The 70,787-nt window shown below is 51.3% G+C and overlaps 2 protein-coding genes and 1 pseudogene across 3 annotated transcripts in view; 2 read left to right on the top strand and 1 right to left on the bottom strand.

Moving 5' to 3' along the window:
* Window positions 1–1,676, top strand: part of ITM2C (integral membrane protein 2C) — a 13,678-nt gene extending 12,002 nt beyond the window's left edge. The window contains exon 6 of the mRNA XM_082658858.1: window positions 464–1,676. Within this exon, the coding sequence (XP_082514984.1) occupies window positions 464–555 (92 nt within the window). The 3' untranslated portion in view covers window positions 556–1,676. The remainder of the gene's footprint in view (window positions 1–463) is intronic.
* Window positions 1,677–24,704: 23,028 nt separating this feature from the next.
* On the top strand, window positions 24,705–33,412 carry LOC309824964 (protein FAM136A-like; annotated as a pseudogene). The gene is made up of 5 exons: window positions 24,705–25,167; window positions 32,317–32,339; window positions 32,651–32,713; window positions 32,989–33,137; window positions 33,403–33,412. The product of its transcript is annotated as a protein FAM136A-like (transcript).
* A 282-nt stretch (window positions 33,413–33,694) lies between these two features.
* On the bottom strand, window positions 33,695–47,181 carry GPR55 (G protein-coupled receptor 55; the record flags this gene model as incomplete). The annotated part of the gene is made up of 2 exons (XM_082658671.1): window positions 47,078–47,181; window positions 33,695–34,728 (listed from the first exon to the last, which is right to left on the bottom strand). Exons 1-2 carry the CDS (start codon window positions 47,118–47,120, stop codon window positions 33,695–33,697), a joined length of 1,077 nt encoding a protein of 358 aa, XP_082514797.1. The 5' UTR covers window positions 47,121–47,181.
* Between the last annotated feature and the right edge of the window lie 23,606 nt (window positions 47,182–70,787).

Here is a 70,787-nt window from a genome sequence, read left to right as displayed (position 1 = left end):
ACCCAGCCGCTCCACGGCATGTGGAATCTTCCCGGACCGGGGCACGAACGTCCCCTGCATCGGCAGGCGGACTCCCAACCACTGCACCACCAGGGAAGCCCCCTGCTTTACACTCTTTATGTCCTCCTAAGAGAGTGTAAGTTACCATCATCCTCATCCTTGTCATCATTATTATTGCCGCCCCTTTTAAAGATGAGGAAATGGAGGCACAGAGAGGTTAAGAAGGACCTCCGAGGTCTCACAGCAAGAAGGTGGCAGAGCTGGGAGGTCTGACTCCAGCTTTTGAGCTCATGCCGCTGTACCGCGCTGTCTCTGGGTGAATCTGGGTTTCATTTCCTGGGCCTCCTCCTCCCCGGCCCGGGTCCTGAGGCCCTGCTCAGGCTCTGAGGCTGGTGGCCTTTGTGGCCCAGACAGTTCTAGGCCAGGACACAGGCCTCACTGGGATTTCTCTGTTCTCTCCCAGGGATCAACAAGCGAGGGGCCAAGAACTGCAACGCCATCCGCCACTTCGAGAACACCTTCGTGGTCGAGACGCTCATCTGCGGGGTGGCGTGAAGCCCCGCCCCTCCCTCCAGGCCCCGCCCCTTCCCTCTTCCATTTTCTCTTCTGGCCACTCTGGCCCTTCCCCTTGCTTAGCTTGTACTTTGGACGCCTTTCCATAGATGTGACGTGTCTTCCCGTTTCTCTCCAGCCCTGCCCGCCTCCCTGTACCAGAGCTGTGACCTCTCAAGGCCTCACCCTCTGCTGACCTGAGTCTGGGGATGGAGGGGGCGCCCCAAGATGGTTTCTGTGACCACCATCTTGAGGTCAGGTCCCCGGGGGCCTGGCCCACAGCTGCACTGGCAGCCCAAGGGGGAGGACTGGAGGGAACGGCCAGGCATGCTGGGGCTCTGGCGAGGGGCGGGCTGGGGGCGGGGGGTGGAGTGGGGTTCAGGAACGTCTGCACAGCTGAGAAAGGTCTGAGAGGCTTCTTCCCGTGCACAGCACACTTCCACCCCTGTCCCGGGCCTGAGCTGAGGTTGGAGGGAATGTACCCAGGGGTGGACCCGCCCAGAGCACAGGGGAAGGTGGCTGTCCTGGGGGTCTCCCCAGGACTCCTGTCAGTGCCTTCAGCCCACCAGTGGGAGCCTGGAGTTTGGGGGGTGGGATGAATCCGTCAAGCACAATCTCCGGGTGGAACCAAAGAAGGAAGGAGCCAGGGCTGGGGGCCCTGGCCCCCCAGGAGCACAAGCGGGGTCCCCCGCAGCCACAGCCAGAGAAGGAACAGGACAGAAGTGGGGAGATGTCTTCCTGTCCACGGGCAGCCCCGCGGGCTGAGCACGGAGCAGGGATGCACTGTGGGTCCTGCCGAGTGGGCGGGGCTCCCTGCTTTCTCCTGCTCGGGGGCGTTTGAGAGGAAAACCGGGGGAAGGGAGGGAGAGCCACCTGATACTTGTACACCCTGCCTCCTTGCTCTGAAATTCCATCCCCTTCTGCTTTGGGGGAACACAGCGTTATTTTCCGTTTCCTTCTCACTTTTGCATGTTTTTACTGATGATTCGATGTGCTAACCTTCTCAGCCCTGAGCCCTGAAGAGGAGGGCTCCGACGCCTCCAGTCAGACTTTGGTGCTCGCTGGAGATGAGACTCTTAAATGCCTTGTATATTTTCTCAATTAGATCTCTTTTCAAAAGTGTCTGTCGAACAATACACATCTTTGACTTGTGATTCCGGCTTGGGAAAGGCGGGTGGGGGGCGCGGGGAGGGGTGTCAGCTTGGCTTGGGAAAGGCGGGTGGGGAGCGCGGGGCGGGGTGTCGGCTTGGTGACGGGTGCCCTCCAACCCGTAGGCTGGGCAGGTGTCCCTGGGGGCGGGGGGGGGGGGCAGGTGGGCGTGGTGGGAGCGGCAGGAAGGAGGCGCTCACTCACAGGGCTTGGCATCTGGCCCCTGAAGAGGTGGGCCTGCTCCGAGGTTCAGCCATGGAACGTAGGTGTCCCCTTCGTTCTGTCACTCCCCGCCAGGTAGATTCAGTTTACAGGCAAGGGAGGAGGAAAGGGACCGCAGATCATGCAACTTGCCCAAGGCCTGGCTGCTTTTAAGTGCCTCTAAACCACCGGGTCAGTTCTACGCGGAAGATGACATCATTATTGCTTGTCCTTAAGCACAGGGACGGTGTCGCCACACTTTCTGGGCGATTAGTAACCATCTCGGTGGATCTGAGGTAGGATTTGACATGAGTCATAGGGTCACATGCTGCAGAGAAGGGTGTGGGAGCTGCCTGGAGCCTTTGCTGAGTGGACCCCAGAGGTGCGACCTGGGTCCTGCCCTGGGGGCGAGGATGGGTGTCTACACCCTTGGCTCACAGACTAGGTAATCCTGCGAAGGACGTAAAAGATTCAAATGAGTGCAGACACGCCTTGTTCTCAGATGCAAATGCAATCTTGCAGAGATGTTGGGTTCTGTTACATTTCCCAATCTAAATGCAACGCAGTCACAATTAAAATGCCAACAGGGCTTATTCTTTAACTGACACATTCAGTTATTTGAGGAAAGTAAACATGGGGGATAGCCAGGTAAATCCTGAAAAGCGGGGGGGGGGGGGGGGGGGGGGGGGGGGGAGAACAGTCTCCAAATATAAAACCTAGTAGAATTAAAGACTTTGGTGTAGCAAAGATCAATGAGACACAATGGAGTGCCCAGAAGTTAAGTACAAGGAAATTCAGGTTAGTGGGGTACGTGTGGGTTCTTTTTATTGGAACAACTGGCTAGTCATTTTGACAAAAAAATTAACCTGGGTCCTGCTTCCCTGTAACAAAATTAATTCAAAGGTTTTAAGTATGAAATGAAATCTTAAAAGTACTTGAGATGATTTAAAAGATCATCTTGAAGGAGGGTAGTCTTTTTAAGCATGACACCTACCAGTAATAATAACTGGGACTAATAAAAAATTAAAATTTTTGTGCAACAGCACATACCACAAAGTCAAAAGTTTTATAAGTGGCAAACTGGGGGAGATATTTTAGAAACACAGGACATAAAAGGGCTATTTTCCTTAATATGCTAAGTTCTTATAAATCGATATGAAAAAATGAATAACCCAATAGATAAAGGGGCAACGAATAGAAGCAGGCAGTTCACAGGGAAATACAAATGGATCGTTGCTTAAACGCAAACAGATGTTTAATCACAGTTGCATAGAAAATACAAATCAAAACTAGGGAGATACAATCTGATAAGTTGGGGTTTTTTCATATTTTATATTGTGAAGCACTTAATACGTACAGAATATCTAAATCACCAGCATGTAAGTTATGAAGTACGGTGACCCCACAGCCAACCCACGAAACAAGACTGCCAATATCACTGAATTCTTTGCGTGTCCCTCTCCCCTTGCTTATGCAGAACAAACCACCCCAGAACTTAATTCTGCAGGATGGCTGAGTTCCACACTGACTGACGTTAGCCCTCGTGGGCTAGGGGCTGCCTCGTGCTTTGCACTCCGCTGGAGGCTTCGCTGGGCTGGGCCATCCAAAATGGCCCCTGCCGTCCAGGGTATGGCTACAAATGAGTGCCAATCAATACCCTGGCCTTCCTTACAGCTTGGCAACTGAGCTCCAAGTGAGGGGAAGGGTAAGCTGCCAGTCCCTTCAAAGCCTGGAATCTGAAGATCCAGAATATTACTTTAGTGCATTATTGGTCAAAGCAAGTCACCAAAGTAGCCCTGATTTAAGGAGGAGGAGACCACCTCCCAGTATGGGGAGAAGCATTCATGCTCAGGGGTGGCACGAACTGTTGGCTCCCATGTTCAGAGGCTCCCACATCATCCCAGCCTCTACTTCCCCCCCCCCCCGCCCCACTTCTATATCCTATGAGGGACATTAAAGATACATCTATTTTTAGATCCAAAGACGATCATGAAAATATACCAATTTTCCATCTATTAAGCCAATCTTTGTATATTAATGAACGAATCCAGGTAACTCCTATCCTGAGTTTCTCTGCTTTGCTTTAAAAGTTTTTATAGGGCTTCCCTGGTGGCGCAGTGGTTGAGGGTCCGCCTGTCGATGCAGGGGACGCGGGTTCGTGCCCCGGTCCGGGAAGATCCCATATGCCGTGGAGCAGCTGGGCCCGTGAGCCATGGCCGCTGAGCCTGCGTGTCCGGAGCCTGTGCTCCGCAATGGGAGAGGCCACAACAGTGAGAGGCCCGCGTACCGCAAAAAAAAAAAAAAAAAAAAAGTCTTTATAACCACATATCTATGAAGCTCTTAATGTAGTTTTGCTTGGATTTGAATAATATAAAAATAGTAATAAAACACATGGGTTATTCTCTGATTTGTTTTCCTCCCCTCAACCTTGTGTTTCTAAGGCTCAGCCATGGTGACACCTGTACTAGTGTTTAATTCATTTGTACTGCTATGTATCAACCCACTATGTGAATATATAATTTAATTGCCTATTCTAACAATGAATATTTGGGTTCTTTCTGACTTTTTACTATTATTACAGCAATGCGTTAATGAACATTGCTTCTACAAGGCTTCTGGTCACCTCTGCAAGGGTTTCTCTATTAATATGCACCTGTATTCCCTAGAAAAGGAGTCTTTGGGCCACATAGTATGAAATGGCCAACTCACAAAAATTCTACCAGATTGGGGACATCCCTGGTGGCACAGTGGTTAAGACTGTGCTCCCAGTGGTTAAGACTCCGTGCTCCCAGTGCAGGGGGCCCAGGTTCCGTCCCTGGCCAGGGAATTGGATCCCACATGCATGCCACAACTTAGGAGCCCACGTGCTGCACCTAAGGAGCCCTTGAGTCGCAACTAAAGGAGCCTGCCTGCCGCAGTTAAGACCCAGCGCAACCAAATAAATGAATATTAAAAAAAAAAACCTCTACCAGATTGTTTCTTTTGAGTTGAACCAATTCACATTCCCACCTGTACTGCATAGGCATCCTCCTTGTTCCAAGTTCTTGCCAACACTTAATATTAACAACACTTGGGATTTTTTGTCCATGGATTGAGAGTAAAATGGTGTTTCATTATGGTTTTAATTATCACCTCCCTGATTACTAGGAAAGTGAGTCAAGTTTCATATGTGTATTGGACCTTTTATATAAAATGCCTGTTTGTGTTCTCTGGCCTATTTTTCTACTGGATGCTTCATTTTCTTCTTATTAACTTGTAGAAGTTCTTTATATATTTTATCATTGACGTGTGGCAAATACCTTACCCAACTTTGTGACTTGTCTTATCACTTTTCGTTGTGACCTCTTTGATGAGCAGAAATTATTGATTTTTTTGTTGTTGTCTTTTGCTTGGCCATGCCACATGGCTTGCAGGATCTTAGTTCCCCAACCAGGGATTAAATCTGGGCCCTCGGCAGTGAAAGCTCGGAGTCCTAACCACTGGACCACTGGGGAATTCCCAAGCAGAAATGATTGATTTTAATGTAGTCAAATGTATCCATCTTCTTATTTTTGGTTAGGGTTTTGTGCACCTTGTTTCAGAAATCCATCCTATCCCAAGAATGAAAAGAGATTATCCTATATTTTCTTCTATTCCTTTTAAAGTTTTATATATTACATTTTAAAATCCCCTGGAATTTATTCCCTGGTATGGTGTGAGGTAGGAATAATCATTTGTTCTCTTCGACGTGGATTATTTTCCTTTCCTCACTGAGCTGCAGTGTGTGCCTGCAGTGATCTAGTTTCCATATGCATAAGGTCTATTTCTGGGCTCTCTAGTCTGTCCTATTGGGTTTATTATTTGAGCCATAACCACAGTTAAAATAAGACGTGCACATCTGACTGTGCACGTCTCCCACCTTAATTTGCTCCAGCAGTGCCATGACTGTTCTTACGCTTTTGCTTTCATATGCATTTCAGAAACAATTTATCGAGTTCTACAAAACGTTCTGTTGAGGTTTTTATTGAACTCATATTAAATCTATAGATCCACTTGGGGAGAATTGAAATTGTTATAATACTGAGTGTCCTGATGCATGAACATGGTATTTTAAAAATTTATTTGGATTTTTAATATCTTCCAATACAGTTTCATACTTTTTTCGTAGAGGTCTTGCACAGTTTTCATTACATTGATTCCTAAATCTCTTATACTGTTGATATTATAATTAATAATTATAACTCTTTGTTGCTAGTGTGTAGAAATGTAATTTTTTTTTGACTATTGATCCAGCAAATTTGCCAAGCCGTCTTTTTTATTCTGAGAGGTTACCCAACGATCCTTTTGTGTTTTTGATATAAGCAATTGTACTGACTATAAATAGATCTTGTTTCTTCCATTCAAATAATTAAAACTTTTATTTCTTTTTCTTATCCTACCTCCCTGACTAGGAGCTCTGGTACCATGGAAATAGTTACAAATCTTGTTTTATTCTTGACTTTAAAGGGAATTCACCTTGTAATTTTCCTTTTTCATACTGTCCTTTTCAGGCTTTTGTGTTAAAGTTTTGCTGGTCTCATAGTATGATTAGGAGAGATTGGCTTTGTGGTTTTGTTTTGTTTAAGTTTAATAATGCCCAGTCTTCCCAAGTGTGTATAAGTCTTCTTGTATCAATAGTGGCAGTAGGGGCTTCCCTGGTGGCGCAGTGGTTGAGAGTCCGCCTGCCGCTGCAGGGGACATGGGTTCGTGCCCCAGTCCGGGAGGATCCCACATGCCGCGGAGCAGCTGGGCCCATGAGCCATGGCCGCTGAGCCTGCGCGTCCAGAGCCTGTGCTCTGCAACGGGAGAGGCCACAACGGTGAGAGGCCCGCATACCGCAAAAAAAAAAAAAAAAAAAAAAATAGTGGCAGTAAATTGGTTTGACAGGAATCACATTGTAAAATTTCAGATTGTAAAATGCAATGTGTGTGACGCAGCCATTTCACCCCAGGGAAATTACCCTATGGGTATACTCAAACAAGTATACAGAAATATATGTACGAGGATGTTTATTGCTGTAATAGCAAGAAACTGGAAACCAAAGACCTTCAGATGAAGAATTAGTTTTAAAAAGAGAAATGCAATATTTTGTTGCCATTACAAAGAATGAAGTAGATCTATTTGTGCTGATGTGTAAAGTTCTCCAAGATCTATAATTAGCGTAAAGCAGGTGGCTGAGCAAGGAAAAATATATATATATATATATATATATATATATATATATATATATATATATATATATATATATATATATATATATATATATACACACACATATACCACTTGTGAACTTTCTAGAAGCTAGCTCTATGGAGGTGCATAGGAGCTGTAAGACTTTATATCCTTCCACGTCATGAAGATGTGCTCTTTTTATCACTTAAGTGTGTGTATGACTCCGCATATATATACCCTGCTGCTGGGATGGAGGAGGGCCTGTTAGGTGAGGAGGTGGCCTCACTGTCAGCTAACTGCACAGTGTTTCACCTGTTTCCCCTCTGGCCCTTGAGGTCTGTCACCCGTCCTAGAAAGGAAGCTCTGCATTAGTCCCAGGTTTGGCCTGAAGACTAGAACAGTTGGAAATGTTAAGTTGACATAAGTAGGAAGCGCTGTAACCTCTTGCAAGCGTTGCTATGGAAACCAGAGCCTGGGCGGTCTCCATGGAAACCATTCTCAGCTTTCCCCCCTGAAGGAGTTACCACCCACTGGTGCTAGTCTTACTTATTGGGACCTCAGAGCATCAATACATGCTTAGGGAGGGAATGCTGGATTGGCTTCTGCCCACCCTGGGGATGCCTGGTGGGCTCTGGGCACCACCTGCCGTCCACCTGAGAAGGAGAAAGAGACCGTCCCCATGGGATGTGACCTTGTGGGGAGGCACAGCACCCACATATGAAGCAGACACACGAGGCAGTGCATGCAGCATCCCAGGAGGGAGAAGGGGCACTGGAGTTTGGAGGTCCAGGGGTCTGGACTCTGCCACTGACCACCGGTGTGGCTGTACAGCTACAGTGAGTTAACACTGTCTCTGGGTTTCAACCTGCCCCTGTTTAAAGTGGAGAGTTTGGACTAAGTCATTCTGAAAAGACTAAGTCTTTTCCAGCTTTAAGAACACTGGTTTGCATGTGGCCTGGCAGCATGGGGCTCAGAGGAGAGAGACCAAACAGTGACCAGGGCAGGCTTCCCGGGAACTCCTCTGAGCTTTGAAGGATGGTGAGGAAGAATGGTGCGGGGGCGGGGGGGAGGGCGAAATGCAACAGGGACAAGAGGTACGCCCTCCATGGGCCAGAGGTCATGGCACCTACGGCCCTCCCGGGGCTGAGTCCTCTGAGGGAGGCTGAGGGACTGGAAGGGAGGCTTGGAGTCCAGGGCTTGGGGGCACCAGGGATGGGTGGTGCCGTTCCAGGACGGCGGGTCCAGAGCATCGGTGAGGCCCCGAGCCTGGGTCTCCTGGCCCTTGCTGTGTGCTGCGTATTCTCCCGGAGCACAGAGCGAGCCTACCATCTGTGAGAACAAGTGCTCACATGTCCTGTCTGGCCCCGCGGGAGTGAAGGCCCTGCTGCTAACTGGGCAGCAGTGAGATAATAGGGCGGGGGGGATGGGGAGGACGGGCAGACCATGACTTGGACCAGCATCCTTGCCCAACACTTACTGAGCCAGGACCCATTGTGTACAAGCACATGCCAGGGACTTGCGTTGATTCATTTGTTCATTTCTTGCCTCGTTTCTGGAGTGAATATGAATCTCATAGCTGCAAACTCAGTCATGCAAGAAAGTATCTTTATTTTTCTATAATAATCTATCTTGTAGAACAATCTAGTTCTCAAATCCTCATTTAGCCTGGTGGCAGAAAATGTCATCTTGATAATTTGGGAGTGAATGCAGCTGTTACTTCCATTTTAAGGGCGATCAATTAAGGGTTCACCCTTTTCATAGGTTTTTGCCTGCTCCCCCGCTCCAGGGCCCAGCATCTGAGTCACGGGCTTATATTTGGCATTTTCCCCACCAACAGGGCTTTGATGGGAGGTGGCGGCTGCCTCCTATTGTAATTTCTAGGAACACGCGAAGACTGCGTCACCCAATGCCCTGTGGGCAGAGGGAGGTGGTGGCGTCCTCTCCGGAGTTCCCTTTGTCACCATGTAGTTGCTGGACCTGCTTCCTGAGCCCACAGTGATTCTCTGAGCTACCCAGTATCCTATCAATGAATCCCTTTCTGGCTAAATTAGCCAGAATTCTTCCTTGTTTGTGTAACACTTTTACTGAGCAGAAGAGCCCTGTGGGTAAACTCAGAAAACCACTTCATTCTCCCCTTTCCTTTTCAAACCTGCTCTGTGGGGTCAGTTCTCTCTCAACCCTGGATGAAATCTAAGGTCAGTTTCTTGGTTTTTCAGGTCAATCCAAGATAATAAAAATGCTCTGGGTCACTTTTAGCCACAAAAATCCGATTTCAGTAATTACAGCGTGGAGTTATGCAAAACAGTGGAGACTCCAAAGTTCATGGAAGCTGGAGCTGTCCCCTCCACCGTGGAGACCCGCGCCACAGGGAAGCCCCACCGGTTCAGGCAGGGAGAGCCCTGCCAGCAGCTTCCCCCCACCCCCCACCCGCCCCCCCCCCCCGCCTCGTGCTTCCACTCCTCCCCGCCCCGGGCTGCTGGGTAATGGAGGGAGGAGACAAGGGGCCGGAGAGGCCACCGATGGGAGACTTCGGCACCTGTGGGAGCTTTTGATCCCCCCAATCCTCACCTCCTGCTGCATCTCAGCACAGGTGATCTCTCCGCCAGCTCCAGACTTCTAGGGCTGGGTCTAACCATCCCAAGCCAGCTCCTGAGACATTCATGGACCCTTTGATGCCATGCTTCTGCAGCATGGGCATTCCTGGCATAGCCAGCTCCCCTTGCTCTGTGCTCCACTAGGGCTGCTCTAGACACAGCCCGTCACCGCTAGCCTCTACACGTGCTTGTCACACACCAGGTCCTCAGGGTCCCCTATCCCAGCCACAGAGGACACATAGCAAGTTCTCTGCACGCTCAGGGAAGCCCCTCTCACTTGGCAAAAGGCCAAGGTACGTAGGAGGCTGATCTTCTCTCCTTAGAGACGCTCTGTCCAGGTAGCATCCTGGGGTTGCAGGCTTGGTTTGGGGCCATCTCCTTTCCAAGCCCTTTATTTTGGAATGTCTGTCTAGGGGGCACTATCCCCCTCTTTTCTCAGATCCCAAAGGGGTGTAACAAGTCCCCTCCTTGGCGCTGGCCTCAGGTGACGAGGGTCAGGGGCACCAGGGCAACCTCACTTGCCTCTGACTTCTTTTTCTCTCAGCTTGTGGGCTTTTCATCTACACTCAGAGGGGGGATGCGGGGAGAAGGGGGAAGGGCCCCCGTGGGCATCCCGGGCAGCTGGTTCTGTGACTGCGGAGGGACTGGAGCAGTGAGTCTGACCTGAGGCCATCTCTTTGCACCCAGCCCAGGCTGGGCTGGGAGTTCCGGAAGCTGTGCGAGGGGGAAGGTTCTGACATTCCAGGGCTCCTGGAAACTGAGGGTGCCCAGCCTGCATCTTGGATGTGAAAGGAAGTTTGCCAGCCTCATCTCGGGGAGATGGGTCAGATGATGCCCTGCACATCAGTGGTTGCAGGTCAGCCATGGGAGACAGTGGTTAGAGAGTGAACTCTGGACTACCAGACCTGGGTTTGAATCCCATTTCTGCCACTTACTGGCTGTGTGGTTGTTTTGGTTATCTATTGCTGAGTAATAAACACTGCAAAACCTGTGGCTCGGGATAACAGGTATTTACTCGGGATTTTACAATGTGTGCAGGGCTCAGTGGAGATGGCTTGATTTCGCCCTATGTGTCATGAGTTGGGTTGTCTTAATGGGGGAAAGAAGATCCTCTTCTAAAATAGTTTCACATCAGTTCAGAACTCAGCTGGGGCAGGCAGCCAAGAGCCTTGACTCTCTTCCAAATAAGCCTCTCCACCTGACTGCTTGGGCTTCCCCACATCATGGAGGCTGGGTTCCAAAAGGGAGGAAGCCAAAGCTCCTAAGCCTTCTTAATGCCTGGGCTTCGAGGTCCCAGCACATCATCTCCTCTTCATTCTATTGGTCAAGCAGATCTGAGCCTGACCCAGATTCAAGAGGAGATATAAGCTCCATCTCTCTCTCTTTTTTTTTTTTTTTTTTTTTTTGCGGTACGCGGGCCTCTCACTGTTGTGGCCTCTCCCGCTGCAGAGCAGAGGCTCCGGACGCACAGGCTCAGCGGCCATGGCTCACGGGCCCAGCCGCTCCGCGGCATGTGGGATCCTCCTGGACCGGGCCACAAACTCGCGTCCCCTGCATCGGCAGGCGGACTCTGAACCACTGCGCCACCAGGGAAGCCCCTAAGCTCCACCTCTTAAGGGGAGAAGTAGCACCCGTGCACATGAAGGGGTGAAGTTGTTTGGGGCCATCTTTGGATACAAGCTACCACAGTGAGCTTGAGCAAGTTATTTAATCTCCCCAAGTCTCATTTTCCCCCTCTGTAAACTGGAGATAAAAATATCTATCCCGTTTGGTTACTGATAGGATTAAATAAGCTCTCATTTGAGCTCACAATAGTTGGAAGAATGTATAAGTAGCCCATGGCTCAAAAGAATTCAATGTTAATATTAGACAATCCTGTGCACACGTTACGCCAGAAGACGGTGGAAAACTTTTCCCACCGTTAGTCCTTTTGGCATCTGCCTCTGACGTCTCCTGTCTCTGATCTCTGGCCTCTAGGGTCCTCACCGGAGATCCCCCCAGGCCTTCCTCCCCTTCTCCCGGACATGCAGCAAAGTGTCTGGGGGTCTGGGCTTCACTCCTGGAAGGTCTTTTCCTGGCGCCACTTGGTGGGGGCGGGGGGCGGGGGGCATCTAGACCATCAGCTTCCCTAGGTTGGGACACATCCTGTGGAACGATGCTGACATTGCCCACCCCTCCCAACCCCAAACCCCTCCGCATGGGCTCCCACTAATTGAGAGGGATTTATTGTTGTAAAACTATAACCGACCTCCTGGGGGCCTCCACAGGTCTTCTCTTCGTGGTAAAGTTAGCTGGGGAGGGAGAGAATGAAGCCAGAGAAGAGAAAGAAGTGGTGAGTCCAGGCTTGGAAGAGGACAGACCACCCCCTACCCCAGCCTCTGCCTGGGCAGCCCTGGCAGTTCATCAGTGCAGCGAGGCTCCGTTCTGCAGGGCCGAGGCTGTGTCATTTCTGTAGGAAGCAGGGGCACAGCTGACCCATCCTGGGGCATCATCAGGCCTCTCTGGATCGAGGCGGTTAGGAGCAGTTGGCAGCAATCTGATGGAACACCAAATGGTTTGAGAAACGGGGCAGCTCTAATCAGTCTGGGAAGCAAAATTCCTTTTGTCCCATTTCAAAAGAAATGGGAAAACCTGATTCTCGAGGTGTTCAGAAACGCCCTGTTCCTGGGAGGCAGGGCAGGCCTGGGCTGTGGTGACTGGAGACCTTACAATGTGGGGTTGGAGGGGTGAGATGCATTCTGTTTCAGGAGAGCCCCCATCCCCCAGGTGTCACGGAGGACATCTCAGCCCCTAACCACCCAGGCCGCACCCACCTCCTTGGCCTGCAGTGCGGATGGAGCCCCAGCACCCCCCCAGGTTGTTTCTCCCCTCGGAGAACCTGTCACCGCAGAGCCGCCCCACACAGCCTGCCCGGTTGGCTCCAGAGACCCCCGTAGGGCCTGAGCTCCTCATTCTGGCCACCGTTACCCAGGAGACCTCTGTCACCAAGGCTCCAGGGCCAGGCTTTGCTGAGCAGAGATCGTGCCTCTGAGACCAGGAACGTTTCCAGTTGGCTCTCCTCCAGCTGGCTTTGTGCTCTTGTCTGTCATTGCTGGTAATGCAACTCGCATTGACCAGAACTGGGACAAGCTCTGGGTGGAAAAAACAGTATTTCAGTGACTTGCACCGTCTCGGGCTCCAGGGGCCCCCTCGGGCAGTCCCGAGCCTGGGGGCTTCTATGCCCTGGCTCAGGAGGGCCGTCTTCCACGAGTTCTGTGAGGCAGCCACGTGGCCGCCCCTCCTCGGGGCAAGTGGGCATCCAGCAAGTGAGAACACCCCACACCGCTGCCCGCAGTGGGTCGAGAGGAAACCCTCACCGCATCCAATCCCGCCTCTGCACAGAGAGGGTGTTGTCCCAGTTTTCCAAGCTGTTAAGAGAAGGCCTTCTGCACATCATTCGGCTCACCCGGGCTGCAGGCTGGGATGGAACCAAAAAGGCGCTGAGTGAGGAGATGATGTCAGTCATGCACTCAGTAAACGGCTCTGAGCCATCCTGTGTGCTGGGTCCTGTCCAGGGAATGGGAACAGAGGTAAGCAGGACACAGCCTTGCCCTCTGGGAGCTCACAGACCTCATAGCCAGCCTCTCGGCCTGGGTAGACCTTTTATCTAGACCAAGATACGAAACACGGGCTTTCGGAGCATGGTTGAGAGCCTACAGTGTGGCAGACGCTGGGCATGGGATTGTGAACAAGAAACAGGCCCTGCCCTCTTAGAGCCCGAGGTCTGGTAGGAGAGAACAAACCGGAAGTTATCGGGCATTGTGCTGTTATGATGGGGAAGTCCAGGGTATCGTGAGGGATGGGGGTGTGGCCCAAAAAAGCAAAGCAGGGGACCTGTGTGTTGGATTCATATTAAATGTTACCCTCTGTCCTCAAGACCAGATGTTTTCACAGTTTCGTGATATTACTTGTTTCACTTTCCTTTTTGACCTCGGCCGAGTTCCCATCAGACAGAAGCCTCAGCCGTTCCTGCACAAGGAGATGGTGATCAGACCCCACAGACAGCCACCAAAGGCCACCCTCACACACTCATCCTCCCTCAAGGCCGAGGGATGGGACACCACTCCTTGCATTCCATGACCTCTGGCTCCTACTGAGAAAGGAGGGCTGGAGTTTGACGGGGACACAGTGAGATGAGCAGAGTCCTGCACGGTGGGGACTTGAGACCACATCCTTCCCCCTCCTTCAACCCGCAGCCGGGGCTGGGCAGAGCCTGCTTCTTCCAGGATGTTCAGCCTCCCATCGGCTTGCCGCCCCTCCAGGTCCTTTGGCAAAATTTCAAACCTCACTACTTAACTCTGGATTCCCACATCACCAGCCCAAACGCTCTGCTCAAACCTCTCCATTACACGTGAGATGACGAGGGTCCCGGGGCTTATGACTCCTTCCATCTTAATTAAATTCAAGCTTAATTAAATATCTGCTGAGCAACCTTTCCAGACTTCTCTGGATTCCCCCGAGAGGAGCTCATCCTGCCTTTTCTTCTGGGGGCAGCTAAGGCCTGTCCCTTGGTTCTTGCGAGAAACAGCTGACCTTCCCATGACCCAGTGACGGTTCCAGCCCTGGTTGTCTCTCTGTGCAAATGCCGGTTGGCCCTGGTCTCAGCTTCAGTAGAGGCGGGAGACCAGACTGTGTGGAGGAAGACAGTGGTCACTCGAGTCTTATCTCACTGCACACTCTCAAGTCCCCTCTGGATCCGACACCTCTCGGGCCACTTTGGACCCTCTCGCTTATCTGTGGGTCACTGGCCACCAGCCCCAGCCTTTGCTGAGATCACCCCCTCTGTGTGGACTCAGACCCCCTCAGCTGAGCAGCCTCTGGCCTCGGGTGCGCGCTATACATTTCCTGCCTCTCGGGCTGCCCTGGGCATGAGTGTGTGAGACGCCGCATCCACCCATGAGCAACTGGAAAGCCCACCAAGTCACAACCTACATGTGAACCAACGAGAAAGGGGAGACTGTGGACAAATGCTCTCTCTTCTCTTCTGCAGGACTGTGCTGAGAAACAGTTACTTAGACAGATTCTCAGAAGATGGTCCCGGGGCACTGAGCAACCAGTTACATTTGTCACCAGTCTGCACTCAGCTGCATAACACACTCCGGAACTGGCTCCCTCTCCGTCCCAGACGCACTCCCTTTCCCTCTCCTGCTCTCTGAGGTCACCCTCCCTAACAAAGGAGTGGCACCGAGGCTTTGCTTCTTGCTCTGCTTTCCAAGGAACCCAAACCAGGCCGCCTCAATTTCCTTTCTGGAGCACCTCGTCCACTCTGCAGATGCTCCTGGGGCCACAATCAGCACCCCCACTGTCCCCTCTGAGACGGGCATGTGGCCATCTAGCTGGTCAGCACCTCACCTTCTGGCCACAGAAACTGGCTCAGGAAGAGCCATGGGACCCACCTGAGTTTTCCCTGGGAATTAACATGGACACAGGGGGCCTCATACACCCGTAAGGTCATTGCCTTCCTTCTCCACCAGTGATGGATTCCGTCTCATCCACTCAAGACCCAGCTGGACTCCTGCTCCCGGGAGACTTTCTTCAACATCCAGGCCCAAAGAGATCTCAGCTGCTTCACTCACTAAGACCCGGGATCCCCATCACGGCTGCCTCTCCAGCCCCCTTGCTACCATCCTCAGGCCTTGCTCTTCTAGCCAGTTGTTTGAAGCTGTTACTGTTATGTAGGCACTCGCGTACCTGTCTCTGCTCGACATGGAGTTCTGCCAGCAGCCCGTGTGGATTCGTTGGCCAAAATGCAGCAGGTGGGCATTCCGCATAGAAAGAGGCCAGGCTGTTGAACATAAGGTGAGCAAATTGTCCAGGTTTGCCCAAGATTTTGCCAGCTTTCCCACTGACTGTCCCATGTCCCGGGAAACCTGCATTGCTGGGCAAACTGGCACCGTTGGTCACCGTCCAACGGGCAGGAGGGTGCCTCGTTCCAAAGCGAGGGGTGCAGCCTGAACAGATTCAGCCCAGACACCATTCACGTATTCATTTAACACAGTGTGTTGAGCTCCGACTATGTGTCAGTCATTCTTCTAAGTGTGTTTACTAGGGGTGAACAAGACCTGGCCCCTGCCCTCAAGAGCTTGTAGCTCAGAGCAGAGGTCAGGACATCTTTTCCGCAAAGGGCCAGATCAGAAATATTTTGGGCTTTGCACACGCCATAGTCTCCGTCATATCTACCCAACTCTGCCATTACAGCTACAAACAGTTAAATTGGGCGTGACTGTGTTCCAATAAGACTTCGCAGACGGCAGCCCCAGGCGTAGAGGTAGAGACAGACACACAGAGCCTCAGGACGCCTGTCGGGGCCCTGCTGCTGGCTTGAGCCGGCACCGTAGGCCGCCACGTCGTGCATTGTGTGGTCCCACGGTCGCCACCATGGTCAGCTGGACCTGTTGGTGAACACCTGACCGTCCTGAGGCTGCCAGTGGTTGATATAGGGGGACTGGCCAGCAGAGACCATGGCCGCTGGCTGGAACAGTGGTGGCAGGAGACAGAGCTGAAAGGCTGGAGGGGAGAGCAGAATCAGGAGACCTTCTGGGGTCTCCAACCCTCCAAGCACTGAGCCATAACCCCAGAGGGCCCAGCCCAGGGAGGGCTTGCTTTGGGCCCGCAATGGAGCTGAGTCCTGTTGCCTTTATTTCCATGGGCATCCTCCTCATTTCCTTTCTTTCTTGTTTAACGACTCAGTGATTTGTAATAAAATTATAAATCATGTGACTATCATCCTCATCCAGTATCTATAATAAATCTGTTTTTCTTTCTTTTTTCTTTCTTTTTTTTTTTTTTTTTTTTGCGGTACGTGAGCCTCTCACTGCTGTGGCCTCTCCCGTTGTGGAGCACAGGCTCCGGACGCGCAGGCTCAGTGGCCATGGCTCACAGGCCCAGCTGCTCCGCGGCATGTGGGATCTTCCCGGACCGGGGCACGAACCCGTGTCCCCTGCACCGGCAGGCGGACTCTCAACCACTGCACCACTAGGGAAGCCCTAAATCTGTTTTTCTTGAAGGGATCTGAGCGAGTTCCCTACAACCAACAACCCTCATGCACCCCAGATCCATGTGAAGACAGAGCACCGTGGGGACACAGAGGAAGGGCCTAATCTAGGCTTGGGGGTCAGGAAAGTCTTCCCAGAGAGATGCGTATCCAAAGCCAGGACCAGAGGGCGGTACGAGTACCCCGGGGATGTGGGGGAGGGGGAGAGGCCCATCACTTCTTTGACCTTCAGGTGGCAACATCTGGACCAGGTGGCCCCTACCGCAGGCACGGGGTAGACAGGACCCTCCATCAGCCTCTGCTAACCTGCACCCAGCGAAGTCGGAGCAGCTCCCCTGCCCCCGCCACCTCTGCTGTGGAGACCACCCTGGTTTCAGTGGACGGAGCCTCCCCAGTGCCCCCTGGGGGCCTCGACCTCCTCATCTTCATGGAAGGGAAGAAGCTGCACCATCCCCGGGTGCAGTCCACGGGCGCTGTGCTGCCTGCACCACCCCAGAGAGCTTTCGTCCAAAACATCCTAACCCAGTGTTTCCCAAGGAACTAGGTGAGATTATACCCCTGCGGCTCTGAGACTGGTGGGAGTGTCTGACCATACACGACTCCCTTCCCGGTCCCATCAGAGAGGATCCCCAAGTCCCAGCTGCACGCAGAGCCCCTGCTCTCCCCTCTCCCCACCGCCAGGCCGCCTCATCCTGGAGCAGGAATCATTTCCTGCCAGGAGGCTTCTTTGCTGCCTGCGAGAGACACCAGATCCAGCTCCCCAAGTAAATAGGAGCAGCTGGAAGTCGCGCATGAGACGCGCAGCAGCCCGGCGCTCAGGCCCTCTCCGCAGGTGCCTCCCTCCCCCGAGGGAGGACTGATGGTAGCTTGCTGCAGGGGTCCCCAGCCTTGGGCCCTGGGGTCACCCCGCTGTGGCAGGGATGGGGGACGTTAGGCCTGACATTGTCTCCGGGGATATGCCACCCCTATCTGCTTCCATGTCCCATTAGAGGAGTCTGGATTCGCTCCACCTACCCAGGCCTGGGCTTCTCCAGGAACCGGGGGCACACGCCATATTTGCCCAAACCTAGGGCAAGCCTGGGTATGAGGCATCTCCCACTTGGCCATTAAGAAGATGCGTATGCAAAAGCAATAGTTTTCTCAAATGAGAAGATCCAATTTGAATATACAGCCTATTAGGGGTGTGTGTGCCGTTGTTCAAATGTCTCAGGGAGTAGTTCATGGGTGTGTTTTTAAAGACATATTTTAATTTCATAAAAGGTAACTAGTACATTAATTTGAAAATGTTGCTCCTTTCCGCTTTCACATTTTATGGAACATTTTTATCTCAACTTTTCACTAGCCTCTTGGGTGTCTGTGTCCTCACCATCCCTTGGGCCAAGTTAAGCCACCAGGGGCTTCTGAAGCCCATGACCTCCGCTCGAGGCTCAGTTACTCAGATTCAGCACTTTTGGAATCCCTGTGTGACACAATCACTGGCCATTTTATCCCATAAGTGCCCCTTCCTGTGATGTTGGAGGCTTAGAGTTTTTATTTAACCTTAAGATAAATGTGACCTCATTCATAACTGGTGATGTGGGACATCCCAGGCACCCGGGCATTATCATCACTTCTACGAGGGTGGTGAGGCTCTTTGTGCCCAGTTGGGGATAAGGGCTTTGGGGGGGAACCCTGGCTCTCTGTTACCTCCAGCAGGTGCTATGGGGCCTAGGATTCAGGTGGAGTCGAGCCTCCAGTTGCCTCCTGATTTGAAGTGAGGGCTGGGACAATGATGATGGCTGCAGCTGTCAACTAGCAGGTATTTATCGGCTCCGCCGTGCGCCCAGCCTGTGCCAGGCCCGCAGGCAGAGAGGGGATGAGAGCCCTCGCTGGGAGTGCGCCCAGCCTGCGTCAGGCCCGCGAGGCAGAGAGGGGATGAGAGCCCTCGCTGGGAGTGCGCCCAGCCTGTGCCAGGCCTGCAGGCAGAGAGGGGATGAGAGCCGTCGCTGGGAGAGACAATTAAGAAGGACCGTTTCTGTGTAGAGCTCCGTGCCCAGTGCACTGCGCAGTGGAGGGCCGAATCAGGCGGAACAGACCAGGAGAGAAGAAGTCTGCTCTCCGCCACGTGCTGACTGGGGGAGGCTGGAGGGCGGGCTGCGCCCACATCGGGAGCAGACTGGTCACTCTGTGACGGCTCAGGGTGCTTGAAGAGCCCCGAGAGGATCTCAGAGAGGGAAGGGAGGGCCAGGCACAGAGACCCAGAGTGCTGTCGTGGAAAGAGCCCGCACCTGGGAATCGGAGAGCTGCCGCCACTCATACCTCCATTCACATCTGTTTCCACATCTGTAAAACAGTTCCCTTCCAAGGCAAGGTCCTGTTCATATCTATTTCTAGTGACAAGTCCTCTGTTTTATGGGATCACCCTTACTTTTTTTTTTTTTTTTCAGATTTTGATGTGGAACATTTTTAAAGTCTTTATTGAATTTGTTACAATATTACTTCTATTTTATGTTTTGGATTTTTGGCTGTGAGGCGTGTGGGATCTTAGCTCCCTGACCAGGGATCGAACCCACACCCCCTGCATTGGAAGGCAAAGTCTTAATCACTGGACCGCCAGGGAAGTCCAGGGGTCCCCCTTAGTTTAATCTCCAAACAGAAAGACTTGTGATTTCATCCCACATTCAGTGGGAACCCTGGCGTCCCCACAATAGTCTTAGAAGTCCCAGGGGAAACGGTCCTGGGTCCTACAAGTCTGTATATCTGACCCACATGGTCACCTCTCCAATTCCCTTCTCCCATAAAGGACGACTGACATAGGCTATTGAGTGCGGGATACTCTATGGAAGCCCAGGGCTAGTGGATTATAACATACAGAAACTTAAAACGTACCCAAGCCCCTTTCTCTGCCCAAGGATTTCCCATCGGCCTGTGCCGCCCCCTCCCCAGGTGCACTGATGCCAGATGTTCCACAGCCTTGGGAAGTCTTGGCAGTACCTCACCCATGCAGGCTGTTTCTGTAATTTCAGAAGCATAGGGAGTATTTCTAAAAGTGTTTCCCCTTTGCTCTCTTGATTTCTTCTTTGAGTTATAGCTTGTCCCAGTTTCATTGTAAATATCCCAACAAAGAAGAAATCACGTGGCCAAGCAGTTAAAGGAGTAACGAGTAACGACTGATGATGAGAAGCAGATGGCCTGGTAGTGTGGGGAGAGCAGTAAAAGGGAGGGGGCGCTGGAGGAGTTGGGAACCTGAATTCTCAAGCTCACCAAAGGCTGTATCTGCTGGCGTGATTGGAGATGCTTTATGGGGTGACAATAAGGTGCCCCTGAGAACTTTCATGTAAGGTTAGGTAAGGTCATCCTCTGAGAATGGAACTTATTACAGCAGCACATGGGAGGAACAGTAATAATTAAAATATCACCTATAATAATATGATGGTAATGTAACAGGTATGACCTGCTTCACCAACTTAGATTACAAATATGTTCACATTTCCTTTATTGCCCCAATTCATTGTTTTAGTCCCTGTGTGTCTTTGGGGCACGAAGAGAGTTGCCCCATATTATTCACAAATCTCAGCGTCCAGGGGGAGGTCAGCTTTGTTTCTTCACACCAGAAGAATCAGGGTCCCAAGAGCCCACTGCTACGATTGCTCCTTGCTGTCACAAGGTGTCGCTATTGAAGCTCGCGCTCGCAGACGATGCTGCTACCCTGGAGGGTGGGATGCCCTTCACGGACTAGGTGCAGGATTACAGCTCTTCTTAGTCTACTTTCCCACACTCAGCCATCACTGCCCAAAGCACGGCCCCTGGGGCGTGGAGGCTGGGTGGGAAGGGTAATTAGCATACGCCACCTTCCACACCGGCCTCAGCCCTCCTCCTGTGAAATGAGAGCAGCACATCAGCCCTAATCCCCCTTCACTCAAGGTGATTTAATTGGAGGGCTTCTCTGCTCTTCCCTGCCACTGCTCCTTGGATCACCCTAGCTCACCTGAACAGGTGTGCCTGACTTTGCATCTCAGAGATCAGGGCTGGGATGTGGGTGCTTCTGTCTTCAGAGAGCCCCAGGGAGTCTCACCCCTACCAGCAGGGGCGGGCCAGCTTCTGCTAAGCGCCACAGCTCACACCCCAAGAGAAAGAGGCTGGCACCCTGGTGGCTCACCTTTGCATAACCAGGGGGGCACACAGAACAGGGTAGTGGTTACCAGAGGTGAAAGAGGGTGAGAACTGTGTAAAGGAGATCCGCTGTACGGTGACGGATGAAAACTCCATTTTTGTGGTGAGCGTGCTGTAAGGTACATAGAAGTAGAAATATAATGTGCACGTGAAACACGGGATGATATAAAACAATGTTACTTCAATAAAAAAATGAATCTAAAACTAAAATAAAGAGGGCACACAAATGATCCGTCTCCAGAGGAGGAACATCTGTTCCAGGTATCGCTATGTCTCTGCCTCAACCAGGAGCTCTTAACCTGGGAATCAGGAGTGAGAGCCAGGGGCGGCGTCATGAACTGGTTGGGGAAAAGCATTAGGTATTTACTTTCACGAATCACTGATTGAAACTAGCATTTCCTTCCTTTGTGCTTACAGGCATCACACCACAGTAGTACATACGGTGCCTGGGACTTTGTCACCAGTAGAAATCACAACTATTTTCATATAGCACCACAATTGCTGTAGATATTTTAAAATGTTATTTCAGCTCAGCGCATCACTAATTCAAGATCATGATAAGTTATTGAACCTGTCACTAGACCTCCTTTATCCAAGGCCTCGATAAAGCACATATATTGCTCTATCACAATTCTTAAATTCTGTTCATTGTATTTCAGTATATTTGGTTTCCTTTACCATCCTCTGTATTTTACTTCATGCATTTAAAACTATGATCCTGGGCTTCCCTGGTGGCGCAGTGGTTGAGAGTCCGCCTGCCGATGCAGGGGACGCGGGTTCGTGCCCCGGTCCGGGAAGATCCCACATGCCGCGGAACGGCTGGGCCCGTGAGCCGTGGCCGCTGAACCTGCGCGTCCGGAGCCTGTGCTCCGCAACGGGAGAGGCCACAACAGTGAGGGCCCCACGTACCGCAAAAAAAAAAAAAAAAAAAAACTATGATCCTGGGGAAAGTGCATAGGCTTCCCCAGACTGCAGGAGGAATCCATGACACAAAACTCATTAAGACCCATGGCCATCCAGAGAGCAACTGGCCACTGTTTTGTTTAAAAAAAAGAAAATGCACCTCACCACAGTTCTAAGAGCTGATATTTACGGAGCCCTTACCACATGCCAGACATTTTCTATGTGTTGTTGCGTCACAGGTAGAGCTGTTATTTCCATTTAAAGCTGAGGCACTGGTGCACTGAACGACGTAACTTGGACGTGAGAGCACAGCGGTCAGGGTAGGAGCCAGGAGTCAGCCTTGACCTTTTAACCCAGCGCTGAGATTTCACCATTTTCAGTCAGGCTGCCTCCAAGGTCCCAGGGAGCTCGACCTGAGTGTAGCTCACCCTCGAGGGCTGAGGGCCGGGCCATAGCCAGCTCAGGCCAGGGGAGGGAGGTGGTCTCAGGGGGTCCAGTGTTCAGCCCACCTGGGGTGACCGTGGCCTGCTCTCATCTTATAGGCACCAGGCAACCTTCAGTCCCCCAGGGTCACCCCGGCTCCCTGCCCCTTGCGGGCCTGGATAAACCTGACCAGAACCCCAGTGTCACGGGCTGAGGGGGACAGGGCCCTCCCCAGGACAGCCACGCACCCCAGGGCTCACATCCTTCCTCATCTTTCTTCTCCGTGCTGCTTCAGGCCATCAGCCACCACGACTTCCTTCCCTGGTTCCACAGCGTTTGCTCATGCCAGGCACTGCAAGATTTTCACCATTTACTGGAGATCGTCCAGGTCACACAGGCCCTCTGCCATCCTTCGCGTTCTTTCCTGCTTCCTAACACTCTCCCGTCTCCCTTCTTCCTTCCTTCTTTTCTGAGGCAATAGATCCTGGCCCCTTTCTCTCTTGGGACAGCTCCTCCCATTTTCACCTCCAAAGACTTTCCCCAATACTTTCTTTTCTGAAGGGGAACTTCGGTAAATAACATTTTCTCAATCTAACTAATTACTAAACTGAGTCCTGTCTTAGTTCAGGCTGTTGTAACATAATACCATGGACTGGGCAGCTTAAACAACTAACAGACAGTTAGTTCTCACAGTTCTGGAGGCTGGAAGTCCGAGATCAGGGCGCCAGGATGGTTGGGGTCCGGTGAGAGCCGTCTTCCTTGTCCCAGACTGCTGACTTCTCACTGTGTCCTCACATGGTAGAAGGAGCAAGGGAGCTCTCTGGGGCACTAATAGGGGCACTAATACAGGCACTAATACGGGCACTAATCCCATTCATGAGGGCTCCACCCTCATGACCTTATCACATCCCAAAGGCCCCACCTCCTAATACCATCACATTGCGGGGAGAGGGTGGGATTTCAACATATGAACTGGGGGGGGGCACAAACATTCAGTCCATAACAGTCCCCAAGTGTCCCAACCGAGGGAGGAGGGAGCCCTGAGTAGGTGACATGTTTGAACTTGGTCCTTGGAATTGAACATCACTCATTCACATCATTGATACCGTGGCTTTTTCAGCTGATCCTCTGTGCCGTCCAGCTACCAGGAGCCACGGAGGCATCAGCTGGGCACTGAGAAGCCCACCCTGTAGCCCCAACCCCATCGGCCTGCCCACTCAGGACGGGGCTCTGCCCTGAACACACTCCGCACCCTCACAGAGTCCCAAAGGTACTTCAAGGCAAAGACCCCGGGTCTGGTTTCTCTAAAGACCCCGTACCTGTGTGCCTAGGTCTCCAGCTGCCTCCGCTCCCGGAGACTTTCTCTGTCTAGCTGTCCATTTTGCACTCCTTTCTGAGACAAGGCGACCCACTCTGCCCTCTGTTGTTTCCTACCCTGTCTCAGACCCAGCCACTTGCTTCCTGGGGCCGGCTACGCCTTCCCAGAGCGCAGCTGGGAGATCCAGCCAAGTGGCTTGAGCTGCCCACCAAGCGTTGTGCCCGCCTGCCTCTCGGTGGAGGTGAGCAGCCTGGGCGCCCCCTCCAGTGAGGACCTACTGCCCAGCTGCTCTCAGGCCCTCGGCGCAGGGGACCTCCTATCCAAGGTCACACATTCCCAGGCCCACATCTGAGACCGGGTCACGTGGGGTCTACAGGCCTGGAGTCCCGTTCCAACTTGGGATGACTCTGAACGGACCTCACAGCAGCAGGGGTCTCGCAGGCACTGGCTGAGCCACAGCTGGGCCTGCATCCCGGCTCAGCTTCTCCATCACTCCCACTGCTTCCGTCATCTCCCTTCACAGGCGTTGGTGCTGAGAACCCTCCTTAACAAACCGCCCACATGCTGAGATCCAACTTGGAGACAGCTTTTCAGGACACCCAACCAGCAGGGCAGGCATCCTGGCTCCAGCCTGGGGTGGAAGCCAGGCCTTCAAGAGGAGAGAGTGGGGTTGGGAGGAGGTGTGGGTGATAGGGGGTCCTTTGGGTACCACTGGAGCCCCACGGTCTTGACCACTCAGACCACAGGCCTCAGGATGCCCCACATGTGCCCACAGGTTAGGGCAGCTGGTGTTGGGGTGCTTCTGTAGAGTCGCTCGGGGGACCTGCCCACCACGGTTCCTCCTCTTTTATCGTTTTACACATCAGACCACCATGTCCTGCCATTCAAGCTGCCATTGAGATGTTTTTTGAAGTTCAGAAACCACATGCCACACCCAAGGCCTGCAGCCGGTTTGGGTTCGGAAATGGCCCTGTTCTCCGAGCCCGTGCTCACTGGCCTCTCAGAGGGGCTCGGAGCCCACTGTTCTGTCCAACAGGAGTGGACCACAGTGGCTGCTCAGGAAATATGATGCCAGTTGAACTGAATTGAAGCTGAAAGTGGTTCCACCCACAGATCACAGAGGGCACTCGTCCATCAGGACCACGAGGGCCAGGAAGAGCTGGTAAGAAGCCTCTTCTGGCGGGAATCCATGTGGGCGCCGGCGCGGCAGGGAGCAGCGTGGGGTCACTATGGTGGAGCTGCAGCAGCTCTGGGTGCAGGAGGCGGTGGACCCCTGGTGAAGAGTCTGGAGAGAGAGAACATCCGGAAGATTCAGGGCCTCAGGTTCCAGTGCAGCAGCGGCTGTTGTGAGGACAGCCAGGTGTCCGTGCAGCAAGTGCACCAGTGCGTTGAGCACTGCCATGCACCTCTGGCTCAAGCCCAGGCCCTGGGGATCAGCGAATTGGAGAAGTTCCAGGACCGCCTGGCCCAGTGCACTATGCATGGCAACAACAAAGCCACAGATTCAATGGATGCGGGGAGTAAAGAGCTTCAGGTGAAGCGGAGCTGGAGAGTTGCGTCATCCAAGTGTGTGGATGACCGCGTGGACCTCACCCCAGCCATGACCAAGAAAATGAAGGAGTCTCTCGTCCACTGGGAAATAGATGTCTGCTGTTGGGCTTCGGGGCTGAGGGCAGGAATCTATTTAAAAAGAGGAATGGGGGGCTTCCCTGGTGGCGCAGTGGTTGAGAATCTGCCTGCTAATGCAGGGGACACGGGTTCGAGCCCTGATCTGGGAGGATCTCGTATGCCGCGGAGCAACTAGGCCCGTGAGCCACAACTACTGAGCCTGCGCGTCTGGAGCCTGTGCTCCGCAGCAAGAGAGGCCGCAATAGAGAGGCCCGCGCACCGCGATGAAGAGTGGCCCCCGCTTGCCACAACTAGAGAAAGCCCTCGCACAGAAACGAAGACCTAACACAGCAAAAATAAATAAATAAATAAACAAACAAGAAAAAGAGGAATGGGGATTTGGGTCTTTAAGGAAAGTTTATGAATGAGGAAATTAAGGATGCCAGCAAGTTTCAGCAAGTTTCAGTCACTTGCCTCTGGACACTGGGTCCTCTGTGTTTCAATCCTAGAAAGCGAAATGGAAAAAACACTGGTGCTAAAATTTGGGTCAGAGATAGTACAGGAGAGTTTTTGTGAGCCTGAATTTCATGTGGCCAGGGCTTCTCCTGACGATAGGCAATCTCCCTTGTACCAAACCAGAGCCCTCCAAGTACCAGCTTCTCTTAGTACACAGATACCAACAGGCTGGCAGGTTCATCTGACACACCTACGATCTGGTGGGGTGTGAGAAGAGGTGTTTCTGTTTGTTGCCAACCTCCTGTTTGCCAGAAGGATCACCACTACACCTTCCACAAACTGTGATAAATCAAAATCCAGGAGGTCCCTAATTTAGGACGGGAAAGGGGGCTTCTGGGGTTCTGTTTTGCTTGGTTTTGTTTTCTATACAAGGGCATGAAGTTACTTAAGATGTTGAGTTGGGAGCGGTAGTTTGGACAAAAATTTTGAAAAATTTTGAAAGAGGCCATTTCTGGCCTCTTTCATCAAGATGTGGATGTGCATTTCTTAAAATTCTCACACACGACATCTTTCAGCCTGGAGACCCTGCGAAAACGTAAGAAGCGATATCACAACGGTAGGGGAAGCAAACCTTCCCTCTCGCTGGCAGCCATGGTGGGCCCTGAGGCTGTCTGCAGCAGACTGACAAGACAATCTTGCAGTGACACTCACCCGTGAAGGCAAAGAGGATTTTGATTGTGCTACGTGCTAGTATTCAGGAATGAAGAGTGAAAGAGGAACTGTTGGCTGCTTAATTAAGAGAGTTATGAAGTACTGGCTTTGGAAAAATCTGGTTTTCAAAGAACAGAATAGAGTGAAAGTCTAAACCCAGTATTACTTACTCTGCCCCCTGAAATAACAGAGCTCTACTGAGACAGTCCCTTGGCAACACGAAGGTCAAGGGAAAGAAAGTCAGCAGCTCGGGGGCGAGCTGTGACTCCTTTAGTGCAAAAGAAGGACCGCCCTCTGTTACCAAATACAACTTTTGCCTGGGCTTTTGTGACATGCGTTCTTCTTGCTCCAGTACTAGCACCTTATAGTTCTGATAAGGACCTTGTTACTTGAAATGATAACATAGCCTGTCTGTTTGCCGTTTCAAGACTGTGATATATTTTCCTAGTGGTTTGGTTTTAAAAATAAACAGGATTTAATTTTTCTTCCCCCCTCCAAAAAAAAAAAAAAAAAAAAATCTCTTCCATTCCCTCTGCCTGAAAAGGAAGCCAGGTTTTTTGTCCAGAGGTCAGGTAAAGAAGTCCCTGCAGGATGTCGTGGGTGGGGAGTACAGAGGAGTGTGGCTGGGCTCAGTGAGGTTAGAGCACCAGCTCCCCGAGCCCGGGAAGGTGCAGGCTGTTATAGTTCCCCAGAAGAGCCAGGACAAGACTCCACCTCCCCATGGAGTGGCAGGATGGCCGAAGGGAGCCTCGGGCTTGAAGGGGAAAGACCAGTTAACACCAAGTTCTCCGGGGCCGCGGGGATGAGCTTCATGCCCAAGTGTTTGAAGGGACTGTTAAGTGGACACCACAGCTGTGACCAGTGTGAGCTGAGACTCAGAGGCTCCCGTAAATAGTGCAGCCACTGAGGGACCCCATCCCTAGGACTTGTGCAGGTCCTGGGTGAGGGAGGGAGCCCCAGATGATGGAGCTGGAATATCCTACAGTAAAGCTTGATGAGTTCAGAGCAGGTGACATTCAATCTGAAGAAACAGAAGAAGCACAACGCTCCTTTTGCTCCAGATCACAGAATAAATCCGTGTGCAATGGACTGCATGGTGCCCCTCCGCCCAAATTTATACACAGAGTAAATCCACGTGCAATGGACTGCATGGTGCCCCTCCGCCCAAATTTGTATGTTGAAACTCTAACCCACAATGTGACTGCTTTGGAAATAGGGCCTTTAGGAGGTGATTAAGGTAAAATGCGGCCATAAAAGTGAGACCCTGATCCGACAGGATTAGTGTCTTTATAAGAAGAGACACCAGAGCTCACGTGCACGTCCTCCTCCCTCCCTCCCTCCCCACCACGTGAGGACACAGTGAGAAGGTGGCTGAGAGCTCTCATGAGAAACCACACACTGCCGGACCTTGAATGTAGACTTCAAGAACTGTGAGAAAGAAATTTCTGTTGTTTAAGCCCCTCAGCCTGTGGTGTTTTGTTATGGCAGCCCTGCAGGTTATACACCATTCCCTCCCTAGGGATGGGTTTTGCAGCGTGCAAGAGTTTCCAGCTCCATTACATCCATTTTCATCCCTATTTTATCCAGGTGGCTTAAAGGTACCAGCCTCTGAAGTCAAATTTTCTTAATACCCAAGAACCATCAGTTTGCTCCCGTCAGTGCAGATGTCCATTTTCTGCGAGGTTCCCCTCCGCAAGTACTTCTGGGTCTCCTGCCCCAGGACATGCTGATAAGTCCCCCAAACGCCTGCTGGGTTTCCATCTACATGTGCTCCACTCTGCTGCACATGCTGGATTCCCATCAGTGAGAGCTGAACCCTGGCTCCCACTTTAAGTCTGTGCTGAAGACTGGAAAACGGGAAGAAAAGCACAGCCAAGAGGCTTGTCTCTGCCGTCGGAGGCGGCCCTTCCCAGAATCCAGGGGCAACAACACCTGGCACATCTCGGGGGGAGGTCTGCCCACCTGTCTGGTGCCAGTACTTTGGAAACTTCCCTGACCATCCCAGACCCTTGGCCATGAGGCCTCTCTGCCCTTCAGGGAAACCCCACCATCCACTCCAAGAGCTGTGGTTTGGCCCTGGACCTCACCCAACGATTCCTGGGTCATTGGACGCCTCGTTCAGGCACCATCCATGAGGATCAGCTACGTGGATCCTCTGCATTGAGCCAGGGCAGGTCTGATAATTGCACACCTTTCCAAACCTCTCTGCAGCCTCCACTGGTCTCACTCCTCCCTGAACGAGAAGCCACGCACACGTGTCTGTGCAGCGTCGCCCATGAGGTGCAGCCCTGAGCCCCCCTCAGAGAGGGGTCTCTGGCAGCGGAACACACTTCACAGAGATGTTTGTTACACAGACGCACCCTGAGGTGCCTTTTGCGTGACTGTAGGTGCCCCTCAGAGCCTGAGGTCTCAACAGCCTCCCTCGCAGGGTTACGCTTGCTTAAGCGAGGTCCCAGAACAAAGTCTGGCTGAGGCTTCCAGGTGAACTCAGGGCCCCTGCCCCCCGCAGCAGAAGTAACGTCAGGCTTTGAAGTGACAGGGCTTCGGAGACTTCAAAGCACCGAGGGCCACATTTAGCTCCCGATCTAGCGTCCTGTGGGCCCTCCTGCAGCGGCTTTGTGCAGAGGACACATCTCGCAGGCTTGTGGCAGGGGGTGGGGCCTGAACTGGGGCAGAGGGGCGTCTGTTTGTCCTTCCACCCCGAGCTCCCGAGTCCGCCTTGACCCACCTGCCATACGCTCTCCCTCAAATGCCCACTCACAGCTCTGAGTCCTGGGCTCACTTGAGAAGCTGGCTTTGGGTGGAAAAAAGCCAGAGGCAGCTGCAGTGGTAGTTTCAGGGGTTGTTCTCCCCCCACCAAATATTTCTGTGGCATTTTTCTGTGGGTCTTCGAATCCTCTCCCCCCTCGGCAGTGGGGTCTCACGGTGGCCCTGGAAGGTCACTGCGCACAGCACAGCCTACCCTCTAGGGTCAATGGAGGGTGGTCTTGTGTGGGTATCACCACCATCCCCACGTGGTTCCTACGTAGGGGCATCCCTGTCCCTTTCTCGTGACTGTTCTGCACACCAGACACTCCTCACGCCCACACGGTTGCTCTTCTCAATTTTTCTCCTCACTGATCTCTCACCAGAATCCTTTTTAACCTCTGTTAGTCTCTACAGGTGCCCACCAGGTGTCAGCCATTTCAAGCATCTGTGCAATCACTGTTTATTTGTGGTAACAAGGCTGTTATCGCACTACAAATGTCATTAGTATCTTGTAGCGGCTACGTAGCATCCATACAGTGACTCTTAGCTTCATAGGGTCCCCAGAGAGAGACTCAGTAGGACTATAGTGGCGAATGCAGTTGGTGGACCAGCATTCTCCATGCAAATGTTCCCTGGGGGCCAATATTCCAAGGGAGGGTCAGTCCTTGCCCCTGAGGGGATGTGGCCCAGATGTGGCTGGCTTCTGGGTCAGCAGAAGATGGCTGTTGAATCAGCCTTCTCAGGCTGCCATAACAACATACCACAGACCTGTTGGCTTTCACAACAGTTCTGGTGGCTGGAAGTCCAAGGTCAAGGTGCCAGCAGGGTTGACGTCTGCTGAGGGCTCTCTCTCTGCGTTGCAGAGGGCTATCTGCTAACTGTGTCCTCATGGAGCTCCCATTCAGTGCATGGGGCAGGAGGAAGCAAGCACTCTGGTGCCTCATCCTATGAGGGCACGAATCCCGTCATGAGGGCTCCACCCTCAGGACCTCATCTTAAGGAGATACTTAGGAAGATACTTAGGAAGGAACGTAGGTATCTTCCAAAGATCCCATCCATAAATACCATAACATTGGGGGTTAGGGCTTCAACATATGTTTTTGGGGGGAGACACAGTTCAGTCCACAGCAGCCATCAAGGAGCAAGGATGCCCCCAGTCACCCCTTGGCACCCAGGCCACAATGGGGCTGTGCTCAGGACTGTGGGGGACTCAGGAGAACGGGGTGGCCCAGGCCAGCGCCTGGCTGTTCACACTCTCCAGGAGCTCTGGATAGGTTAGTAGGATTCACATGGGATGAGCCATGAAGGAAAACTCAGATATAACCTGGGAGAAACGGACTCTCTGTGGGTGGTCAGAGAAGGGAGGGGTCATCAGTGGAGGACTTCTGGAGAACTGGCTCTGTGTCTTCAGCCTGTTAGTGGTCAACAGGTCTCCTGAGCTGGGCCACACAATGTGTGCACAGGACTCAGGGCCTTTGGAGGCAGCTCCAGTGTCATGGTGGTGGTGGGACAAGATGGTGGGAGCAGGGTGGAGTGGACTCAGAGCTGGAGGGACCACAGCCTGTGGGGTCTGTGTGGCCCAGTTGCTGTCCCAGAGAACCAAGTACCCAAGTGGATGTGAGGGCTACATTTAGACCCTGCAGGGTCTGGCTCCTGGCCACCTGGGACAGGCCCCAGCTGTGCTCCTGGGACAGGCCAGAGGGTGGATCTCTGTGCTCCCAGACTCCATGTCCAGGTGGCTTATTCAACATGGTCCCTTCATAGTTCCTTTGACCAAGATTATTGGGTCACCTGACAAGGGCCATCAGCAACCAGCTCTTCTCTGAGGTCAATAAGGGTAGCCCAAGACAAGGTTACTCAGAATCATTGAATCTATTTATTTGGCAAATCTGATTATTCAAATTAGTTTTCCAGTTAATTGTCCTAGGTTTACACATGTACATATACCCTGTGTATCTCAGATTTTCCAGATTAGGAGTACAAATAAGGCCAGACAATGTCCCTAAGCCTCCACGGGTTTTAGTAGTGAAAATTTCAGCCTCTTCCACAACTAAGTTCAGCCGTCCCTAACCCACTGACTGCCACTCGCTGCAGGGTGGGGCCTGGACGCATCAGCACAGTAACCTTAACCCTGACCCTCTGCCCCTTCTGTGCCTGCTGGGCCTGACGACTTAGCCCAGAGTGTGGACCCTCCTATAGAGCAGCCTAGCCTGCAGCTCTGGGCCTGTGCCCACTCCCACAGACCCTGATGTTTCCTCTGTGACATGCAATCCAGGATGGGTCCTCATGGGGAGAGAGAAGAGGCCCATCTCCTCCCCCTAGCATGTTGGGATCAGTCAGCGGTTCCCAAGGCTCACCTCCACAGTTGTCACATCAACCCCAGTGTGCCACATCCTTCCAAGGACCTACACCTAATAGTTACGCAGCTTGTGGGTCTATACTCCCCTCCGGCCCTCTGTCACCTGGCTCGGCAGAGTCATGCTGCCCACAAGACAAGGCTGCATGTTTGCAGACATCACTGGGGATGATGGGTCATCAGGGCCCCACCATCCCTTTCCTCTTTAGAAGCCTGTCTGGCCCTAAGCACACTGGTAGATACAACTGCAGCATGAACCGCGCCACTCAGCTCCACTGGGCAGGCTCTCAGCTCCCAGTGCAAAGAGAGAAATTGGAGGTGGGCGGTTCCTAAGTCCACCCACCCACGGGCTCTGACCCCATCCAGCCCAGTGTCCTGCTGGATACATGTCTGGCTTTCTGAGACTAGCACGAGTGTGCCTCGGCCCAGGATGGCCACGGGACTGTGCAGCCTGTAGGCAGGCGGAGGAGTGTCCAGGGCTTGGAGCAGCTGGGCGGGACTCATCTCTGGGTCTGCGGAGCTCCTGCCCCTGGCTGCCGGTTCATGGAGGCCCAGTCTGATGGGCGGGAGCCTCTGGTCCTGACTGTGATCACTGCTCTGCACCCATTTCTACCCTTTCTTCCTCACCGTTCCCTCCAGCCCCACAGAGTGCCACCTGACCACTGACCGCAGGGGAGGGTGGAGAAGGTGGGGCTTCTGCCCTTCTATGGCTCTCAGTCAAATTGAGGATTCTCAGACAGGAAGCCGCTCTGCCCTCCATCCTTCCTGCTGGTCTCACACCCCAACCCCCAACCCCTCACAGAGCCCCAGCGCTTCAAGCCTGAGACTGTTACCCAACCTCACCTCCTCCTTCCTCAGGGTTTTATCTAAATCGCCCTCTTTCCCCCCCGACAGCCACCCCTCCCTTCCGTCCACCGCTTAGCGGTGGACGCCTCTTCTCCTGAGGTACAGGCGGTTGCTTCTCTTCCTAAAGTAACCCCCCGACCCCGTTCACATTGTCTCATTTGTTACTTCTCATCCCACTCACTCCGTCTTGCAAACCACCCCACAATTTATCCTGATCACCATTTCACTCTCCGGAGGCTGAGTCAGTGGCAGGCTTTCAGCTGCCACCACTGCACCTTCTCTAGAGCATGAGAGAAGCCCAGTCCAAACTATGATTCAATCGTTTACAGTTTCCAACGAGGAACTGCCAAGAGCCCTGTGTCGTCAAGATGGTTCCTCTATTCCTGGCTGCCTCATCTTCTCCCTCCCAGCCACCGGATGGGGACATCTCTGTGGATGGTGCCACCGTGGCCGGCTGCCCAGCCAGGACTCAGGTGGGCAAGACAAACACCTTGTTCTCCTCTGGCTGAACCGAATCAATTGTGATTCCTTCTCATCATTCTCAAGGAAACTAAACCTAATCAACAACATCGTATCCTGTTCAAGAGAGCAAGCTGGTCATGTCCAGGAATTTCCCACTCCCAGGCTTGTCTCTACTGCCTCTCCTCCCCCTGGGCCAGAGCTCAAACTCCACGCAGTGGACGCCCCCATGGCAATGCGGGAGGGGTTGCCCAATTCCGGCCCTTGGCCTGTCTCCTACCTTTCCCAGGTATACCCTGGCCCCTCGTGGCTCTCAGGTGTCACCAGTGCCTTTCCACTCTGTCCCCACTATTTTCACAAAGTGTCCACAGCATCACAAAGCCTGGTCCACACCAGCCTGCCTCAGTCCGTCTGCAGCTTTGTCCTGGGCACAGGAAGGTGTGACTGGCCTTCCAGGCCTTTCCAAGGCCCATAGAAAACTCGGGGCTCTCTGCACATACTTGCTCTCCCCAGTCACACATTCCGCTGGCATCTCTGTGAGGTCATGGGCCAACAGAGCTCCAGAAGAGACCAGAAAGTACATCTGCTCCACGCCGGGATCCACAAACCAAAAAGGAGCTTGGTCCATCCCTCCCACTCCATCTCTCCTCCATGCCAACCCTCTTGATTCTCTCTCTTAACTCCTCTCTCTCTTCCTTTCCAGAATCTTCTAGCCTAACAGAAGGACAGAGGAGAGCTGGGAAACAGCCTTATTCAGATGGTCTCATTCTCTTTCTCAATTCTTCCAACCTCATGCTTTTTAGGCTTAGAAATCAAGAGTTCACCTGGGTCTTAGGTTCTTCAGAGCTCCCCAGACACTGAGTGGTTTATATCAAGTTGTCGGGGTGCTGGGGAAAGGGTTTGGGGTCACAGTGAGCAAAGATGTCATTCAAGTGAGCATCAGAGGGACGGCACACCAGTAAATGTGCCATGTGTCAGCCCCCCATATCAGAGCCCTAGGAAGAGGTATCTGCTATGGAATTCAGACTGAGGTTTCCTTCCTCCAAGCTCAGCTTTCTTCCCTTAGCCATGGTGGTCATGGTATTCTGGAGGACCAGCTGGACCCTGGAAGGCTGGTGGGCCATGATGTCCATGCGGAATTCTTTGATGACAAAGTAGTAGCAGAAAACATCCAGGCAGCAGTTGATATTGGAGAAACACATGGACAATTGCAGGAACAAGATGATGTTCTGCTTGGCTCTGCACTCCACGATAAAGCCATTCCTCACCAGGAACTGCAAGAGGAAACTCAGGTGGACTGGGAGAAAGGAGACCACAAAGACAGCCAGACTGGCCGCGATGGTCCAGATACAGGCCTTCTGCTGGACCCAGTCCTGGGTGTGGTCCCGACGGGCGACCAGAATGCAAATGCTCCTGGAGGAGCAGAAACCCATGATGCTCATGGGAAGAAGGAAGCCGAAGACCTCGAGAGGGAAGAAGACCTTGGCGCTCCAGGTGCCGTCAGACATGTTGTGGAAGCACGTGTAGTTTTCCACTTTCCCATGGAAGCTATAGATAGGGGTGCTCCCCACCCACACCAGGACCCAGATGGTGAAGCAGATCCCAAAGGTCTTCCTGGGGGACCGGAGGTGGCTGACCAGGAGCGGGTACCGGATGGCCAAGAATCTGTCCAGGCTGATGTAGCAGATCGTGAAGATGCTCCCATACATGCTGATGAAGTAGAGGCACTCCACTAGGGTACAGAGGGGAAGAAGGGGAGCCTTCACGTGAGACAGGGCCATCTTGAATGGGAGAGAGAACACCAGCAGCAGGTCGAAGACCGCCAGGTTGATCATGTAGATGGAGGTGGCAGCGTAGCAGGGCCACCTCTTCTTCAGGAAGGAGCTGAAGCCTCGGATGGCGAGCAGATTGAGGAGCAGACCGAGGAGGAAGGTAGGGGTGTGGACAGCCAGCTGCACGGTTTTCATCAGCACCTCCACGTCATGGAAGGAGCAGTTCTCACTCTGGTTTCGCTGGCTCATGTTCCTTCCTACAACGTCAACGGTAGATGAGATGAAGTTCCTCTTACCCTCTGGAACTGACGGATTCACACGACTTGGTCAAGAATCATAAACATGACCCCTTTCTCACACAGCAATCTATGCTCTTTGAATAACGATCAGAAAACACAGGAAGAAAAATTACCTCGAAATCTGTGGCCCAGATAGAACCACCGTTACTTTACGTATATGTGTGTGTATGTGTGTATATATATATATGTATGGGTATATATATATATATAAAGTATATATATAATTCCAGACTCTTTCTGTACACACACACACATGTGTGTGCCTTGATCTTTAATAAAAACAGAATTGTGCACAAGCAACTGTCCCTTTTTTTCCAATCAGAAGTCTTTCTGTTGAAAGCAGTAACAACAACATAAGCCCTGACCCTGGTTTCATGGACCTTTGATGAACTGGTTTCATCAAAGAGTGAATTTCACAGAACTGGAAACATGAAAACTAGGGCAGGGCTGACTTGAGCTGCAGATCGTACAGCTTCAAATGCTGTTTTCAGGACCCAGCTCCGCTTTATGTGTTGCCCCTCTGCTCCACCCCACCCCCACCCCGAAGGTTGGACAGAGCTCACCCCACCCCCGCATGTAGGGCTGGTGGCAATCGGTGCATCACATTCCCCTGGACACTGTCATTGGTCCATTTATAGGTCCAGGGATGAACAATAGACCCAGAGGCGATGAAAAGCAATGAAACTCTTGCTTGGGTTTCTAGGAAGGGGGTTGGGGCTTTTTCTTTGGGATTTGGAGTTGGGAGGATAAAGTCTGAAGCTGTTAAAGTCTCTTGTTCTCCGAGGAGAAAACCAGACAGAAATTGGAGAAACATGGAAGAAAGAACATTCCCAGAGGGAATGAAGTAAGGGCTTGAGGTCTCCTCAAGGCAAAGAAAGGCCTTTGGACAGGTAGAAAATTAGAGCCGGCCTCAGGGACAAGATGATCAAGGCTGCAGCTGTGGCTGCAGATGGAAGCTGGAAGCCAGCAGAGACAGGGAAGTCACAAGCCCTTGGGAAGGAAGGAGCTGAGTACTTTTAAGACCCTATAGAGAATGCCACTCCAAAACCCCCTCTAACTGCTAGCAAAAAACAAAACAAAAAAGCACATTTATCTCTCGTCCATTGAGCACTATATATAGTAAATATGTAATATACATTATTTGATTTGGTGGCTTTCCAAAAATTCTACATTTTCCTATGTGCTAACTTTTCTTATAGGTTTATGTCATGAGACATCTAGGAAAATGTATTTGCTCGTATCCAAAGCTCCAGACTCCTGTGGCCTGTGAGAACGGCACCTCCTGAAGGTGTGCAGCATACGCCCCAGGTGCACCTGCCCCGACACTAGGATGCCTGGAATAAATTAACTGCAAGCTGGCAGGCTGCCCCCTCCCAACAAAATATGCCGAACTATCCAAACAAGAGTATCTCAAAAAATAGCTAGAATAGTTTGGAACCGACAAGATAAATTTCAAAAATGGTGAGAAGGGGCTTCCCTGGTAGCGCAGTGGTTGAGAGTCCGCCCGCCGATGCAGGGGACGCGGGTTCGTGCCCCTGCGGAGCGGCTGGGCCCGTGAGCCATGGCCGCTGAGCCTGCGCGTCCGGAGCCTGTGCTCCGCAACGGGAGAGGCCACGACAGTGAGAGGCCCACGTACCACAAAAAAAAAAAAAGAAAGAAAAGTGGTGAGAACAGGCAAGAACCCAATCCGATCCAACTGAAAGGTGTTGCAGCACCAAAGAGGAAGACTCATTTGGCTCAGAGAAGTCACCTTCAACATCAGAAACAGCAGAAAACCAAGAACCGCAAAGATAAGAACAAATACAAGCTTGTGCTTAAAGAGATTCGACAAGACTGCAAAAAAAGGAACTTGGGCATCTGTTTTTGGCTGGGTCATGCTCAGGCAGACTCCATGGGTGAACCCAGTGCACATCGCTGATGATTCAAAGATTAGAACTGAAGTGGCCAAGAAAAAAATCAGTGATGCTCAGAGATAAACCCAAACTCAAGCCCACAACACGGCTGAATTGAACAAACCGATGCAAAACAGAGGAAAATGGCCTGACGGAAAGCATCCATTCTAGGACGCTGGGGTTTGTCTGAATTGATTGTACCAGGTGTTTGTGTGGAAAAGAGACAAAACTCCGCTATCAGTGTCCTTCAGCAGGACGATCCTAAAGGCCACATTTGAATTGCTGAATTACTTCATTTTTAAAAAATATTTATTTATTTATTTACTTGGCTGTGCCGGGTCTTAGTTGCGGCGGGCTCTTAGTTGTGGCATGTGGGATCTAGTTCCCTGACCAGGGATCGAACTCAGGCCCCCTGCAATGGGAGTGAGGAGTCTTAACCACTGGACCACCAGGGAAGTCCCCTGAATGATTTCAAATGGGAGCTTTTCAAACAGTAATTTTTGAAGCTAGAAAAGCGCTCTGTGGACTAGCAAAAAGAAATTAGGTTGAAAAAAATACTTCCAGCTAATGGTAGAGTGCGCAGAAACTCCAAAAATAAATCCTCTGAATTCCCTCTGAAAGTTCAAGGAAACCATCTTTTAAACAATTTTTTTATAAAAAGATCAGGAACTTCACTGGAATAAGATAAAAAGGCTTCAGGCTGCAGCAAGAGATAAAATACTCATTTTTTTCTCAAAGATGGGCTGCCAGTAAAAACCAATCTACTTGGTAGTAGGAGCCAGCAACCTCCCCACCCTTGATCAGTTGCCTGGGGCTGTCAATAGCTCCTGTTCCGGTCGACTCAGGAACCCACTGCAATCAACTGATCGCACTGTAAGGTGGGTGGGTGGGAGGCTGCGAAGCAGATGCTTAGACAATATTAGACACTTGACAGATTTACTAGGGGAAAGGCCTGTGAAGGATAAAGGGAAAGGGATAGGAGTGGACAGGGAGAGCCCTCAGACCACAGTGCAGCTCTGAGAATGATGGGCCAGGTCGACGGAGGGTCCCTAAGCACAAGTTGCCCCTTGGAGAAGTTCCATGTGTAGCAGGAATCTCCCAGGACCAGTGCTTCCATGGAGCCCAGGCGTTAGCTAGAGCATGGCCCCAGCTGGGCTGTCAGTCACCAGGGCCCTGTTCCCAGCCTCATACTAGGAAGGAAATAGAATGAATGGGGAAAGGTCATGGGTCAAGCAAATCAGGTCTGCGAATAGACGTGAAGGGCCTGAGAGGACCTTTGTTAACCACCAGCAGCTGGTGCCTGAGAGGTGGGGCTGCACCGAAATGAACAACAGAGAAGATGAGAACTTGGGTTAGAGGAGCCACGTTTCACGCAAAATTTTTGGAAAGAAAACCACTCCCAGATGTCCCACTTATACCTTTAAATGTCATTAATACAGAACCTTACAAACATCTGTGAACAAACCAACCCAGTCTCCTGGAAACCTCTCTGAAAAAATAATTAATACCAGAAAAGTTTTGAGGGAGAAAATTTGAGCAACACGAATTCCATGCCCAATTGGGTGGCTGTTCAGGTGTGAAGATCATAGACAGCCACACTCAGGTATGTGTGGCTTCCAGGAGAAAACTGCCTCCAGGAGGCAAAACTTCAGATCTCCAAGAGATACTAACCATAAAGGATGCAAACATCTAGGTGGGAAAGCTTGGAGCTGAGCATTAAAAGCAGGAGACTGGAAAGAGAATGGAGCTATGATGAATATAGTTAAAGATTTAAAAGAAAAAACAGTAAAAGAGATCATCCATGTCTTTAAAAACAGACAAGCTGTAATACCTCAGATAAATTAACAAAGAAGGAAGATGTTCTTGGGTTGAAGGAGGCAGGGGTGGTGGAGAGTACTGGAACACAGGCAGAGCAAACGCTCCATAAAAGGAAATTAAAAGTCATTGTTCTGGGGCTTCCCTGGTGGCGCAGTGGTTAGGAATCCGCCTGCCAATGCAGGGGATGCGGGTTCGAGCCCTGGGCCGGGAAGATCCCACATGCTGCAGAGCAACTAAGCCCGTGCACCACAACTACAGAGCTTGCGCTCTGGAGCCCGCGAGCCACAGCTACTGAGCCTGCATGCCACAACTACTAAACCCGCGAGCGTAGAGCCCAGGCTTTGCAACGAGAGAAGCCGCCACAATGAGAGGCTCGTGCACCGCAGCAAGGGGTAACCCCTGCTCGCCACAATAAGAGAAAGCCTGCGTGCAGCAACAAAGGCCCAAAGCAGCCAAAAATAAATAAATAAATTTATTTAAAAAAAATGAAGAATACACTTTATAAAAGAAAGTCATTGTTCTGTTTTTTTAAACGTGAATTTTACAGAAAGCGTACGATTTTTTTTTTTTGCGGTACGCGGGCCTCTCACTGTTGTGGCCTCTCCCGTTGCGGAGCACAGGCTCGGGATGCGCAGGCTCAGCGGCCATGGCTCACGGGCCCAGCCGCTCCGCGGCACGTGGGATCTTCCTAGACCGGGGCACGAACCCGTGTCCCCTGCATCGGCAGGCGGACTCTCAACCACTGCACCACCAGGGAAGCCCTGTACGATTTTTTTAAACCTTCAAGTAACGACTGACTATTACAAACAGGATGCTTATCCTCAAAATCACTAAAAAAGGTAAAAGGAAACAAAGAAATCAGACAAAATAGCAAAGAAGTAAATAGGATGGGAAAAAGTACCTAAGCATAGAAATCACAGCAATAGATATGAAAATTTCAAAATATTTAAATTAACCAACATTTTCAGTTCAATTACAAAATAAAATTCGACTCTTTGTTGCTTATAAAGGACACACTTACGTAATGACAGAGAAATATTCAAAGTAAAAAGACCCACGATGAGATAGAGGACAAATATAAACAAAAGGAAAGTCAGAGTGGCAACATCCATACCTAGCACTGTAGAACTAACAGTTAAGCTACATATCAGGATTAAAAAGTTTATTTTATGTTAATGAAAGAAAGATCTTAAAGGCAAATATAGGAATCTTGTGCACTGAAGGTTGTTGTATAAAAGTACATAAAGTACGATTGTTAAAATTCAAGAGCCATTGGCAAAGGTATGGTAGTGTCAGATTTTAATACACTATAGATTTGAACAGATCGAGTTGGCAAAGTATAAATTAGAATATATAATTATATAAATAGTATAATGAATATAATTTAATTAATAGCTCTTAGATTTGATTTTAAATAAATAGGCAATCCACATTTTTCTCAGGTATCCAATAACAGTTGTCAAGATGAATTACCTGCCTAGCAAAAACAAAACCTTCCATTAAAAGAAAAGCAGAAACTGAGGACTTCCCTGGTAGTCCAGTGGTTAAGACTTCACTTTCCAATGCAGAGGGTGCAGGTTCAATCCCTGGTCGGGGAGCTAAGATCCCACATGCCCAGCGGCCAAAAAACCAAAACATAAAACCGAAGCAGTATTGTAATATAAGTAAGAAGGCAACGTAAGCTTAGATAGAGAAGAGAGAAAAAATGAGAAGAAATGACCTTACTACTTGTGTGCTAATCCATTTGAAAACCTTGAAGTAGTTGAAAATTTAGGGGCAAAACATAATTTACTACAATTAATACGAGTTAACACAAGTAGTATTGATTAGATCAACAACCATGAATGAAACTGAGAATGTTATCACAGAATAAACAGTTTCTAACATAATTTTGTTTGGCTCTAGCATATTTTAAATTTCAAGGTCGAGATGATTCTCATACTCTGTAAACAATTTCAGAACATAAGATAATAATAATGAATTTCTGTTATGAAACTAATTTACCCAAATACCAAAACTTGACAAATGTAGCACAAAAGAGAAAAACAATTGCTCAAATGCATGTATGAATATAGATGCAAACATCTGAGTTACAATATTACCAAATAGAACTCAGTATATTAAAATTATAAATCATCGTTTTACCAAGTCAGATTTACCATAGAAATGTAAGGCCTTTTCAATGTCAGGAAATTTGTTGATACTGTGCGTTACGTCATCACGGCAAAAACGAAAAGCCATCTCATTGTATGATAGTTTTTCCACAAAAGTCATTTAAATGAAGGAATAGGATACTTCTTACAACACCTGATAAAGAGTAACCTGTTCACTTTAATAGCCAACTTTACATTTAATGGTTAAAAAAAAAAAGAGGCATTCTTGTTGAAATTGGACACTTGTCAACACCCAGAAGTTCCAAATAATGTGCTAGACAATTAACAGAACCCAGAAGAAGAAATGAGGTATTCCCCTGAATCAAGAATGCAAATGGAAATCTTAGTCAGTAAATGATGTTGAGACTATCAGTGAACAATTCGGGGGTAAAAACAACTTTTAGATCCTCATCTCACACCAAGTAGCAAAAGAAATTCCAAATTCATTAATAAATTAAATTTCAAAAAAATCAAACCATAGAAAAACTAGATGAAAAATTAGTGGTCAATTTATAAAAGCCAGTGGAGGGAAAGAAAAGCTCTTTGTCAACTTAGAATGGCTGAAAAGCAAAAGAATCAGAAAACAGACAGGACAGGTTTGACTGCACAAAATTAGGAAATTTATTTTTGTTAAAAAAGTTTAACAGGGCTTCCCTGGTGGCGCAGTGGTTGAGAATCTGCCTGCCAATGCAGGGGACGCGGGTTCGAGCCCTGGTCTGGGAGGATCCCACGTGCCGCGGAGCAACTAGACCCGTGAGCCACAACTACTGAGCCTGCGCGTCTGGAGCTTGCGCTCCGCAACAAGAGAGGCCGCGACAGTGAGAAGCCCGCGCACCGCGATGAAGAGTGGCCCCCGTTCGCCACAACTAGAGAAAGCCCACGCACAGAAACGAAGACTCAACACAGCCAAAAATAAATAAATTAATTAAAAAAAAAAGTTAGTATCAGATAATATACTGGAGGAAAGGAAGTACAACAAATAGGTTAAATGATGTTCTTTCTCTATGAAGAATATTAAAAAATGTGTAATATCAAGACCCACAATAGATAAACAGGCAAAGGACACAAATAATTCCCATAAGATTTACTAAGAAATAAAATTTTTGCTTATATAATCAAAGAAGCTGTCAAGGGTTCCGTGAAACAGTCACCAATATACTGGTGAGTATACACAGAAGTACCCAACCTTGGGACGTTGATAACTTATATTACAAGCCCTAGAAATCTTATTAGTCTTTCATTCAGAGATTCTAAAAATTTACCTTAAGTAAATTATGCAAAAGAAGGGAAAAATGTGTACAGAAATATGTTCACTTTAATATTTTTTTCTGATAGCAAAAAATACACGCACGCATTTAAATGTCAACAAGAGCTTAATTTCACTATGGTAAATCTCTACTCAATGGAAAATTTTTGTCTGCCTATGTTATGTTTATACTGACTACATTAAATAAGAAACCCACAAACTACAGAATTATACATTCAGAATGATTTCAAATATGATTTAAAAAACCCACGCAGAGGGAATAAAACCTAGAAAAAGTTTCCAAATGCCAAACGTTGGTTGCATTCTAACAGTTAGATGGGGGGTGATTTTTAAATCTTTTATCTTTATCTCACTCTTTCGTGTGTGTGTGTATTTTTCTAATGATAATATGAAAACAATTGAAAAATTGTTTAATGCATTAAATGCTGGGGAAAAAAGAAGAAAAATAAGAACAGCTTTTGACTTTCCCTTAAAAGAAGCAACATCTGGGTGTGTGCTTGAGGCAAGGTGGGAGCGGAAGGGAGGTTTACACAGAATTTAAAGGAATGCATTGAACTAACAGATGCTCAGTTGATGAGGCATAAATCTTGCCAGGTCAAAGATTTCAACATGGAGTGTCAGAGGGACTTGGGAACAAAGCCTGAAGTGACAGAGAATTGGACAAGTGAGGAAGCTGGTGCCGCCTAAGCGACCGGAGAACAGCCGCAAGAGCCCGATACCCGATAAAAAGCAAAGTTTCCTCAGTCCGCAGGTCAGCCATCACATCATGAAAATTGTGCATAAGGAGGAAAGAAGAATATGAAAGAGGCTCAAAATGCCAGATGAACATTGAGCGCCAGAGAGTGGGTGAAGGGGAGGGAAGACGTTTAAACACAAAGTTCAGAGAGCTATTCGTAGAAACAAATGTAGACATTAAAATTTAACTATTTTCTAACGTGGGTATTTAGGTTAAATTGCCTTGTCTATTTTAAAGGGACAAAGGAAGAGAAAATTCACAGTAGACACTGAAAGTGAAAAAAAACTGCAATGTCTCAATATAGAAAGCAGACGGGCAACCCCATGGAGGTTTAGACAAATGTAACAATTATAATAAAAATTATAATACTCCCTAACAATTATATTAGCTATAATACTTCTTATCAAAGGGGGAAGCCGATAAAATATTAAAACTCAATCATCTTGTGCCAATAAGAAACATACAAAAAAACACAAAGGCATAGATAGAGTAAAATGATAAGATAATCTGCCGACCGCCAGGCACACAGAACGCTAGGAAAGAAGGAAAGACGACAAAGTAATTTTTTTTAGTAAAAAGAACTGAGAGAGTAACACAGAAACCCCACAAGGTAAATGTTATAATAAACAATTAATATGTAAAATTTATGTTCCAATGAGCATAGCCAAGAAATCCATGATGGGAACAAGCAGAAATGCAAAACAAAGTAGAAATAGAAATAGAATTGTACGTAGAGACCTTAATGCTCCCCTCTTAGAATATCACAGATCAAGTAGGCAGAGCTGTTTAGAGCCCAGTAAATAAGGCAGAACTAGCAGATTAGTGAGAACTACGTCATAAATCAACGGAATACACGCTCTTGGGGAGAGGACAAGTGTCTTTCAACAAACTCATCCCATTCCTGGGCCCAGCCAAGGACTCCAAGGCAATGGCAATTCCACTCTTCTGTTCTCAGATCCATTTGCTGCAGCAAATAAGACACCACAGCATTTGCTGCAACACCGTGATAGTAATAATATAGAATAAGCATTTTTATGCATTCTCTTAAGCAGTCTCTTAAGTAATGTGTCCAAGATAAAATCAGAAGTACATTACTGAAATATTGGAAAGGAACAAATATTTATATATAAAACACAGATGCAGTCACCGCTGAAAGGAAAATAATTCCTAGGTAGTCTCGTAAACAGGAAGACAGTGAGAAACGAGGTGAACCCCGGCTACACTCGGAAAATCTAGAAGAGGAGCGTGGCGGACCTGTGACAAGTGGCCCTTGCGCTGCTCTGATCACCCAGGCACCAGAGGCTGTATGTCTGCAGGGGCTACATGTGGAGGGACTGGGAATGTAAAGGAAGGACTAGGGTTGTTCATAATCTATAAAAGAATAGACATATCAGCGTCTCCAAGGCTCAAGACAAGCTCCACTGTGTGACTCCACAGGGCCACAAAAGAAACGGTTTCCAGGTGCTGTAAAAAGCAGATCTATCTTGCTACCAGAAGTCGGAAAGCAGACCAAACGGCCATGTAATGAGCTCTCTGTCCCCAGAGGTATGCAAGCAAAGGCAGAATATCTGTTTATTCAGAATGTTGTCAAGAAAATTCACGTATATGACAGGTTTTCTTTTTAAACCCTGAAATAGAATATTCTGTCAATATATCGTTTTCTAATGTTTAGTGAAAAGGAGAGAAAACATCTCGTACAGGATAAAGGACTGGGCTGGGAGTCCAGAGGCCCCTGTTCTGCTCCTGGCTCTCTCTGGCTGTGGGGCCTCTGTCTGGGTTCTCTCATCCAAACAGCACTGCCCAACCCTGGGGTCCTGGAGCCCGTGGCCTCACCAAGGGGCTCTCTTACTGCCAACTCGGCCCCATTCTGGGCTGTGATTCCTGCAGCTGTCAGGGCCCAGTCTGCCCACATCTTCAAGGACCCAGCATCCCACTTGGGGCAGCCCTGATCCCGTGTGTGTACAGCGGGGGCATCTAAACGCAGCTGTGGCTCAGACCAAGCCAGACTTCCTTCCTGGAAAGTCCTGGATTTTCCAGAAAACACCAGCAACGGGAAAAATGCAACCTTAGGTGGTTTGCAGGCTAAGAAGATGCTTCTCTCTCTCTTTTTTTTTTTTTTTTTTTTTTTTGCGGTATGCGGACCTCTCACTCTTGTGGCCTCTCCCTTTGCAGAGCACAGGCTCGGACACGCAGGCTCAGCGGCCATGGCTCACGGGCCCAGCCGCTCTGCGGCATGTGGGATCTTCCCGGACTGGGGCACGAACCCACATCGCCTGCATCGGCAGGCATACTCCCAACCACTGCGCCACCAGGGAAGCCCAGAAGATGCTTCTCTTGTGCTGCCGAATCCCTCATCCTCAGGGAGCACTCTGGTGGGAGCCAACTCAGAGATGGGAGTCCCAGCCTGGGGCTGAGCAGAGCTGGTACAGCCTGAGGGACGTCGTTTGAAGAGGAACATTCCGCAGGACCAAGTTCCTTGCCTGAAATCCCAGTCTCCTCTGGGGGCGCAGTGGTGAATGCCACAGTTAGAATATAAATGTTTACTTGGATGCAGTTATCTGTTACTAGTACTGCAGTGTGAGCTGGGCTTCTGGGGCACGATTAAGAAAGAACAGGACACGGGGGCATGGGGCACATAGACAGAATCTCCGGGAGTTCAGAATTTTGTTGTAGCTGTACCCTGAGCTTGGTGGGGGTGAAGTGAAGCTGGGGGAGTGCAGGGGCCAGCTCAGGGACTTGAGATATGGCCCCTCTGTGCTAAGTGCTCTAAGGAGAGAACTTGGTACATTCCTGGGATGCTGTTATAATTATGCCCACTTTACAGATGAAGACAGTGGGGCTCACAGAAGTTAAAGAGTCTACCCAAGATCAAACAGGTAGTGAGGGGCCTCCCTGGAACTCACATTCTGTGTCTCTCCATCTTTCCTTCACCCCATCCCCACCGGCATCATCAGCAAGAGGACCCGGTATATCCAGGAACTCCCAGCACCCCCTTCCTCACTCCTTTCAGTGCCTGGCACCGCCCAGCAGAGTCTGATACACTCAGACTTACCTCCCCTCCTAAAAACCCCATCCCTTCCTCCAGTCCACTTCCCTGATCCACCGTATCATCTGATATGATGTCCCTGCTGTGGCCGGGTGGGGCTGTTAACAGCATCTGCGTGCCATTGGGGTGAGTGTCCTGTCATCCTCAAGCAACTCCGGGAAGGTGATATAACAGTCCGTCAAAAAGGACTTATTAGGGCTTCCCTGGTGGTGCAGTGGTTGAGAGTCCGCCTGCCGATGCAGGGGACGCGGGTTCGTGCCCCGGTCTGGGAGGATCCCACATGCCGCGGAGTGGCTCGGCCCCGTGAGCCACGGCCGCTGAGCCTGCGCGTCAGGAGCCTGTGCTCCGCATCGGGAGAGGCCCGCGTACCGCAAAAAAAAAAAAAAAAAAGGACTTATTAAATGAAAGAGGGACTGAATTAACGACCTGGTCTGGGGCAGCTCCAGGGTGACAGGCGTTCCCCGTGGAACTGAGACAGCCAGCCAGACCTGAGAGCACCAAGCCTTCCACGGAGCCCTGAGCTGCACTGTGCACATCTCTGCCCCAGCTCCACCGCCCCGAGAGCGCAAAGCCCAGCCCAGGCCAGTCCTGCAGACATTTCCTGACTTCCCACTCTCCACCTCCACTCTTAAGAAAGATCTGGACTCCTCAGGGTTCTCCATGCTGCTGTATCTTCCCTCCCAGCCTCTTCGAGGGTTCGAGGATAATCTAGTTATAAGACATAACGGTATCTAAAGCTTGCTGGGTGCTAACTGGGGTGGGGAAGGGGAACAAGCACTTCCATCACTTACTGCTCTCCAGAGCCCCATGAGGAAGAAACTATTAATGCTCCCATACCCCAGAGAGGTACACTGAGGCCAGGGAAGTTACACAGCTGGCGAGTGGCTGGCCTGGACTCCCAAGCATGGCTCTAGCCTGCCACGAGCGCCCCACTCAGGGGCTGCAGGGTGATTCCTGGAGTTTGTAATCTTGGGCTCTTTGTGCTTTCCTGGCCAGATTCCAGGGCAGCAGGCAGCCAGGGCAGTGCAGGGTGGTGGCACGCAAGCCGAGCTCCCAAGGGGAAGACTCCTGCACTGCCTACAGCGAGGTTTCCCCACGCAGGCAAGATGCTGCCACCCTGAGTCAAATCAGGAGGAAGCTGAGGGTTCATAGAAAATGTCACCTGCAGTCAGGGACAAACCAGCCCTCTGCTGCCACTGCCGCTGTCACGGAGGCTGCCAGGGGCTGCCACTACCCCTGCCGTCTGGGGAAGGCCCGCTGAATCGCGGCAGGTGTGGACAGAGCCCAGGACCCGAAGGCCCGGTTGACCTCAGGAAAGTCGCCCGCAGTCCCAGAGAGCAAGGTCAGTGTGTGGTTCTGTGTGTCGGGTTCTCTGAGCGGCCCAGGGGCTATTACCTGTAGGGGGTCCAGTGCAGCCGATGGAGTTGTGAGATGTCATTTCTCCTCCCAGCTTGGTCACCAGCCTGCTCTGGCGAGAGTCACTTCCCTCTGGGGCTCAGCTTCCTCGTCTGTGAAATGCGGGGGTGGGACCAGATGCTCTTCAAGCGGCTCCGCAGCAGCCGTGTCTGGCCAAGGGGCTTCTTCTCCTGGGTCAGGAGAGGGGCTCCGTGGGATTCCCTCCTCTCTAAGTGCAGCTAGAATGCGGCCTGGGGTGGCGGACACGTTGCCAGGAAGAGGCTCTAGTTTCTTGTGCCCTCTCAGAGGGTCTGCACACTCACTCAGCTTCCCAAAAAAAAATGCCAAGAGGCACTGCCTGAGCCGAGGTGTGAGAAGCCTCTGGAAGAGGAGGAACCATCTCACGCAGCAGACATTCTGAGCTTGGCATCACACAGAGACAGCCAGCATCTGAAAAGGGCTGTCACGGCTTCCAGCGCTTCTGGGGTTTAGGATTCAGAACTACTGCCCACAGAAAAGAAGGTGGTGCTGGACACCTTCATATTTCAGGACTTGTGGGTTGGGAAGGTCCAGCCTAGGAGACCTCAGCCCCTGCCTGCGTGTCCTCAGGGACGGTCAGCAGGGCGTGCCCGCCATGTTGCTCCTTGGCCCTAGCTTCTCTGCGCCTGGCCTCCACAGGGATTTGGGTCAGCCTTGGGCTGCACCACTCCCAAGGGCCCTGTGAGCAGAGATTTCCCCGGGGTGGCCCAGCTCCAGGGCAGGAAGAACCAAGACTCACCCATGGGCCCCAGGTGGCTCTCAGCAAGAACCCGTGCAGATTCCAGACATTCAGAAAAGTGTGGGCGGAAAGGCAGCCGGGCAGGTTCCGCTCCCTGCCCGGGAGGGACTGGAGAGCCCACGAAAGACTGAGGCGCGGGCCGTTTCCACAGGCCTGGCCCGCCGGGGCTTTCAGGCATCTACAGGAATAGAAGCTCTCCAAAGTGGGTCGGGGGAATTTATCCCAGCAAACTTTGTCTCTGGGCAAGTCATCTGGCCCTCCAGAGCACGGGTTCCTCGTCATTCGGTGAAGAGCTTGACAGAACCCTTTAAGTTCTCACCATCTCCGATCCAATCACACTCATGCTTGTGCTATGGGTAGAACCAAGTTCACTCACTGCCCTGGGCCACGGAACCCAAGCCGGCCTGGGCTCGAGGCGGGGCAGCGGGCAGTCCTTCTCCAAGCGAGGCCACCCCAGGCCCCTGGCCCAATCTAAGCCGAGGTGAGGCGGCCAGGCCAGGGCACCCTGGGTGAAGCTGCAGGAGGCCAGGAGCCCGTGGGGAAAGCAGCAGGGAGGTGATGGGCAGGTGTCCAGGGCCTGCGGCGTGGGAGCTCCGGGAAGGGGTCAGCCTCGAGGGGCCCGCAGAGAAGGACTCACAGCTCAGGCCCTCCTCAAAGGGAGCCTTACCCACCTCCCGTTCTGGCTATCTTTTTTTGTTGTTGTTAATGGATATTTCTGTGTTTTACTACTGTTGCTTTTTATTTTAAATTTGGAACGCAAACACGTGATCCAAATACACACGTAAACATACAGTAAAACGTCTGTGCCCAGCACCCACCTACCCTCAGGGTGCCGCTGACTGCAGCTTCTATCAGTTTCTATACAAGCATGTACACATATGTGGGTCCTTATTTTCTCCCTTTTAATGCAAACACAAGTCATCTTCCACCTCCCTTTCTTGAAGACATTTGCTAACGACCCTCAACAAGGGAGTGGGCCCCTGGCAGGGGAAAGTGGTTCAGGGAGGCTCAGAGCGCGCTGGCTCGTTAGGGGCAGACCAGGGACTTGCCCAGGGCCAACCCATGGCTCTGGCTTCTCCATCCAGCTCCATCCAGAGCTGCCCACCTCTGTGGGGGTGGGAGGCGGGGGGGAGTGGTGTGCATTGCCGGCTGTAAGTGCTGGGTCACAGTCACGTAGGATGCCTCCCAACCCCGCCCAGAGGAGCTACTCAGGGAACAGGGGGAGGGACAAGGTGGGGAAGGAGGATTCTAGAGGCACAGAGGACAGCCAAGGGCAGTCACGAGGAGGGAGGAGCGTGGCGTTTGGGGGGATCTGGGGGTTTCTCTGCAGAGTCGAAGGGCTGGAGGGCTGGCCAGACAGCAGCAGGGGCAGGGGTGCTCAGGGGCCCCAGGGAACATATGCACTGGATCAGAATGTCATACAGGAAGCTGTCCAATCAAACAGAATGCTCTGACATAGTCCAGAGCTTTTCTTCTCACACCCAGCCAAATCAGGACCAGCAACCGTGGGCTGGGGCAGTTCAAGAATTGGACACAGGACAGAACCACTCGGGGGGCAGGGTCAGTGTGGGGTGAGGGCAACAGCAGTAACAGGAAGGAATCAGGAAGGGAAGGGGGTGTCGGGTGGTTTGAGGGAAGGGTCGTTGTCATCAGAGGCAGCCTGATTCCGGAGAGAGCCTCAGGCGGGCCGGGCTCAGTAACCGCTTCCCATGCAGCCGTTCTGTAAATTTGGCTCGTTGCCTAACTTCTGTAAATTGGGGGTCAGACATTCATTCAATCAACAAACTCCTTACCAGGCAGTGGTGCTCAAGACAGACAGCAGGACCTGCCTCAGAACACTGCTTTTAGGAGTCGGCATGACCGCAGGGCTCAGAGCACCAGCAAGTGTCTGGTACTTCACAATGCTGAGACCCCTCGGCCCCATTGACGTTATGTCTGCCTCAAGGGTCTCTTAGGAGAAAAGGAAAGCAGCAACGTGGAGAATGAAACCTTCCTGATAGAAGGGGATGGGGTCCCAGACGTGAGGCAGCCTGGACAGAGAGGGGAGGGCAGGAGAAACTGAGCACGGAAAGGCAGGGAGGCACCCTCGGTGCCACCCCTCCAGGCTCTGCCACAGATCTGTCCCTAAACCCAGCCTGTGCATTTAACCTGCCTAACTCAGTCCACTGGAGCACAAATGAGGCCCTTTCCGGGGGGTCTGAACCAAGTCCCTGAGGACCACCCCACCAGGCCCCCTAGTTGTTGGCAAGTCAGCTGAACCCTAGTGGCACCCACAGAGACCGACAGCATGCAGCCTCCCTGAAAGTGGGCACGTGGGTAGCTGACAGCATCGAGGTCTAGACGCTTCCTAGCGAGTAGAACCTACTAGGGCACAGCAGCCCTTTAGGATTCACCCATTCCCCTCCCACACGCCCCTTCCGGCTCTCGCTAGAAATGTAGTGCAAGGTTAAGGCAGAAAGTTCTGGGTGCTCAGATACCTGGGTGTGGGCTTTCCCTTCGGTTCCTGTCATGACTCTGGCCATTTCTTCAGAGCTCCTGCCCCCCACCACTGTCCTCCCTGTTGCTGCTTTTGGCCCTAATGTGATCTGGAGTCCCCTGAGGGTGCAGGACTCAGACAAGGTGGACTCCAAGGCAGACGCCGAAATTCCGCAGCATCAGAGGGGCCCTTCACCATGAAGGGTGTAAAGACCACAGGGCTCTAGAAAAGATGGGCATCCAAAGCTTCCCCTCCACAAGGGAGGAAGGGTTCTGTGATTTATGTGTAAGCAGGACCAGCACTTCGAGGAAGCATCTGAATGCAGATGCCTCAAGTTACCACCCCCAGCTTTCTTGTCCAGGTTCTCCAAGGCCCCTCGGGGGTCTGGCCCTCAAGGGGGAGAGCGTCCTGGGCTGAGCCATGGAGGGAGCTTCCTGGCCTTTCCGCCTCCAGCTTGGCACCCAGGGCCCCAGTCCCCCTCCTGCCGGGGCCCTGGGGGCTTCTCACCTCTGGCCTCCGGGGCTCCATGACACCGGCCGGAGGTCACAGCTCCCAGTTACCCTCTGCGTTTCCCGGGGACATGATGGCGTGGGGGACTGGTGGACCCTTTGGAATACGCTACTCTGCGTATTTCCTGTTGCATAAAGTGCGCTCTGTCCTTAGCCCCCGTGTCCAATGGGAGTGTACCAATCTCTTTCACGCTTTAGTTACTAAATATCTGTCCTACTTATTTTTTGTGAGTGTTTTCTCCTCACTTCATTCTTTCCCAACCCTCCCCCACTGACACACATTTTTATCTTTGCTGCATGAAAATTGTCAGTTAGGGTATAATGGTATGTCCTTTTGTTCCCATGAATTGTCTTGCAGTGCTTAATAACGAATACATCTTCACCCCTCTACAGCTGGAGTCAGCATGGTGTTCATTTCCTTCCTGGAAATCTTTGAATTCATTTTGATTAAAAAAATTTTTAATCCTGAGTTGGAGGATTCAAAAAGCTTCTCCAATACCAAGGGCCTGACAGGTCCCTCTAAGAGTGAAGCCACCCCTCCTATTTTCATTCAAAAACGCTTTGTCCCCAGAGCCTGTTGCCCGCAGCTGTGGTGCTTCCACGTCTGCTCTTTATTGTCATCAAGTATCTTCCCAGTCACTCCCCGCTCGAAGCTCAGTCCCCATCCCTGGACACCCCCCCACCCCAGGAGACCTCAGCAATGCCAGGACGGCATCGTCCACCGTTTACACAGGCAGTCCCGAGGGTCAGTCCGGGGGCTACGCCCTTATAAATAAAATCGGTTCATTCTCCAAACAAACCGTGAGGCGTATCCTATCATTAGCCTCATTTACAGACGAGGAGACTGAGGTGCAGCAAGGTCGAGTCACGGGCCCACGTGTGCGCCAGGAGCACAGCTGGACCTGGTCATCAAGCCGCGAGTCCAGGTTTGTACCTGCTGGGCCTGGCGCTCAGTGCACACCTGCACCACCTCACGGCATCCTCGCAAAGCCCCACGAGGCAGGGCCCGTGAGCACCTCCAATTCATGGGTGCGGAAACAGAGACACGAGAGGTTAAACAGCGCACCCAAGATGACCCAGTTATTAAGAAGCTGAGCTGCAGCGCAAACCACACCTGCCTGACTCCAGAGGCCCCAAGGTAACTGCTACCCTCACCGCCTTTTAATTTCCACGTGCTGCTCTCACAGTGTGACCTACTCCTCTTCACGCCTCCTGCCCCTGGGCGCCCCCAACCCCACAACCCCTGAAAGCTCCCCTCTCCCTCGAGCCCTCCCTCCACCCGCTGCACCCCCTGCCTCTCCACTGCCCAGTTCATCCCCAGCCCGGGTCAGTCCCCACCCCTGCTGCACTCCACCCCCAGGCCACTGAGCCAGCGGAAAGCGCTCCAAGAGGCAAAGGGAGCCACTCTAAACGGGGGTCTTGGAGCACCAGTACCCCTTCCTGGTGCGAGATCAGACTCGCACCATATCCCCAGCCTCTCCCATATCTCCTTCAGCCCTCCCCAGGACCCCCACCATCCACGGATGCCTTTGCCTCCAACGTCACAGAGAAATCCTGGCTCATCGGGCATGAACCTCAGACCCCTTGTCCTCACAACGGCGTGGTCTGCACCCAACCAACTTCCGCAAAGTGTTTCTGTTGCTTAGAGAAACTCACCTCCCAACTCTAGCCCACCTCACCTGTCTCCGCGGGGAACCTGCCCCATCAAGTTGTCACCGCTGTTTATGAGGGGTGTCCGTAGGGCATAGAAAAATGTTAGGGGATGTTACAAGAACAAAACTTCATTCCCTGCTTATTGGCTTTGAAGGTAGACAATTACAAATTGGATGGATACCTGTTCTATAATCTAAGGTGACCAGAAACCTTAATTTATGTATGATATGATCTTTACAGAGATTTCTGTAAAGGAACATTAACTTCTGTTACATAACACACATAGTGTTATACGAAGGGAAAGCTATTACGGAAGGAAAGTTTTCAGTGTTCATTAAAATAATTGGATCTGCACCTCTTCTAAATGAAAAGAACATGGGTATGAATATTTATAAGATGAAAGCACAGAGGCCTCAGATTAAACAACATTCTCAAAGTTCTGAACTCAAGACAGTGTTAATCACAAGGACAGTCTCCACGTGGGGCCGAAGGTCTCCAGGTCCACGTCTTCCAGCCCAGATGCATCTGCAGCCTGGATCTCTTGCTTAGGCCCACCCTCCATCCTGGTCCAGGACTCCTCATCCCATTCCCTGATCCCATCACTTCCCAGCCTCCGGCAAAAAAAAAAAGCACACTTTGTTCGAGTCCAAACGCTGCCTCTGATGGTCTCCTTCCAGGCCTCGGTTTCCTCATCTCTACTATGGGCACAGCTGTGCTGCAAGCACGGCCTACGGTCATCTTACTCTCATCTTACTCTCTTACTCTCTTCTCTGTCTAGAATTATCTGATCCTAAGGTCTGGGGAAACAGAGGCAGACAGAAGTCCAGGGTCAGACTCTTACCTTGTTCATTGGAAACAATGAAGAAAAAGCAGCCCTAATGTTATTCGGCTGTCCCCAGCCCGTCGCCTTCCCCTGCGCCTTCCCTTGCCTCTTCCCCCTTACCTGCTCCCCTCTACTCCTGCCTGCTGCAGGCCCCTGCTCTCGGCCCTCGGCCTGGCCCTCCTTCTCCCCCTCACCCAGCCAGGCTCCCAGCTCTCAGCAGCAGGCCCTCTCCTAACTTTGGAGCCTGCAAGGCCCACTGCCTCCACTGATCCCCTGGAGTCCCCTGCTCCCCCTCCCCCGCCAGTCCCCCTCCCCCCGCCAGTCCCCCTCGCCCCCGCCAGTCCCCCTCTCCCCGCCCTCTTCCCTTGCTGCCTGGCCTCCCTCCCTGCTCCTCACTCCTCGTTTGTCCTGAATCCCTCTTCTGGCCCCCCTCTGGCCTCCAGCCATCTGGGCAACCTGCTCACCTGTCCCTACATCTTTCCCACCCAGTTACCTCCTCTCGTCATCTCTCCTCCTTTGGGCCATCGTGCAAACCATCCCAGAAGCCTGGTGCCCCTGCCAGCAGGCCCCTGGGCCTCTTGGAGCTTCGTGAGTTGGGCACCTCCTGGGCTCAGGGAGAGCCTGGTGGGCCCGCCAGTGCTCCAGGAAGCCCCCATCCCTACAGCCAGTTCTCATCCATCCATCTGGGGGTCTGACCTGTGTCACCTGGTGGCTGCCCCTCCTTGGGATCAGGCCACAGGGGGTAACACGCTCCTCTGTGTCCACTCTGGGGTCCCTCCAGGCTCTCCAAGCCATCATTGGAAAGGGGTGTCTGGACTTGATGGACGCAGGGCATCTTTCCCTGCAGGGTCCTTCCTTTCCAGGTGGCCAGGCACAGACAGCCTCATTCAGGAGGAGCAACTGCACCTGGTGGCTGGTACGTACCCCACGCTCCAAACCAGGTGCTGGCTCCTGGGGGTCCCTTTGGCAGAGCAAAGGAGGCCTGAGTAGGGGAGGCTATGGCAGCAGGAGGAGGGGTGATGCCAGGCTCTAAGGTATTGGGGCACAAAAGCCTGCAGGAAGGGGGCAGTGGGGGGCAAGCCCCTCCTTACCAGAGCTTGGCTTCAGAAGTCCCTGACTTAGGTTTCTGAGGTCACACCTACAGCCACCCCAGAGGTCAGCCCTTCTCACCCCCACCCACTTTGGCTGCTCAGATTGTCCCCTGGGGCCAGGTGCTTTCCTTGTCCACCTTATAAAAGCTCCCTTTGGGAGCTAACAGCTCGATTGTCTCCATGGGGCACCGGCCCTCAAACTCATGCTGCTTGGGGGCCCCCTCCCTGCCCTGCTGTTTCTCCTTTGCACCGTTAACACAAAAGGCTGACTTAGGCCCTCCTCATACCACAGAACCTGGCGGCTTCCAACCCAGCTCTGGTTCTGCAATCACACGACCTCAGTTTGCACGAGGGCCAGGACCTCTCTGCCCCTCTCTCTGCAGCGGCAATGGAATGTGCTTGAATTGAACATTTATGGGTCCCCAGCCACACGCTCAATCCCCTGGATCTGTTGGCTCTTTCTGCCCCAGGACCTCAGGGAGGTTAATTCTGGAAGCCAAATGTGAGGTGACCAATGGCTGTTAACAGCGCAAATCTCTACTGAAAGCCTCCACCCTGAGCTCTTGGTGCCAGGGAAGAGCACACGGCTGGACGCAGCGGGAAAATCCAGCCTTGGCCGGTCCAAGGGTGGTGAGCAAAACCTTCAGATTCGCGCCGGTCCCTGGGCCCTACACCCCACCGTCAGGGGCCTGAGTCACTTCTTGGGCAAGAGGCAGCTTCCCCCCAGGAGACACTAGTTTGCTACCTGGGGGTTCGGGTGGCCAACTGTCCTGGTGGCCCAGGGCTCTGGGGGTTCCTGGGACACTGGCCTTTGAGTGGATGAGCTGCCACAGCAGGTCAGTGAGGGAGCTTTGGGGACTGGCCCCTCTCACCAATCTGAGGGTTCCTTTCCCTGAGTCCATCTCCCGGGGAAGGACATCGTCTGTTGGGCTTTGGCCCAGGGTCTTTTCTTCCACTGACTGTGCCTGGGACGCCCTGATCCTCTTTGGCTCCCGAGATGCACATGGGTTCCTCCAACCTGGACACATGAGCACACACAGGGTCCTTCATGCAGAGTCACTGGGCCTCAGAGCAAACACCTGGGGGTGGCGTGAGTATTTTCCTCTCTCCCTCAGACACGGCTGGCAGGCACCCTGGTTTCAATACCACAGTGACCACATTTCCAAGAAGAGGCTCCCGGTGCCACGGTCAGACAAAGGGGCTGTGTTACCTCGGGCTGTGTTTGCTGCCAGCATGTGGGAACGTCTGGAACATATCAGACAAGGGGCTTCAGGTTACACGAAGCAGACCAGTCTCAGGAACTAGAGTGTGTGGTCTTGGGCCCAGCAGCCACCCCCGGCCCAGCCCAGCCTCTAGTCTGGACAAGGGGCCCAGGCAGTGAAAGACGACGGGATTCCACACGTCTGTTCATTTTCTCCATCAGGAATTCTTTCTTTCTGAACCGACTCCTGGTGGGGCCTCAAAGGAGTAACAGACCACCTTGCCATAGAGGGGGTTTGCCCAATTAATCTGCCCCAGGGTCCAGAATAATTGTGCTGTGTGTCGCCATCTTTCCTCAGACCTTCACAGGCTCACAACCAGAACTGCACACACCCACCCAGAGACACACAGGTATGTAGACATGTCCACACAAACAAATATACACCCAGAGACATGCCCTAACTTAGAAACACTCACACACAAACTCATCCAAAGATACACGTAGACAGAGGCACAAACACACACACGCACACGTGCACACACACACCCAAGGACACCCACACGTGCTTATACTCCCACAGACACACACACAGACTCACTCACACCTAAAGACACAGGTACGTGTCAAATCACACAAATAATGTGTAAAGAGATCTAAAGTCAGAGAACTACCCATACTCACACACTCACTCAGCTATGCACTCCCAGACAGGCACAGCCCTGAACCACCACACATCCTCTGCAGCTCCATTACTTCATAGCTGGCTCATGACCTCCTCTCCCTCCCCAAGGCCACAGTCCAGGTTTCCTAATCCTTCCTTACCGAGAGTCCTGAGCAGAAGACAAGATGGCAGGTCATTCAAGAGAGACACTTGGAGGGGTCAGAGCCAGGATACAAGCTAACTTGGCCTGAGCCAGTGACAGTGACAGACGACAGCATCACCTTCCTGTTATATAGCACAATCCTCACACTCTTGGCCTCCCACAGCCCAGGGTGAAACCCCAGACCTCCCCACCTCCCCAGGATGCAGTTGGAGAAGAATTTGAAAATATTCTTGCAGTAAATCCTAAGAGTTTTCATCATAAGGAAAAAATGTTTTTCTATTTCTTTAATTTTGTATTCATATGAGATGAAGGATGTTATAATAATTTATGATATTAAATGTGTTATGATAATCATTTCATGATGTATGTCAGTCAAACCATTATGCTGTACACCTTAAATTTATACAGTGCTGTATGTCAGTTATATCTCAATAAAACTGGAAGGAAAAAAAGAAAATATTCTTGCAGCCTGCATTTGGAGAGTCATCAACCTAAAAGTTTCTCGAAGAGTCCCAAACTCAATAAAAACAACTAAAGAATGAATTCTATAGAGACTACTATATGAGAAATGAAAAACATACTGCTTATGAAAGTGAAACATTTAGTTAATTATGGTGTATCTTGCGTGAAAGAACTATATTAGATTTTTAACTCTGGAATACTACATAAGCTAGAATATAACTTTAAGAAAATAAATTTGCCCTGTGTCATTCCAAAAAATATTGCATGGCAAAAGCCTCATCTAGGAGAAAGTTAATGCTAATTTCTCAAAATCTATAAACTATGCAGCACAGATGATGTCGGAGTTACCAAATAGAAGAGAGAAAGTTGGGACTTCCCTTGTGGTCCAGTGGTTCGGACTCCGTGCTTCCACTGCAGGGGGCATGGGTTCGATCGCTGGTCAGGGAATTAAGATCCCACATGCCGTGACATGGCCCACCCCCGCAAAAAAAAAAGAATAGAGAAAATTTACCAAGGAGAGCAAGCTGTTTGAATCCTTTAAACTTTGGTTAAAGTTGTTCTCATACTAATAATTGGGGCGTGGAGTGGGATGGTTAAATGTCACATAAAAAAGCTGGCCAGGCAAGGACTTCCCGAAATGCCACTTGAGGAGGTGAAACTGTCAGGACGGGCTTCATATGGAATCAATTTTCTTTACAAAAGACCGTGTTATGTCATTTGCTCCTGAAATGCATAAGAAGTATCAATACAATCAAATTTCTCTTTCTGCAACCAGATGACCGGAAAATGGTTGTGCCAGCCTTGCATACCCTGGTCTTCTGCCCTGTTTTTCTGTGGCCAAAAAAACAAAAACAAAAAACAGTTTTAACAAATACTTTTTATATGGCTTTGAGAAATAGTTGGTCTTTCCCGATAGCATCTCAGTTGAAAGAAAACCTAGGGAGCTCGACGGGTGCTGGGGACACTTGAATCAGGAGGAAGGTAAACGAAGACTCCAGGTCCCCTTTTGGCTGGATTCTACCAGCTCTGGAAAATGAAAAACTCTCCAGGAACCCCAAGCAGCAGGCGAAGGGCAGGGCTTGGACCAGACTCCCAGAGCCCTGGGCTTTTGCATCCAGCCACCCCCCCCCACCCCCCCAGCACTGCGGCAGCCTTAAGCCTCCCTTGAGTCCCATCACCTCTTTTTCACTTTCCCCTGGGCAACTGAAGGATACCATGTTGGATGGGAGGAAATAAGTCCCCCAGGGCCAGTCATTTGTTGGCGAGAACATTGATGCTCATTGTGTCTCTTCCAGGTCTCAGTAAACAGCTCCCAGGTAAAGTAGGAGGGCTTGGCCTTTCTTAAGAGCTAATTAAACTGCCCCCAAGTAGCACCTGGGGAGGAAAGTCAGCTATGGCATGGCTCCCACCTCCCCATCTCGGGGTGGGAAGCATGATACACGAGGGGTCTCTTAGAGGACAGGCCAAGCTTTCGAGATGGAGAGCCATGGGGACTGGCCCACCACGGCACCTCTCCCACACCTTCTTCCCCAGACTTCTCATTGTCCTGCAGCCCCAGGGCTGGGCTGGGCTGAGCCTATGAGAACCCAGTGCTTACCTTGCCCCTGGGGGAAAGGGGGCCCGGGCAGCTCTAGGGGACAAGGCTCCTTTTCCACGGCTCCAAGGAGCTGAGCCATGGGTTTCCTCACTTGGGTGGACATTGCAAGCTCTGTCCTTGTTCAGCCCTGTCTGAGATGCCTGGGGGGAGCCCGGAGGTATCATGGGTCAAGGAGAGAAAGGAGGGTTCTCAGGGGTGGGGTGATTTGGAGCCTGGGAATGACGTGACCCAGACGTTTCCCAGAGAAGTTTCCAATCCAAAAAGGGCAGGGGTGGTCTGAGGTGTTTTTCATAGAAGCAGTCCACGTCTGTCGTCCTGAGAAGACTGTATCCTTCCAGCTGCCCAGCCCCCAGGGCTGCAGAGGTCTGGGCCTCATACCACTGGCTCCGTAGAGATTCACAGAGGTATCTTCTAGGATACCTGAACAGGAGGCCAGGTGGACCCGTGACCCCCAAATTAGAGGTGTCTGTGGGTCTCTGGCAATGACAGGGGCCAAATGTATCGACTCACCACATTAACAAGACGGAGGGACCAGGGTGCAGGCCAGTGAGTGGTCTGAAGTGAAAAAAGAGGACCCCATATCTGATTTGGAGAACAGCTCTGTGTGTGTGTGTGTAAAGAGAGAGAATGGACAGGAGGCCTTTGGGGGTCAGGAGTCAGGTGAAGGAGTGTGTGTGGAAGTTTCACATGGCCTGGCCCTGGGCACGGTGCCCAGGGCAGAACCTTGTTCTGAAAGTGGGGTCGGTGCCACGATTCCTTCCCCAGCAATGAGGCTGCCCACTCACTGAAGAGACACTAGGCCCTTGCGCGGTAGGGGAGGGTTTGGGGAGGGGCTACCACTCCCCCCTCCCCAGTCACCTCCATCCCAGCAGGCCCAGGGCCAAAGTGTCCTGCTGGGCCCTGAAGAGAGCCAGTCCCCCCATCCTCAGTCTGGGGGGCACCCCCGCTGTCCTGCCATGCCAGGCCTAGGGGGTGCAAATGGCCTGAGAAAGCCAGGGCCCTGGGGAGCAGGTTCTTACCTGGCTCTTTGGCCTGTGCCTGGACCAGGGCCCAGCAGAGACTCTGCTTGGGGTAGGACCTAGCCCTGGAGGAGAGGAAGTGAGAGAGGAAGTGGGTAACTACGCAGGAAGGGGCTTATGGAGGGCTCCTCAAACTCTGCCCCTGTCCCCACTTGCCCTTGGCATTCAGATTCGGAGCTCAGGGTTACGGTTTCATGGTACTACATTCACTTCATGATCATTTGCAAACTTGAGGCCATCAGCAGGCGGCATCCCAGCTCCCTCGGCCGTGAACCCTGGAGAAGAGGCACCAGTCGGATGGTCTGTCTTCACAGCAAGAGATCTCACCTCACAGGAAGGCGGTTATCAAGACTGAGAAGTCTACAGGGGCCAAAAGAAAGCATAATTCTGGACGCTGACCACAGCACATTGTGCCCCCCTGGAGGGGGCAGGGAGCCTGGGCTGTGTTTCTGGGCTCTCAGGGGTCACCCCTACTCACGCCCCGCCAGCACGCCAGGGCTCACCTTCCTAGGGGGACATGCCACCGCCTTTTGGCTGCCCCAGCTCGAGCTGTCTGGCCCAGCTGGGGAGACAGAAGAATATAAAAGTGGGTGCTCCCATTTCTGCCGGTCCAGCCTTTCCTTGCTTCTGTCCTGGATGGGAAACAGGAGGAGCCCTGGCTGCACTGGGGCCCGCAAGAAGGGAGTTAAGGACGGTGTGGAGGCCCTGAGGCTCAGGAACCTCCAGGCTCAGAGGCGGCCTGCGTCCTGCCCCCCCCGCCCCCCCCCACCCCCCCCCACCCCCGTCACCCAGCCTTCACCTCCAGCCGGAGTGCTCTCTCCCAGGTGGCTGAGAGCTCACTGTGGAGAGGGGGGCCTCCGGGAGTGCTGGAGGGCCCGCCAGGCTGCCTCAGAGCTGCCCACCATGGACTGCCCTGCGCCCCCGATCCACGAAGCTCTGAGAGGTCTGGAGGCCCGCTGGCAGGGGCATCAGGCCCCTAGAACAGTTTGCAAAATGACCGGAAGGTGGGGAGATAGCAGGAGGAGGTGACTCGGCGGGGAAGTTGTAGGGACGGGTGAGCAGTCTGCCTGGGTGGCTGGAGGCCAGGCGGCGAGGGAAGAGGGCGGGGGGAGGGGGACTGGTGGGGGATGGGGAGCCGGGGACTCCAAGGGGCCTGTGGAGGCAGTAGGCCTCACGGGCTCCAAAGGGAAGTGGGGGGCTGCTGCGGCAGGTAGGGGTAGAGGGGAGCAGGTAAGGGGGAAGAGGCAAGGGGAGGGGGAGGGGGAGGGGAGGGCAGCAGGCTGGGGGCAGCAGAATAACAGCAGGGCTGCTTTTTCTTCATTGTTGCCAATGAACAGGACAAGAGCTGGACCCTGGGGTTCCGGAATCCGAGTTCCGTCTGCCCTGTGGATTTGTCCTTGTGACCTCGGAAGCAGAGAATTCTAGAGGGAGAGAATGAAAAGTCCCGCCTGCAGCACAGCTGTGCCCACTGTAGAGATGAGGAGACCAAGGTCTATATGGGGACCATCAGAGGCAGTGCCTGGGCCACAGCTGGATATGTTTGTCCCAGGGCAAGGCCCCTTTCCAACCTGAGCCAGCACAGGTTAGGCCCATCTGGGGGTTCATGAGACAGACTCCTGGCTCCCCCATCCTTGGAGAGAGCCTGAGAGCCTGGCTGGCTGGTGCTCTGGAGTGGCCCCTCTCTCCCAGGCGTATCCTCCCTCTCCCAGGAGCCCCTCCATGGCAGGGTCAAGAGGCTTCGATGCCTGGGAGATGTGTGGGCTGAGGAATTTCCTAGAGCAAACAGGGATCCCCATGTTTGTCTCTGAGCGTCCCTGACCCAGTGGGGCCCAGGCAGCAAAAGCAGCCATGGAGTGTCGGTCAAAAAGCAAGAGCCTGGAGCGGGGAGAGTCCCCTTGGAGTCTATGCTGGGACGTGGTGAGCCAGGCGCTGCCCCCATTCTCCCTGGCTTCCTACGCCAGGCCCAGGAGTCAGGACCAGTGAGAACAGTCAGGTAAGAAATCTCTCCATGGAGACCGCTTCCACCTGTCATTCATCACTCACGCAGTAACGTCCCGTGCTCTCTGGATCCCAGGAAGGACCTCAGAGAGATTTCCCAGGACAGTGATGGAAATTACCTAAGACTGGACATTGGACTGGGGCAAACCTGATCCCGCCCACGTGTGACTGACTGATTTTTCCTAGAAATTCCGTGAGCTTCACAACAGAGGCCAAGGAACCTGGGTTTCTGGGGACTTGCTGGACTCACCTTGCAAGTCCACTTGACCCTCATGCCTTCTCCTCTAGATGTTTCACTGTCTCCAAGCAAATGCCCAAGAAATCCTGAACCCCATCAAGCCACTCCCCATGTCATATCCTACTGCACCCCCCTCCCTTGTCTCCACTTCAACTCTAAGCTCCCTTCCAATGATTCTCCAGGCCTGGGGCCACCATGCATCACTCTACCAAGTTCTTCACTGTCCTCCACTCCCCTCCGGTCCTCACTTGCTCTAATTACAATGACTCCTTGCAAACACCCCAAGACGCTGGCAGGTTCTTGGGAAGGGCTCCTGTGCCTGCTTCCCACTGTGAGGGAGCCACGGGGAGAGTATGACAGGGCCGCAGACAGGATGTGGGGATCAGAAAGTGAGGGTGGCGATGCTGCTCCTCCTGCCACACTGGAGACCGGGGCGGTGTGCCAAACCTCCCAGAGAGCCCCGTGGCTCAGCCCGGAGTGGAAGCACTGATCTGACTCTTGCACATCCCGGGGTGGTGCGAAACCCCGAGTCAGCCCCGAAGGTTCTAAACCAGGGGCCACAGAATGATTCACTGAGCCTGGGAGGGGGCAGGAAGCAGGCGTGCATCTCAGCAGGGAGAGATGTGGGCGGGTTAGCACACCTGTGAGAGCTCATGGCCCAGCCGTGTCAGGCCAGGGCTCCTGGGGGATGTTGGTCAGCGTGGCGCAGAGAAGCCCGAGGACCGGATGCTGACCCCGCCCCCCACTCCCCGTAGCCACGCCCCCACACTCGTGAGATCTTGGAAAAGGAGAAGCTCTGGCTTCTTCCTTTCTTGACGTAAACACATGTGAGTTTACGAACTGAGATGGGAACCAGCCCCATCAGCGTGGAGGCTGGGATCCCAGGGCAAACCCCATAGGTTTGGAAGAAAGCTCGCGGAGGGAACTGGAGGGGATTTGGCTTCCAGGAACCATTGCTGATTGGTTCAGAGGGAAAGTTCCGCGGTGAGATGACTGACAGCACGCGAGCGAATTCTCAGAGTGAAAACGAGAATGCAGTGCCTGCGTGTGGGAGCCCCCGGGAGTGACTCAGCACTGATGTGGCACGCGACATTCTGCTTTAGCCGGAGGTTAAGACCCTGGTTCAGGAGTGGGAAGAACACAACTGAAAGCTCTGTCGCAAATTGGCATGGAGCTCGTTATCACGACTCCCCAGACACAGACCACTGTCCCAAAGACGACAAAGCAGGACCACTGCCCATGCTCACGACAAGGAATCCTTCCCGAAGCCCTGCACGTGACAGACACCATTCTCGGCCCTGCAGATGCGACGATGAAGTCAGACACGTCGTCCCCGCAGGCACTGACTCTCTGAACACATAACGGTGCCCCCGTATCCGTCCCCCAGGTATTCTCACTGCGCTATTCTCACTGCGCCGCTGGGACTTCCTTCCTCCCCCCTACCCAGCCCCCTCCCCCCCAACCCCGCAACCCCCGTTCCCAGCCACTCAGCCTCCAAGTGGAAGGGGGTGTGCCTGCTGGCCCAGGCCTGGGGCTCTCCTTTGTGATAACGATTCTTGCTCATGGGCAAAGCAGAGAAAACCCTAAAGAAGACCGGAGGCTCAGGTGATCTCTGCAAAGGACAGTGGAGCTGGGAGAGGGGACCCCTACTGACCAGCCTGGGCGGGGAGGTGGGCTTGGGTGGTTGGGATTTAAGAGAGAAAGAGGCGGAAAGAGAGGGAGTTGATTCTGGGAGGCAGCTGCCTTCTTTAAGAAGTATATTTCGAGGGTGAGTGCTGGGGCGAGGTTTTCACTTACTTACGGAGCATTAAGAATGTACTCCCAGAACTTCCCTGGTGGCGCAATGGTTAAGAATCCGTCTGCCGGGCTTCCCTGGTGGCGCAGTGGTTGGGAGTCTGCCTGCCGATGCAGGAGACACGGATTCGGACCCCGGTCTGGGAGGATCCCACATGCCGCGGAGCAACTAAGCCCGTGAGCCACAACTACTGAGCTCTGCGCGTCTGGAGCCTGTGCTCCACAACGGGAGAGGCCGCTACAGTGAGAGGCCCGCGCACCGCGATGACGAGTGGCCCCCGCTTGCCACAACTAGAGAAAGCCCTCGCACAGAAACGAAGACCCAACACAGCCAAAAATAAATTTTAAAAAAAAAGAATAAAGAAAAAAAGAATCCGTCTGCCAATGCAGGGGGCGTGGGTTCGATCCCTGATCCGGGAAGATCCCACATGCAGCAGAGCAACTAAGCCCATGCACCACAACTACCAAGCCTGGGCTCTAGAGCCCGTGAGCCACAACTACTGAGCCTATGTGCCACGACTATTGAAGCCCACGCACCTAAAGCCCAAGTTCCGCAACAAGAGAAACCACTGCAATGAAAAGCCCGCGCACCGCAGCGAAGAGGAGCCCCTGGTCGATGCAACTAGAGAAAACCCGCGCGCAGCAACGAAGACCCAACGCAACCAAATAAATAAAAGAATGTACTCCCAGACATATGACTCAGTTTTCTCCTTAAAACAATGACGTGAAAAGAAAAAGAAAGAAAAGGAGGAAAGGCTTACTGAATGCAATGCATGCCCTCATTTGGGTCCTCACCTGATTCCAACAAACCACCTGTAAAAAGACACTTTTGAGACAACTGGGGAAATCTGAGTATAGATTGGATGACAGATGATCTTAAAGACTGACTTTTAAATTTTTTTAGCTAAGATGATAAGTGGTGGTTGCATCAAAAAGTGTCCTCGAGATTTGTGGTTGCCAAGGCAGGGGGTGGGCGGGGGAAACGGATGGACTGGGAGTTTGGGGTTAGTAGATGCAAACGATTACATTTAGAACAGATAAACAACAAGGTCATACTGTACAGCACAGGGAACTATAACCAATCTCCTGGGGGTAAACCATAATCGAAAAGAATACTTAAAAAAAACAAGTATATCCGTGTATAACTGAGTCACTGTGCTCTACAGCAGAAATTAGTACAGCATTGTAAATCAACTATACTTCAATTAAAAAAATAAACGTGTCCTCTACAGAATGATGCACCCTGATGTGTTAGGCTGAGATGTCATGAGTCAGTGGGAGTGGGTGGGGGAAGGAATCCATCTGAGAAGGTTGGCGGAAATTAATCGTTGTGGTGGCTGGGCGGGCAGTCCCAGTGGGGCCGACTGTGTTCCTGCTGGAGCTGGGCCGACTTTCTGCCCTGGCAGTTTCAGAAGCGAGCAGGACTGGCCCACTGAACTCTTGGGGACCTCTGGGGCCTACCAGGGCCATAGCAGGTGTGTATCCAGTTGGTTCTTTAGGGCTCTACTGGGGTTCTTTGAGACACTGCCCCAAGCTGGAGATCAGAACATCTGAGTCACATCATATTCTGGTGAACCCCAAAAAGTAGAGAAGAATTGTCATAGGTTCATGCTGAACCTTGGTCAACCTAACCCATTGTCAACTTCCCCATGTTTGACTTGGGTGTATTCAACTTTCCAACAGCCCCATCACCTTTGGCCACAGTCCAGACCCTCCACCCCTTTCACACACCCAGCCCAGAGAGATCTATTGGCCATCAAATCGACATTTTGAACTACCTACTATAGCACCTGCCTGGAAGCCCACAGCTGTTCGTGCATCTGCCTCTCTTGGTCTGTATCACCCTAGTTTTGCTACTCATGGGCCTTTTACTGAGGTTAGTCCTTATAGTTTATGACTGTGAATAGAAAATGGAAGTGCTGATACTAGTGATAGGAAATGACCCTAATACAGGTGAGACAAAGATGGAGATCCTGAGCTGTGCTGAAGTAGCAAGCTCGGCCTCGGTCAGCTGCACCTTGGATGTAAGCTGGCCACACCTGCTGCAGTGTGAAGGGCAAGAATGCAGTCAAAGGGTACGTGCGCAGTCATGGTCATAGGAGATTGCATTTACACTGCAAGGTGTAATGAGAGGTTTGCTTGTGTTTGCAGCTCGGGGGGAATAGGACCCATGCCACACTCCCTGCCCCTTTCTCACTAGCTCTGAGTCTGTTGCTGGACCTGATGACTTCAGTTCTGTCTTTTAAGGACCACTGTGTTCATCTTCAAATAGTCTCCCCAAGTCTATCACAGCCTGCACACGGCTACCAGTGAGGGCTTCCTAAAACACAGACCAGGCCCTGGTCCTGCCCAGGTGGAGTCTCTGGATCCCAGCTCTCCAGCCCAGGGACTGCCCGCTAAACTGCCCATCAGGCCCTGCTAGCCATGCTTCCTCCAGGCCAAGACCCACCTGGCACTGGTGGCCTTCCAGCTGCTCTCACCCGGCTCCACTAGACATGGTGGGGCCCCTGGACCTGGTTCTCTCCAAAATGTCTTGGGCTCTGCAGCTTCTTCCTTCCCTTTGTGAAGTGAAGCACATCCCCTCACAGCTGGTCTGCTGTCACCTCCACACAAGCCTTTGATAACAGCTGCTTAACCAAAGGTTTTTCATGTCACCACTGAAAGGGCACCATGGATGAGCGAAAGCATCAAGTCTCCATCCCTGACTGGTTCCCTCTGTGTGCCTTTCACCCCCACCTTCTTCCCTGGCTCCAGGCCCCTCGGTGACTCTCCTCTCTGCTCCTGCCTAATCACACTGACCTGCGCCAGCGGACAGGTTACAAAGCCCTTGCTTTTGTTTATGCTTATTGCAAAATAAAAAACAAAAAAAAACTGAGGCCAGAGATTGGGAGGCACCATGAAGTGTCTGTTTTATAATTTTCATTTCTCGCTTCAGGCCATATATATTCTTTCCATGCTAGTACACAGTCTTCATAAATATAAATATATATATATATTTTAAACAATATTACTGACTATATTCCCCATGCTGTACATTTCATTTTCATGACTCTTTTTTTTTTTTTTTTTTTTTTTTGTGGTGCACGGGCCTCTCACTGCTGTGGCCTCTCCCGTTGCGGAGCACAGGCCCCGGATGCGCAGGTTCAGCGGCCATGGCTCACAGGCCTAGCCGCTCCGCGGCATGTGGGATCTTCCCCTGCATCGGCAGGCGGACTCTCAACCACTGCACCACCAGGGAAGCCCCCATGACTCATTTATTTTGGGGGAAGTTTATACTTCTTAATCTTCCTCACCTATTTCACTCATCCCCCTCCACCGCCCTCCCCTCTGGCAATGACCTGTTTGTTCTCTGTATCTATGAGGCTGTTCCTATTTCGCTATGTTTGTTCACTTGTTTTGTTTTTTAAATTCCACATGTAAGTGAAATCACACAGTATTTGACTTCGTCTGACTTATTTCACTTAGCATAATACCCTCTAGGTCTACCCATGTTGTCTCAAATGGCAAGATTTCATTCTTTTTTATGGCTGAGTAGTATATATATATATATATATATATATATATATATATATTCTATTGTAATATATATAACGTAATATATATATAGGCCACATCTTCTTTATCCATTCATCTATTGATGAACACTTAGGTTGCTTCCGTATCTTGACTATTGTAAGTAATGCTGCAATGACCATGGTTGGGGGGTGCAATGTATCTTTTAGAATTAGTGTTTTTATTTTCTTAGGAAAAATACCCAGAAGTGAAATTGCTGGATCACATGGTAGTTATATTTTTAATTTTTTGAGGAACCTCCATGGTGTTCTCCACAGTGGCTGTACCAATTTGCATTCCCTCTAAGAGTGCACAAGTGTCCCCTTTTCTCCACATCCTCACCAACACTTGTTCTTTGTTGTCTTTTTGATGTTAGCCATTCTGCCAGATGGGAGGTGATATCTCATTGTGGTGTTGATTTGCATCTCCCTGATGATTAGTGACGTTGAGCATCTCTACATGTGTCTGTTGACCATCTGCATGTCTTCTTTGGAAAAATGTCTATTCAGTTTGTCTGCCTATTTTTGTTTGTTTGTTTGTTTGTTTTGGCTGCACCAGGTCTTAGCTGTGGCACGCGGGATCTTCATTGCAGCATGCGGGATCTTTAGTTGTGGCGTGTGGGAACTTAGTTGTGGCATGCATGTGGGATCTAGTTCCCTGACCAGGGATCGAACCCGGGCCCCCTGCATTGGGAGCACAGAGTCTTATCCACTGGACCAGCAGGGAAATCCCTCTGCCCATTTTTTAATCAGGTTGTTTGGGGTTTTTTGATGAGCTGTATGAGTTCTTTGTATATTTTGGATATTGACCCTTATCAGATATATCATTTGTAAATATCTTCTCCCATTCAGTGGGCAGCTACTGATAGTTTCCTTTGCTGTGCAAGAGTTTTTTAGTTTGATATAATCCCATTTTATTTCTTCTTTTGTTTTCCTTACCTGAGGAAACACATCCAAAAAATTATTGCTAAGACCAATGTCAAAGCGTGTACTGCTTATATTTTCTTCCAGTTTTATGGTTTCAGGTCTTACACATAAGTCTTTATTCCATTTTGAGTTTATTTTTGTATATGATATTAGAAAGTAGTTTATTTGATTCTTTTGAATATATCAATAACTATCCAGTTTTCCCAACACCATTTATTGAAGAGGCTGTCTTTTCCCCATTGTATTTCTCCATTGCCTCCTTTGTTGTACATTAACTGAACATAGAAGTGTGGGTTCATTTCTGGTCTCTATTCTGTCCCAATGATCTATGTATCTGTTTTTGTGCCAGTACTACATTGTTTTGATGACTGTAGCTTTGTAATATAATTTGAAATCAGGGAGCATAATACCTCCAGGTTTGTCCTTCTTTCTCAAGATTGTTTTGGCTATTCAGGGTCTTTTGTGTCTCCATACAAATTTTAGAATTTTTTATTCTAGTTCTGTGAAAAATGCCACTAGTATTTTGATAGGGATTACATTGAATCTCTAGATTGCCTTGTGTAATATGGTCATTTTAACAATATTTATTCTTTTGATCTGTGAGCACAGTGTATCTTTCCATTTGTTTGTGTCATCTTCAATATCTTTCATTAAGCTCTTATAGTTTTCCAAGTAAAGGTCTTTTACCTCCTTGGTTAGATTTATTCCTAGGTATTTTATTCTTATTGATGCAATTGCAAATTAGATTGTTTCCTTAATTTCTTTTTCTGATAGTTTGTTGTTCATGTATAGCAATGCAACAGATTTCTGTATATTAATTTCGTACCCTGCAACTTTACTGAATTCATTTATTAGTTCTTTTTTTAATAAATGTATTTTATCTATTTATTTTTGGCTGCGTTGGGTTTTCTTTGCTGTGTGTGGGCTTTTCTCTAGTTGCAGCGAGCAGGGGCTGCTCTTCATTGTGGTGCGTGGGCTTGTCACTGCAGTGGTTTCTTTTGTTGCAGAGCACAGGCTCTAGGTGCACGGGCTTCAGTGGTTATGCCACGCGGGCTCAATAGTTGTAGCCCACAGGCTCTAGAGCACAGGCTCAGTGGTTGTGGTGCACAGGCTTAGTTGCTCCGCGGCATGTGTTCTCTCTCTTTTCTCCTTCTGGGACACCTATATTGTAGATGTTAGTATGCCTGATGTTGTCCTAGAGGTCTCTTACACTGTCCTCATTTTTTTAAATTCTTTTTTCTGTTCAGCTTGGGTGACGTTCACTACTCTGTCTTCCAGTTCACAGATCCATTCCAATGTATCATCTAATCTACTCCTGATTCCTTCTAGTGCTTGTTGTTGTTGTTTTTTCAGTTTTTGTGTTCAGCTCTGTTTGATTCTTCTTCATTGAACTTCTCACTATGTTCATCCATTCTTCTGAGCTCATTGAGCACTTTTATGATCATTACCTTGAATTCTTTATTGGGTAGATTGCTTATCCTCACTCTTCTTAGTTCTTCTGGGTTTTATCTTGTTCCTTCATTTGGAACATATTCCTCTGTCACCTCATTTGACCTAATTTCCTGTTTTTATTTTTATGTATTAGGTAGGTCGGTTATGTTTCCCAATGTTGGAGAAGTGGCCTTATGTAGGAGTCATCTTTTGAGGTCTAGCAGCACACTGCCCTCTGGTCAGCAGAGTTATATGCGCTAGTGGTGTCCCCTATGTGGGCTGTATGGGCCCTTCTGTTGTGGCAGGGCTGACTACTGTGGGCCTGGTGGCAGGTGGGGCTGGCCCCAAGCCCAGTTGGCTGCCAGGCCCTACCTCATGCGGCAGTTGCTGGTGGGCTGCTAGGCTGAGTCCTGGTGCAGCTGGTTGTGTGGCCTGGAGGATCCCGGGGCTGGTGCTGGCCTGCTGGTGGGCAATGCCAGGTCCTGGGGAGGCTGGTTAAGGGGCTGGTGGGTCCACAGCTGGTACAGTCCTGCTGGTGGGTGAGGCTAGATCTCCAGGAGGCTGGCTGACTGGACATGGGGGTTCCCAGGACTGGTGCCAACTGGCTGGTGGGCAGGGAAGCCCCCTGTGGTAATAGGCTAGAGGGAGGACTCCAAAATGGCCCTTTGCACTAGCATCCTCATGGTAGATTGAGCTCCCCAAAATGGCCCTTGCCAGCATCTATGTCCCTAGGGGGAGTCCCAGTCCCAGTTGCCTCCTGCTTCACCAAGATCAATAAGTGAGTGTGACTCAGGCTCCTTTCAAACTACTCCCTCTGCTGGGTCTCAGAGCATGTGGGATTTTGTGTGCACCCTTTAAGAGCAGAGTCTCTGTTTTCCACGGCCTCCCAGCTCTCCCATACACAAGCCCTGCTGGCCTTCAAGCCAGTCATTCTTGGGACTCATCTTCCCAATTCAGGACCCCTGGGCTGGGGAGGCTGATGTGGGGCTTGAATGCCTCACTCCTTGAGAAGAACCTCTGCAATTGTAATTATCCTCCTGTTTGTGGGTCACCTGTCTGGGGGTGTGGGTCTTGACTATACAATGTCTCTGCTCCGCCTACCTACCTTGTTGTGGTTCCTTCTTTATATCTTTAGTTGTGAAAAATCTTTTCTGCTAGTCTTCAGGTCATTCTCATTGATACTTGCTCTGTAAATAGTGGTAATTTTGGTGTTTCTGTGGGAGGAAGTGAGCTCAGGGTCTTCCTGCGCCACCATTTTGGCCACTCCCTCCATAATTATTATTTTTTCTTTTTTTGGCCACTCCACGTGGCATGCAGGATCTTAGTTCCCTCACCAGG

This window comes from Grampus griseus, assembly GCF_964374135.1.
Source record: "Grampus griseus genome assembly, chromosome: 7".
Classification (NCBI taxonomy): Eukaryota; Metazoa; Chordata; class Mammalia; order Artiodactyla; family Delphinidae; genus Grampus; species Grampus griseus.
This window is presented reverse-complemented; position numbering and strand designations above follow the sequence as displayed.